Source organism: Alosa pseudoharengus, unplaced genomic scaffold (genome assembly GCF_046254945.1).
Source record: "Alosa pseudoharengus isolate Yale_2024_CS ecotype anadromous, Long Island Sound unplaced genomic scaffold, YU_APseudo_1.1 YU_APseudo_1.1_scf_24, whole genome shotgun sequence".
Taxonomy (NCBI): Eukaryota; Metazoa; Chordata; class Actinopteri; order Clupeiformes; family Clupeidae; genus Alosa; species Alosa pseudoharengus.
Window position 1 is genome coordinate 13,107,923 of NW_027468689.1, and position 72,089 is coordinate 13,180,011.

At 42.5% G+C, this 72,089-nt stretch overlaps 4 protein-coding genes across 5 annotated transcripts in view; 2 read left to right on the forward strand and 2 right to left on the reverse strand.

The window, feature by feature from the left end:
• The window catches only part of LOC143142358 (TBC1 domain family member 15-like), a 42,844-nt gene extending 21,118 nt beyond the window's left edge, over positions 1–21,726 (reverse strand). The window contains exons 1-7 of the mRNA XM_076303199.1: positions 21,679–21,726; positions 20,822–20,920; positions 19,289–19,363; positions 18,681–18,816; positions 15,861–16,077; positions 6,048–6,150; positions 2,858–3,055 (exon numbers count right to left, since the gene is read on the reverse strand). Of these exons, the coding sequence (XP_076159314.1) occupies positions 2,858–3,055; positions 6,048–6,150; positions 15,861–16,077; positions 18,681–18,816; positions 19,289–19,363; positions 20,822–20,920; positions 21,679–21,714 (864 nt within the window). The 5' untranslated portion in view covers positions 21,715–21,726. The remainder of the gene's footprint in view (positions 1–2,857; positions 3,056–6,047; positions 6,151–15,860; positions 16,078–18,680; positions 18,817–19,288; positions 19,364–20,821; positions 20,921–21,678) is intronic.
• A 9,075-nt stretch (positions 21,727–30,801) lies between these two features.
• Positions 30,802–40,518, forward strand: eed (embryonic ectoderm development). The gene is made up of 12 exons (XM_076303200.1): positions 30,802–30,924; positions 31,868–32,020; positions 32,289–32,381; positions 32,471–32,536; positions 33,098–33,223; positions 34,523–34,604; positions 35,610–35,701; positions 36,133–36,266; positions 37,751–37,856; positions 38,408–38,566; positions 39,371–39,444; positions 40,261–40,518. The coding sequence occupies exons 1-12, from the start codon at positions 30,823–30,825 to the stop codon at positions 40,385–40,387; spliced, it is 1,314 nt and encodes a 437-aa protein (XP_076159315.1). The 5' UTR covers positions 30,802–30,822; the 3' UTR covers positions 40,388–40,518.
• Positions 40,519–44,984: 4,466 nt separating this feature from the next.
• hikeshi (heat shock protein nuclear import factor hikeshi) lies at positions 44,985–49,378 on the reverse strand. The gene is made up of 5 exons (XM_076303201.1): positions 49,040–49,378; positions 46,602–46,839; positions 46,332–46,480; positions 45,758–45,876; positions 44,985–45,184 (listed from the first exon to the last, which is right to left on the reverse strand). The coding sequence occupies exons 1-5, from the start codon at positions 49,067–49,069 to the stop codon at positions 45,130–45,132; spliced, it is 591 nt and encodes a 196-aa protein (XP_076159316.1). The 5' UTR covers positions 49,070–49,378; the 3' UTR covers positions 44,985–45,129.
• Positions 49,379–62,473: 13,095 nt separating this feature from the next.
• The window catches only part of cpm (carboxypeptidase M), a 36,098-nt gene continuing 26,482 nt past the window's right edge, over positions 62,474–72,089 (forward strand). Inside the window, exons 1-3 of one of the 2 annotated variants that reach the window (XM_076303207.1) lie at positions 62,474–62,883; positions 63,397–63,591; positions 69,915–70,012. In XM_076303207.1, the coding sequence (XP_076159322.1) occupies positions 63,405–63,591; positions 69,915–70,012 (285 nt within the window). In that variant the 5' untranslated portion in view covers positions 62,474–62,883; positions 63,397–63,404. Of the gene's footprint in view, positions 62,884–63,396; positions 63,592–69,914; positions 70,013–72,089 lie in introns of those variants that run through there. The other variant, XM_076303208.1, reaches the window with a different exon arrangement.

Here is a 72,089-nt window from a genome sequence, read left to right on the forward strand (position 1 = left end):
TGTGTGTGGTGTGTGTGTGTGTGGTGTGTGTGTGTGTGGTGTGTGTGTGTGGTGTGTGTGTGTGGTGTGTGTGGTGTGTGGTGTGTGTGTGTGTGGTGTGTGTGGTGTGTGGTGTGTGTGGTGTGTGTGTGTGTGGTGTGTGTGGTGTGTGTGTGTGTGGTGTGTGTGGTGTGTGTGTGGTGTGTGTGGTGTGTGTGTGTGTGGTGTGTGTGGTGTGTGTGGTGTGTGTGTGTGGTGTGTGTGTGTGTGTGTGTGTGTGTGTGTGTGTGTGTGTGTGGTGTGTGTGTGTGTGGTGTGTGTGGTGTGTGTGTGTGTGTGTGTGTGTGTGTGTGTGTGTGTGTGTGTGTTATTGATTACTTCTTCTTTTCCTTGTCTTTGTCTCGGACTCAGCCTTGATTTCAACCCGGACGTGAGGCGTGTGTGTGTTAATGGGTGTGTGTGTGTGTGCGTGTGTGTGAGGCCTGCAGGCAGGGAGGTTAATGTGTGTGTGTGTGTGTGTGTGTGCGTGCGTGCAGGGAGGTTAATGACAGCCAAATGAAAATTTTAAAACACCACTGCAGTGACTACACAGCCCTTGTACATCAGACTACTGTAGAGGAGGAAGAGACAAAGTGTGTGTGTGTGTGTATGTGTGTGTGTGTGTGTGCATTTATGCTCTATTGTTAGCATGTGTGTGACCGGTGTGTGAAAGAGATGACAAGCAGGGAAGTGAGAGTCATGAGAAAGAGAGAAAGAGAATGTCAAGTGACACAGAGCAGATGTTGTGGAGGCTCATCACCAGACCAGTAATAACCAGTAAGAGTCTGTGTGTGTGTGTGTGTGTGTGTTCTGTGGCTTACTGATGTGTGAGACCACACCCCTTGCTGCTCTGTCAACTCCAATGATCTGGACAGTCTGAGAGATCACAGACCGATTCTGGAGTGTGTGTGTGTGTGTGTGTGTGTGTGTGTGTGTGTGTGTGTGTGTGTGTATCACTGTGTGTGTGCATTTCAAAACAAGAGTGTCAAAATAAGCCATAAATGCACTAGCACACTTGAGCTCTATGTGCGTGTGTGCATCTCTATCTGTGTTCTTCAGCAGGTGTGTGTGTGTGGATTTTTTGAATCCACTAGTGTGTGATGTGCCAGATGTTTGCAGTCTTGGCATACACACATACGCTCCACATGCAGCATCAGGAAACAATGCTCTGCACCCACTGACATTCAGCACTAACTATCCATGTGTGTGCATGTGTGTGTGTGTGTGTGTGTGTGTGAATAGATTACGCCTTACACACATTTCACAGTATGGAAACACAAGGAGCCCTCAGGCATTCAGCACCATCTAGTCAATGTAGGTATACGCACATACACGTGTGTACGTGTGTGTGTGTGTGCCCAAGCGCAATCACATTGAAAGTAAAGTCACACCTCATGGTGCCTTCAAACAGGTTTCAATTCACTTCCCCCTCATGCAAACTACATGGCAAAAATATTCCACTCTGGCCCCTACTACACTATAGTCAGGAGATACTGAGAGAAGAGTGTGTGTGTGTGTGTGTGTGTGTGTGTGTGTGTGTGTGTGTGTGTGTGTGTGTACCACACTATGGTCAGGAGATAGGGAGATAAGAGCGGAAGAGAAAAACATCTGACAAGAATCTGTCTCCATGCACACTGGCAGAGAGAATAGTGCACTCTGAGAAAGAGAGTCAAAGAGAGAGTTTGAGTGTGTGTGTGTGTGTGTGTGTGTGTGTGTGTGTGTGTGTGTGTGTGTGTGCGTCATCCTGCAGTGCATTCTGATAAATCCACCACCTTTGGTCCGTTCCCTGGGTGCGTTCCCTGTTCCTACCAATAGCTAGAATAGAGTTTGCAGGCATGAGTCATGTCATGAGTCATCATCTTGAAGTTCCCCTTGGGGATCGATCGATCAAGTAAGTAGGTAAGTCAGTCAGTCGGTCGGTCGGTCAGTATGTATGTATGTATGTATGTATATGTATCTATCTATCGATCTAAAATCTGCCTTGTGCTCCTAATGTATGTGTACGCATCAAATTAACACTGTACAGAGAGAGAGAGGGGGTGAAAGAGAAAGAAAGGAAAAAAGAAAAGGACAAAGAGAGAACAACTGAATGGTAGAGAAAAGAAAGAGAATGCCCGGCCGCTGGGTCAATTTGTTACCAGAGCAACGCACAGAAGAGTGGGTCCGGTCTAATTAAACTTGGTGCATAATTACGGAATCCTAGGAGACTAAGTACTAGGTGCCAAGCTTTCCTAGACTTGTGAATTTCAGTACAGAGACAGATAGAATCAGATGGCTATGCTTGTGTGTGTGTGTGTGTGTGTGTGTGTGCATGCCTGAAATCTTGATAAGAATGTGAATCATGATGGTGAAAAAAAAAAAGTGATATGCATTAGCTATACCACCCATAACGTTACTTACACCCTTCTGATTCCATCCTGACATGTGGTCATAGGCACTGCATTCCTCTCACTATTGACACCACAGTCCAATATGTATCTAAAGTGCAATATCACCTTCACAGAGACCATGATCTACACACAGCATAATCAATATTTTAATCACATTCCTCCAGTTCTTTCTTCTTTATGTGAGAGATTTAACTCAAGATTTAATCAACACACACACACACAAATCTTTTTATCTGCTCTTTGAGGTGGGTCGTGTTTGAAATCACATTTGATTTCACTCAAACTTGCTTTCGTCATCTATATTGTGTGTGTGTGTGTGTGTGTGTATATGTGTGTGTGTGTGTGTGTGTGTGTGTGTGTGTGTCTGTCTGTGTGTCTGTGTGTGTGTGTGTGTGTGTGTGTGTGTGTGTGTGTGTGTGTGAAAAGCGACTCCTGTCTCTCAACCTCACCCTGGTGATGACTTCAAAGCCCGGCTCGTCTTGCTGGTTGATGTCCAGGCCGGGGATGACCTCGCTCAGCAGGTCAACCATCTCCTCCGGGGGGCGCTGCTGAGGCTCAGAATCCCCACCGCGGAACGCGTCAAACAGGTAGTTGGTCACCTTGGAGAAGCCCCCCAGCGTGGTGGTGTATGGGTCTTTTTTAAACTTCTGCCGGGGAAGACAGGCATAATGACAAGTCTGTGGGTCCGTGTCCACCAAAACATTCCTTTTCAGATCACTTCTGTCAGTCATTTATTGTTTCGTTTCGGTTTCTTATATTTACTGTATGGCTCTTCAGAATGCTGCAGAGAGTGGCATTACCATAAATGGACCTTCCCAAAGTTCTGAGGTCTGATATTTCTGATACAGGGCTCCTTGCTAGAGTTTATGTAAGGGATAATGGACGACACGGTGGTCTGTTCACAGAAGTTAATGCACGGTCGAGGTTGTAAAACGGCCCCGACGCGAAGCGGAGGGCCGTTTAAACCTCGTAGTGCATTAACTTCTGTGAACAGACCACCGTGGAGTCCATTATCCCGCTTATTCCACTGTTGCCACTTGGCTTTCATGATGCAAAACAGACGAAAGACTAATCTTGTCCAATGGGTTCAGGTTGGGCAACTTTGGTCTTTTTTCACTGGCGAAGTGCTCTGTTCAGTCATGCTCTTGCAACAAGTAATTATGGACAGCGTAATTACAGCGGTGCGTCAATGACAAACTGTGGCAAACTAGCAAGGATGCTGCCCTGACCCCTGACCCCTCTAAACAAGCTCTCAGAACGCATCCGTGACCCCTCTAAACAAGCTCTCAGAACGCATTTCCTCCACGCCTCAAAACTCTCCGAATTCACTTCAATAGACCCACAAAATCAAAAGAGCAAATCTGCGGGAGAATTGATTTCTTTTCATTGCAGCTAGATTCCTTCCTGTTCCTCCTCTCATTTCTCCTCTGCACCCGCCCCCTTTTTCTTTCGGGGGATAACAGGAGCAAGCGACGTGGTCATTCATCTTTGCGATTGGATTTTTTTCCGAGGCACATTAGAAAACAATATTCCTGCGCCACTGACCCCGTCCTGAAGAAGGCCACCCAATGTTATTAGCGAGTCAAGGATCATTACCCTCATCCCCCAGCGTTACTAAATGATTCCTGTAATACGACAGGGCCCCCGTGGCAGAGGCCCACCGCTTTGGCGATAATGAGGGACTAGGCGCGCGCGCGCAGACGTGGCTAATACCTCCGCTATCGGTGTCATTCGATTCTCCCTTCACCCCCTCCGCTCTGCTCCCCTCCCCTCTCCCTCCATATTCCAACCCCACCTCAGTGCACTGCACTCGTCTGTTTTAGTCATTATCCCTCCAAACTAAAAGGATGGCATCGCTGCCATTAAAAAGGTGTCATTTCCCTTTGTGAGGGAAATTATGAAGGTTAGGGTGGAGAAGAAAGTTCTGAAAAGAAAATTATGAGCCAGTATTTTTTAATGTTTCTGTGTGTGTGTGTGTGTGTGTGTGTGTGTGTGTGTGTGTGTGTGTGTGTGTGTGTGTGTAAAAAAACGGGACAACAAAGCGTGGCCTTTTCCTAGGTGTTGACGGAGACAAGAACGGCAGTGGTGTTAATAACACCTCCTGTGATATAATTTCTTAACGGCCTGGGGTTAAACTTAGCTGGGGACAGTCATTTTTCAGTCTGGGCACCCAAGCTCCTGAATGTCCCTGTAAAGAACGGATTTCTCAGTTTCAAAATAATAACACTGAAGGATGATGAGATGAAATCGAATGAAGGGGAGTGAGATCTTTACTGTAGATGTTACATGCATTAAAGAAGAGGACTATTCAATATCTATGTCTGGTCTACCATTAGCCATAAAAGAAGATGCTGCGCACTTCAGCGTTCCTTTAAATGTCTGAAGACAATCTCACTTCATGGATGCCTTTTATCCACACGCTCAAGCCCAAGCAGCAGTCTTAAAGGTGTAGAGAGGTGAAACTCTCTGGCTTGATATCAAACCACTGGCACCCGGTATCTCCCATGGCTGTAGGCTGCAAACTGGCTGTCGAACATGACTGCGTGGGTAGCTCACATCTTCTGATCTCAACCATAATACCCTGCCAGTGAGAGTCAGCTTTATTCAGCTCCAAACACCACTTCATCACCTTGTTCTTATCTTTTATAGCACTTATTCCAATTCAAGGCTGTTGGGCGGTACTGTGAAGAAGAGCTCTACTTTAAGCAATAAACCCCAAGAGGCTATAGTTTATAGTTTTGAGAACAGCTAAGGGTTGTTGTTAGGCACAATGCAAAGCTATTGTGAAGTGCAATAGCTACGACGCCACATAGCCTTGTAGTTCATGATCACACTAAACTGTCCTTTTATCTAATTCCTTATGTTTATTAGCCTATCAAGTTTCATTATCTGATTTGGGTTCATATGCTCTTGCAATGTGCTCATCCAGCATTTGGGTCCAATCCCAATACCACCCCTTCACCCTACTCCCCCGTTTAGCATTTGGGTCCAATCCCAATACCACCCCTTCACCCTACTCCCCCGTTTAGCATTTGGGTCCAATCCCAATACCACCCCTTCACCCTACTCCCCCGTTTAGCATTTGGGCCCAATCTCAGTACCACCCCTTCACCCTACTCCCCCGTTTAGCATTTGGGTCCAATCCCAATACCACCCCTTCACCTTACTCCCCCGTTTAGCATTTGGGCCCAATCTCAGTACCACCCCTTCACCCTACTCCCCCGTTTAGCATGGTTATCGCCATAAATATAATTAATGTAACGTTGTAGGCCTAATGCTGCATGTGTATGTGTGTGTGTGTGTGTGTGTGTGCGCCACACACATAGCGTTCTGATCTGATATGGCGGCAGCCTACACTTGTTTAATCGTGATTGTTTGGTTTTCTCGGTTCTTGTTCATATGGAGTAAATAAAAAGAATTACTTTGCTTTCTAGATTTTGCTTGATTTAGTTGTTAACGTTTGAGGGGGGTATTTGAGTAAGGACTCAACCGAATGGGTTTGGGGAAAGTGGGGTCGCCAGACCTCGCCATACTTTTTTGTGGGGTCGCCAGACAAAAAGTTTAAGAACCACTGCTGTAAATGACAGTTAATATCTCTAATACTGGTCTGACATCACAGACGACCTGGAGTCTCCTCACCTGTATGAGTCCGAAGGTGGTGTCGTCCAGCAGGTTCTCAAAGGACTGCGAGAGTGCCTTGCTGTAGTGGCCCACGTTCAGAACAGACGAATCAAAGGGTGACCTGGGGAAGGACACAGGTAGCGGAGATATGAGTTCAAACCATCCCCATCATCAAGGGCACTGCTGTTCACTATTCTCCACCCATGAAATTATTCATTCAACAGATTCAGCTGTACGACGTCACATGATTGACAAGCGGGACAGATATTTTTTTGGTGGTGTGGTACCTGAGAATCACCTTGTTACCACCTTGAAGAAATACTCCGAGGTAAGTGACATAACTGGAAATAACAACTTTAGCAACTTTTTCAAATCTAAACTTTATATCTTTACCAAAAAATACCATGCCGCATTAAAACATCAATACATGTCTGTTGACTAGGTCTATACTTGCTATGACCTAACAGCAGGAAAAACCTTATTGTGAACTACATTTATACTTCAAATACACAACTTCACTCCACCACATGATACATAATGCAAGTGACCACCTGATAAGTATTAAGTATATATACTCTTTCGATCCCGTGAGGGAAATTTGGTCTCTGCATTTATCCCAATCCGTGAATTAGTGAAACACACTCAGCACACAGTGAACATACCGTGAGGTGAAGCACACACTAATCCCGGCGCAGTGAGCTTCCTGCAACAAGATCGGCGCTCAGGGAGCAGTGAGGGGTTAAGTGCCTTGCTCAAGGGCACTTCAGCCGTGCCTACTGGTCAGGGTTCGAACCGGCAACCATCCGGTTACAAGTCCGAAAGCGCTAACCAGTAGGCCACGGCTGCCCTGGTGCCTGATGCCTGATGATGATCGCTCCTTATTAACGGTTTCTGTGTACTCACGCCACTGTGGCGAAAGTTAACACATTTACGTCTATAGACACCTTTACCTACACTAGGAACATCCCAGGAAGCAAAACCGCACACACCCACACACGTTACGGATGCATTTCCCGGGTATTGAGCAGGGCAGATCTGCCATCCATCACATGTCTTGAATGGCAGACAGGCAGTACAGTGAGTGAGGGTTGTTTGGCTTGATTTCATCAGAGCTGAAGGAGTAAGTGATGAGCCTGCCAAATAAACGTGTCTCAGCAGAAGACCATATCTTAAGAATAAGAAGCATTGTCTGAGGAAACGAAAATATGATCTAGTAGACTCACTTCCTAACTTGATAAATGTCAGTGTGACAGATTGCGTTCTTAAAAAACCTCCACCTTGGCAAAACAGGCTTTGTTTGACGTTTAATTTCTTTCTTTATTTCTCTCCCAACAGGGCGTCTGCGGACATCTGCAGCATCGTTGTGGGATGTCCTCTTTTTTCATTGGCAGAGCAAGCAGACACCCTCCAGCTTTGAGTGGTGACAGCTGCATAACACACACACACACACACACACACCATCTGACTGGATGAGAATGGACAGCTCCCGCTCTCTTTCTCACACACATACACACACACACACACGCACACTTAAGGTTGTTAATAAGGCAATGACTTCGGCCGTCTGCATCACAGAGGGGGGTGAGTGACCACACTCGGGCAGTAATACACACAGCTTGTTAATGGCATGTGCACTGATTGCCTTCTAGAACAATCCTTCCTATTCTTTTTATTTAAACCCCAAAATTGTAACAACTGCACAAACATAGGTAGCATTTGGGCTGATAGTACTCTCTAAAACTATGTATTTCAGATCTAGTTCACTGATGAAGAAAATCTCATATTGTTGTAGGATTCAAATTAAATTAGCTATATGATTTAAATAACTATCACAGACTCTTCAAATCTTACATTGAATTTTACATGAACATGACATTCTCGTGTCTATATTGTTGAGGCAACAATTTGGGTAGTAAATTGTAAATTATTATAGTATAATAGCCAAATTACAAACGTGTGTTTAGTTGTGATCATAAAAATCATGTTCCAGGAGCTAGGAGCCCTCACTGTTCCCCTAAAGAGGACGGTCACAGTCCTCCGCAACGTGGAAATTGCAGGGTTTATTCCCATGACATTCTTCACATTTCTTTTCACCACACAGACTCACACGAGCTCCTCACTCAGCCAGACTATAAAGACAAGAGGAGACAGTCACAGCCAAAAAAAAAACAAATCAAAACAAAACCAAAAAAACTGTCCCTTAATTTATCCTCCACTTTTGTGGTGCCGCAGTCGCCGGTGCCAAGGCAAGGTTAATTGACAGAATGAGGCGTCTATGATGAGGGGGCAAACTGCAAATGAGTTTAGTGGGTTAGCGGGCTTCGCCGTTAGCGCTAGCTCATTATAGCCAGCGAGATAGGGGAAATGAGAGCTTAACTGTAGAACCCCCACCCCACCACTCACTAGCACAAACACACACAGGCACACACAACACACACATGCGCATACAAACACACGCACACACACATTTCAAAATGCTTCACTTGAAGACTCAGGGGCCCAGGGAAAGGCTTGCAAACAAAGGGCACCACTAATCTGTTTTCTCTCTCTCTCTGTATCTCAAATTGAGGTTGGTGTGTCTACAGTAGTCCTAAAACACCCCTTTGCTAACTGTGCTCTTCAGCTAGCTGTCATTAGGGTCAAGGGGCATATGAGTATGTGCAACATAGTGTTTGTTAGGATATGTATGTTGTCTGTGTGTGTGTATGTGTGTGTGTATGTGTGTGTGTATGTGTGTGTGTGTGTGTGTGTGTGTGTGTGTGTGTGGAACAGAGGCAGACCGCAGGGGCACAGTCCTCTTCAGTGGGAAGAGAGTGGAAGAGATTGAGAGAGAGAAAAGAGAAAGAGAGAGAGAAAAGAGAAAGAGAGAGAGAAAGACAGACATCTCACACAGAGGGGTCCTGGTATTAGCATACAAATAGCACTCAATCAAAGCGGAAGTGGTCTGGCAGAGAATTCATTAACGGCAGTGTGATAGCCGGTGTGCGGTGGTGTGTGGGGCGTGGTGCATGGGGCGGGATGTATGGCGGTGATAAAAATGACAGAGAAACAGGCCCCCCACCGAATGCCAACGGAGCCTCCGGCCTGGCTGCTGACACCCCCTGTTGCTGATTGTGTGGCTGCTTCGGCCATTACCAGAGAGCAGACACAGCTGTGGCAACTAAATATCGCTCTAGCTAATATGAATGACAACGTCCACACAAACTATAACGATAACGACATGAACAATATCATCGGGGATCACTTTCAGAGCTATAACGACATGAAGAACGAGATCATTTTTTGAAGTGATTTTCATAACGATAAAAAGCTGACAGCCACTCAGAATTCATCATATTCTAGATATTATCACCTTCAACAACATGAGAGCCTTTCCTTATCGTTGGTTAGTGTGGACGCTCATATCCTTATAGTTAGTTATCTTTATAGTTATCGTTCCTGACGTAAATGGCCCTTTACTTAAGTATTTTCACACATGCATGCACATAAACACACAATGACAATACACACACACACACACACACAGGTTTGTATGCACAGGCACATCATACACACACACAGACACAAAGACACACGCACAGGCAACATGTATGCACATCCTCTATACACAGACCACACACACACACCAGCATGACAACCTCATGACAGCAAATTCATGACTGTTTTTCATACACAGGCAAGCACATGGTAGTGAAGCTCATGATCATAGCTGCCGTCAGGATCGTATTTGTGTGCGCAAACGCATTTTTGATACTGAAATACAGTCTTTCTCTCTCTCTCTCTCTCTCATTAAAAAGGAAAGGGATTAAACAAATAAATGGGAGCGTAATGAGGCTGCTAGCCTTGCGGGTTAACTCCGCACACGGTGGCAGCAGCATCATAAATCAGCACTGGGAATAAGAGATGAGGTGTTCCCTCTGAAGTGTGGTAAGGTAAGCAGAGGCATGTCTTCCTCTTTCTCAATCTCCCACACACCTACCCTCTCTCTCCAACAAACATGCTTTCCTGTTCTCGTTTCTCTCTCTCTCTCTCTCTCTCTCTCATTCTCTCTCTCTCTCATAATCTCACACTCTTTTCTTTCATAAGGTTGGAGGTTAGCATGAGCTCTGTTCTGGGAAGGTCTATTTTCACCTTAACTCATTGAATGCCAAGCTGTTTTTGGGAGCTTTGTCCTAGAGTGCCAGCAATCTAGACCATTGTTGATGATTTTTGTACAGCCACAGCATATTCTGTGTTATAGCTATGAACACATACAATAGCTCGATTAAAAGGTGAGACTTTAAGCTCTCGGTGGGTGCAAACCGTGTATTTCTACACGCCTCTGTTCCTGAGAAATCCCAAGCTAAACAGTGGCTAGTTTTCATCAAACTCGCTGTTTTTTTCTAGAAATGGAGATATAACGTCTTTCATGAAATATGAAGTGTTGCCTGTTACTTACTTGTGTAAACTTTCCGGGAAGTGATCAGCGAGACCTGGCGAGACTGCCACCAAGTGATAGACCCACGAAAATGGTCTGGTTTTGACCTGACGTGCATGCGTCACTGATTCGACCCAAAGCGGCAACCGAGTTATGATAAAATGTCCAGATAATGTCCAGATTGTGCGTTTTCATGAGTTTCACGATCGTCATATATTTCATTTCCATTCATCACAGAGTTCCCAAAATCACATATAAGGTGTGTTAGAGTGTCTAGTTTCGTAATTTAAAAAAAAAGCTAAAAACTTAATATTACGTTTTTGGCACTCAATGCATGGGAAGGAAAAACGTAATATTACGTTTTTGGCACTCAATGAGTTAAAATGACACCCCCCAAACCCACTGCCAAATAAGAGCGATGTAGCACGCCACAGCATAGCCAAGCACAGGAACCAATGGAACGCGAGACTTGCGCCCGCTCTTGGCTGGCAACTTGCAGGATTAGTGGCACATGGTGAAATATTTATGAATATTCATACGGTTGGGCGATGCTGACTGACAGTTTGGAAACGATGGCTACGGGGCACAGAACACAACAACAACATAAGCGCGAGGCATGAATAAAGCCCAAGCGCCCGCCGACGGCTCGTTTGGAGTTCGCCACGGTTCCGGCCACTTGCCAGGAGAAACAACAAGCATTTTCTGACCCTCGTGCTGACGAAATGCATTTGGGTTCTTACAGCTGGACTGGTAGTGTAACGTGCTGAAACAGCAGGGGTATGAAACATACTGATGAAATCGTCTGCAGGGCACAGTAACACACACTATAGATATCACCATCTTCTAAATGATTACATGTAGTGCCAGTCAAAAGTTTGGGCAAGGCTACTCATTCGTGTTTTTTTTTGGTCATGTTGACTGATTTATGCATTGTAGAAAACCAAATGTAATAGTTATTAATTATAGTATACTATATAATAAGCAATGAAAACGTGTATGCTCTTCTCATTTATGACTAGATAACAGCATCTACATCTCCTACAATTTTAAATGTACTATGCATGCACCTGTGGCCTGCAATAGCGATGAGTTTTTCCACTACCAATTTCATAAGAAGGAGAGGTCAGTGGCATTGCAATATTGGCTGGATCAGTCATCCTCACCATTTGTATTCCTGTCCAGAGTCGAGGCATAATGACCTGTATGCTAACCAGCTCCAGATGCACTGACAGGTGACCTGCCCCAGGGTCAGGAGGCCTTCCGTGAGGCTCCACTGCAGCGTTGTTAGCTTCTAAATAAGGCATCCGATACCATCACACACACACACACACACACACACACAAACACTTATTTAATTCCTGTTTACCCCTGTTGGTGGTCATCACGATGACCGAATATGGTACTCTGACTTCGGTTGCAATCTTGTCTTCCAATCAATGCCCATCTCAGCATGGATTACGGTCTCCAGCCCTGACACCGAGCCCCTCCTCTGTATTGAGTGACACCAGGTCGCTGTTCAAGGCTATTAGGGGTCTTATGCGTCACCGCAAGCATTTACTTACAACGTATTGTTTTTTGCTAAGCTTTCAAGAACAATGCATTTCCTATTGTAGTGCATAATTTTCAGATACAGATACAGATTCTCCAAGTAGAGAGAAATCAAGTGCAGTTCAAATGAAGTGCAATTTGGTTTTATGAGTCATGATTAGTAATGATAGACCAATTTGACCAATTTGTCCTAGTGTGAGATCATTCTGTAAGACACACACTGCAATATAAACCATGCGTACCACGCAAATTTCAGACAGCACTTACAATTGTGGTGAGTGAGGAGTTCTGCCATGGGGACAGGCATGGAATAGTTAAGCACTCCATTTCCCTTCTGGACCTCTCTACATGCGGCATTTAAAATAAATGCTGGTTATCTTCAACTTTTCAGTGTTAACGACAGGCATGAATGTGAATAAAAGAAAACTGTCACTGTCAAACTAACTGATGCCTTCAGGTTCCAGCTCTTGTGAAGACGCTGACTGTCCTCTACTGGCTGAAGAGAGGAACTGCGCCCCAGTGGCAGAATCTGTGGGCAGCATACGAATCAGACGGAATCCACATCAAATCAGACTGTGGTGACAGCGTTGCGTGGCGAAGGCAAACCAGCGGAGACAATGAGTCAAGCACAGGCATGGTAAAGGGATTACTCCCGCCTCACTCAAATCCCTTCCACCCCCTCCAACATCCATTTTGCAAGCGTCTCATTTGTTTGTGGATGTGCTGTTGGCTAAAGTCATTGTGTATTGACCTCACCACAAGCACTATTTATTCATAAGGCCATGCGGGTGGGTGTGTGTGTGTGTGTGTGTGTGTGTGTGTGTGTGTGTGTGTATGTATGCGTGTTTGCTTATGTGGGTGGGGTGGGTTGGGGTTTCATAGCTATAATTCAAAATGTATTTTTATTTGTAATTTGGAGTTTTTCCAATCCAAAAGCAGTCCTTAGCAGTAAGGCTGTAACTTTAGGGACATAGACTTGGACTCCTGCTAGCGGTCTGTCTATGCATGAGCAGAAACAACAGCGGTGCCAGGCGTTCACTTCCTGCTACTCTTGCATGTGTTGAGAAGCAGAGGGGAGAAAAAAAGTCAGAGACAATCAGAGAGGACTGATGGTGGGGTTGGGGGTGAGGAGGAGGGGGCTGAAACAGCAACCCTGGGCCCCCATTCTGCTTTTGGTGTGTTCCCCCCCCCATACCTGTCACGCCATGTAGGACCATCTGTAGAAGCTGCCAGAGATCTAACAACATGCCCTAGAGAGAGAAAGACAGAGAGCAAAAGAGGGCAGGATATATATATATATATATATATATATATGAGAGAGAGAGAGAGAGAGAGAGAGAGAAAGACAGGAAGGGAGAGAATGAAAGACACAAAGACTGCAAAAACAGGGGAGGAGAGATAGAGAGACACTGATAAGAGTCAGAGTTGGAGAGGGAGAGAGGGAGAGAGGGAGAGAGGGAGAGAGGAAGAGGGAGGGAGAGAGGGAGAGGGAGAGAGAGAGAGAGAGGGAGAGAGAGAGAGAGAGAGAGAGAGAGGGAGGGAGAGAGAGGGAGAGAGAGAGAGAGAGAGAGAGAGAGAGATAGCCTTCCTGTGATCCCACCGTCTCTGGCTGTGAAACTGCGAGAAGCTGGTTAACCTGTGTGTGCCCTCCACAGGGGGCCTGCCACGCTTTACTCACACACACACAAACCCCCATCAGAGCGCCTCATTGGCTAGGCCAGGGCTTAAAATTCATTTTTCAAAATGGGGGCGAATTCCCCCCTTAGGTTATTCATGTAGGGGGGATTTACACAATTTAGGGGGAGAGGGGTGGGGGGTCGATTCTGATCCTCAAGAAGTCAACAATTGCGATTTCGATACTTTTTTTAAAAAGTGCTTGATTTTGGGGCCCCCACCATCCTGACATCATCAGTAATATATACTGTAGTGGGATCATTCACAACAGTGGACATCCTAGATTCTGCTTGACTCTCTCCACACACACACAAACACACACTGAAAATGATGGCTTATGTGATATGTTTCTATTTCATATATTTTTAAATTCATATAGAGTGTATTTATTTAATAATGCATTTTTTAAAGTATAGCATTTTACTAGTAATTACTAGTAGCTAAACATATTTAGTAATTTGAATGCCTCATATTGACGTTTACCTATTACACTTAGGCATATCTTTAATGTGGTGTGTAGTGTAATTGAGTGCACATTGGTGATGAGTAGGTGTAATTGAGTGCCTGTCACTTTAAGAAAATACATGAGAGTAATTAGCCTCCCTTCAGCCTGACGGTTTTAGGCTAGTCGCTAGTGAATAAAAGTTGTGCATAGTGCGGTATGTGGATGCAAATCATTATGTTTTCTATGTCATTAGATACAATAAATGTTCAAAAAACTAACATGTCGAAGACAATCTTTCTGGGATCAAGTGTTGACGTGACCTGAGCTAGCAGGATAGTTACCAAGGAGTTCTTTCCAGATGTAAAAGTTTGCCATGGTTGCGTAGCCTATTTGCGTAAGCGCAAAGTGGTTCTCTCTCTCTCTCTCTCTCTCTCCGTGTGTGTGTGCGTCTGCGTCTGCATGAGGCTACGTTCAATTCAACTCGGTAGTTGATCCGTCCGGTCAATAGCACCGCATTCACGCCACTTCATGATTATATTAACGTCATCAGACTGGCTGTAAAAGTGTATGCGGGAATTTCTCTCATTATGATGGCTAGAGTTGCGGGACTTGAACAAATTATGCGCAATACCCGCAATCCCGCAGTGAAATTTAAGCCCTGGGCTAGGCCACGCTTTCCACACACACACACACACACACACACACACACACACACACACACACACATCAGAGCGCCTCATTGGCTAGGCCACGCTTTCCACACACACACACAAACACCCATAAGAGCGCCTCATTGGCTAGGCAACGCTTCGTACACACACACACACCCATCAGAGCGCCTCATTGGCTAGGCAACGTTTTCCACACACACACACTAGGGCTGTCACTTTACATTCGAAAATCGATTGCACAATCGATTGGACCAACCAACACAAGTTTCGAAAACTAAAATAGGGAACAGAGCGACTCCCTAGAGGATGCCTAGTGAGAGAATAGTGGAGAAAGACAGGAAGCGAGTGGAAGAGAGAGTCGGGGTGGGATCCGGAAAGGACCACGGGGCGGGAATCGAACCCAGGTCGCCGGTGTACGGTGCAGGTGCCCCAGTCAGTCACGCCACGACCGGTGCCTTGGACAGTGCATTTTGCGTCTCTGTGACTGTATAAATGCACTGTCCATATCCATCTTTACCTTTGAGCTGAGCATGAATGAGCCCTTGCGCTCTGCATTTTTCTGAGTGTCCTATTATCCATTCCGACCAGATTTGCAGGCTATTACAAAGCCAACAAAGATCAATGGCAAGGAATTGGTGCAAGATATGAATTAAATGGAGAGGAACAACCCTAGAGGACAAAAGATATCATAAAACTGGACCGCATGTAATAAACCTGACTTTGTAGGTTATGCACGGATCAAGATATTTAATAAAACACCTCCATCCACCCTTAAATTTACTTGCTTCCCAATTGAGTCGTCCAGGCAGTGGAACACATAAAACTTTAGTGGCGATGAACTGTCTCATCCTATAAGGTTCTGCATGGGAGTATATACAATGCTGCCGATACACGAGGCCCGGTGATTTCTGAGCTCATTCACAAGGTGGCCAGCAACTCAATTAAACACACTCTAGGGTGTGTAATTCCTCAAAGTGTGTTTGTTTTTCTTTAGCTGAGTGAGCTGAGTGAGTTGAGTGAGGTGAGTGAGGTGAGTGTGTGTGTGTGTGTGTGTGTATGGCGGTATTTCAACTCACTCAGTCAGGACTATGTATCGGCGTAGGCAGTCCAGCAGTGTTTCGGCGCCACCCTGGTGGAAGTGGAGCACAGGTATTGGTGTGTCTTCCTTCATGCTGAACTCCAGGTAGGTCCATCCCGCCTGGCGCACCTTGATGGAGATCAGGTCGCCCGCGCTGAAGGTCAGGCATCCGCGGCTCCTTTCGGCCACGGGGGGGGGGGACGCATCTGCAGGGGCTATAAAGGTGAAGATCCAACATCAGCTCACTGACCTTCACACACTGAAATAGCTCAGTGTTAAAGACCACCTCCGGTGAAAATCACATTTTAAACCTTGTTTAAACCATAGCCTGAAGCTCTTGCCTTATGAAAGGCTAGCCTCCATTTCACAAGGCCTGCTAACACCAATGGACAGTTGGTTTTGTTTTTTTAGGCTATTTATTGAAAACTGGAGCTCCACACAACCTTCAAAATGATCAGGAGGAACATTCATTTATGCACTGATTCAGTCTTGAATATGCCTAAAATATGCCTATGGTGAATTGGGTTGCAATAAATTGTCATTCTTAAAAAAGTGGGTCAGCTGAAAAAAAAAAATGTTTTTTAATATTTTTTTAAGATGTGGAACTGAGTTGAAGTTGAGTTTAAGAATGGTATGTTTGAGAGAGTTGAGAACAGATAAATTGAAAAGAGGAAGTACAGTAAAAAAAAAGGCAAGTTAGGTACAGAGAGGAGCTATTAAATGTCTGAACCACTCACAATCGGAAATAACACATAAGCCTGAGGAGTCATGACGTCAAATGACACGCACAAGAATAACTATTTTTCAGAATTATTTCTGAGCAGCACCACCTGGCTTTGTCCAAGGTTCAAGACTGACCTTGTCTAAAGGCATCAGCCCCCTATCTTTTCAATAAGAATTCAGACTGACTTTGCCCCCTATCTTATCGATGAGGATTTCAATAAGAATTCAGACTGACTTTGCCCCCTATCTTATCGATGAGGATTTCAATAAGAATTCAGACTGCTGGTTAAAGAGCTGCTGAGGTCTTCTTCAATCAATTTTCCACTACACAATTCACAAATTGATTGATTCACAGGCCCATCAATTGTGTTCTGAAGAGCAACTCCAACTGAAGACATTTCTTCAAGCCTTACTGACAGCTGATCTGTGGCATTTGACTGGCAAACCTGTTCTCAAAGATCATGATCAATCAAAGATAAATGAACATCATCATGAAGCGTATTAACTTAGTTATATGCAGCAGTTTTTTTTGTTTTTGTTTTTTTAAAGGAAGGAAGAAATGTTTCCGTGTGCCGTATGTGTGGATGAACACTTACTTTAAGTAATTCAAGTGTGTGTTGTGATCAAATAGGCTCATCCTACGACAGGAAATGTCAAACCCCAACCACCATTAACTGACATTCACCGACATCACCTAAAATTAAAAGTTAATGATAGCATAAAAGAATTTGCTGGTCTAAAATATTTTTGTTTTGAGGAGATGGGAAATAGCCTTTTGGTTACATTATAACCTTGGGTTCCATGAATTGTCTCTGAACTGCTCGCAGTGCCATCATACTGCTGTGTGTTAAGACAAACAGTGGATAAGGTGCACATTCAGCCGGACTGGTGTGACCGCAAGCGGTGTGGTCGCCCCCTCCCCACCCTCCCAGTCATGTAATAAGTCACCCTCGATGTTTCAGCTCGGCCAGTAATTCCACTTAATACGATTTGCCTGGCATTTAAATGCCTGGAGGATACGTGGTGGTGAGGTGCTGATTAATTCTCAGAGGGATCCGCTGAGATTGATTGCAGGCTGATTTGGGTTTGGGGTGAGAATTGGGGAGGGGTGGAAATTGAAGCAATTAGTCTTTCCGGAATTCATTTCATGCCACCACATCTCTCTTCCCCCCCCCCCCCCCCCCCCACACACACACACACACACACACCCTCTCTGTCTCCGTCTCTCTCTTGAATAACTCCTGCAGAGGACACAGGTGCCTTAATATATGCCTGAGAGACCTTGGTTCCTTCGCTCCATCCAGCCTGGAATTCCAAAACTTTTTTGTCCCTTTCTTTTTTGTGGAAGTGAGGCAGAGAGATTTAATTATGGCTATGTCGGTGTGGCTCTGAATGGCAATTAGGAGAGAATGTGTGAGACAAGGACAGTAGCAGTGCATTGTCAGAATCAGCAACCACTTGCCTAATTAAAGGGCAAATCAGCACAACACGTGTACACTTAATGCTCTCTAAGGACCCCTGGCCACATCCTTTCATGCTGTGGCTACACATAATGGAGTCATCACTTAATGCTCTGCAGTGAAGAATTATTCCCAGTATCCGACTTGTTTCTACTTGTAAAATTAGATGTATGTGAGAAAGTATATCTACTCCAACTACTGCCCTAAGTTACAAAAATAAATGCAAGAACAAAAAACTAAATATAAACCACAAAGGTATTGTATATTAATGAGATCCAAAAGTATTGGTCTGATACAATTATTTGTGAAAAGATACTTCATTCAATGCCGTCCTCTATTTTGTTATTTACCGTGAACACCACTTTCATAGTCTTAATAGAATAGAATAGAATAGAATAGAATATACTTTATTGTCATGCCTGCATGAAAATTGTCTTTGGTCTCACTGATAGGAATAGTATAAAACACATAGGAAACATAGAGTAGACACATTCATTCCATTACACACAGACATATAGCCACAGGATGAACACAGCACATCACATGTATCCCCTCCCTCTAGCCCACACACACATGCACTTAACCACATTTCAGAACTGCAAACAGACAGGGCAGAAAGAGTAGAGATGGCCAACCTTCGCCATTGCTGGAGGCCTTTCTGCGGAAGTGGACGGCGTTGATCATGTCCCACTCAGTCTCACAGCTGAGCTGGGGCTCCAGTGGCCTGGGAGGCCTAGTGCTCTGATTCCACTCCACCACCGAGCTGGAGTCCTGTGCATACACAATAACCTCAGAGTTCGTATGTGTGTGTGTGTGTGTGTGTGTGTGTGTGTGTGTGTGTGTGTGTGTTCTGTCACTCAGATTCCACTTGGCAATTGATCTAGTATAGATCCAGAATAGTCTGGGGTAAGAGAAAAAAAAATTGGATGGCATCAACCAGCATTCTGTACTGCGGTGCAAGGGGCAGGGAACAGGGAACAATTCCTAGATTCCTTGGCTGTGGATGACTTGGACATTCAATTAGAAATTGTACAGTACATTCTTTGTGTCTTTAGAGACCATGTCTAATGTATCTGTAGAACTGCATACATCAATATAGAATACTATTCTTCTAATCACTAATAAACAAGGTGAAGTATTCCACAGCCACTTGCCCACTGTAATCTGGTATCAGTTTCTTTCTTTACATTAATTTCAGGCAAACTAAAATACTGAGGTTTGATGAAGTAAATGATGTACTGACCTTGTTAGGACAGAGCATGTTGGAGGGGTCAGCAGCATCCTCAAACTGTTTAAACTCAAGCACGGCATTCCCATCCTGACAACATAATAGAATACTAAAATTGTCAGTCACATAATCCTGGGGTGGGGCATACTTAATCCTCCTACAAAGTCAAGATCTATAGATAGGTATTAACACAGGGGTCTCAAACTCCCAGCCCGCGTCCAGCCCAATTCCGGCCCGCGGTCTATTTCAAAATAATAATGTAATTCGGCCCTTGAGGGTATTTTCAATTGCGACAAACAACGACACTGATTAAAATAGACGATAGATCCAAGTACGGTGACAAATCTCATTTGTACTCTCCTCCACTAGTTGCATTGCTGCACTGTACATCCAGAGCTTGATTCAAGCCCAAAATCGCTGCACACAGTTTTCAGGAAATACAGTGTATTAGCCTACACGCGAGAAACATGAAGACGTGCATTTGTTTGTAATGAGGCGGAAGCGATGCAGGCCATAGTTTTGCACAAATTGAAGCAGAAATAGGCCTACACCAAATGTTGAAAAAACATTCACGTGTGATGAAGTCTTGGGTAGGCTATGCTATTCACCTATTCTGAAGGAGAATATCTGCCTTTTGGAGATTATGATCGATTGTCTATTGACAGTGATAGTCACGGAGCGTCTGTGAATGGAGGTGCGTCTTTGCGTATGACGGTGTCCACTAAGCATACCATGCTTATTTCGACCCTTTGCCCAAAATAGCTCGAGGTGGCAGTGGTAATCGTGATGATAATGTCCGTAATGGACGTGGTACAGACAGCTCTGAAGAACTACAAAGTCACCCGCGATAGGAACTGATTTGACCAGGCTACTTTATTGTAGGCCTATAATAACGGTTTGTGGAACAGGCTAGAAATAGTTTACTATTGTTACATCTTAGGCCTACTGTTTTCCTGTTATTTTGTTATTTTGGTAATATGACAAAAAGAAAGTAAACCTGCTCAAATATGTTCAACATCCAGTATTTACTGAAAGGTGCATAATTTGAGGTGCTTACCATCCAGTGGCAAAGATAGGTAAATTTACCACCTTCATAAACTTTTGTTTAAACTCAAAGATTTTTACATTTACAGTAGGACTTTAACTCTGACCACTTTCAAGCCATGGCCTTTTGAAATTTTGATATGCCAGGTTTAAATAAGTTATGAGAGGAAAATATTTTTATTTGGTGTGAAACACACACATACCTGTTTTTATGCTTTTTTGTTTCGTTTCATAATTTGTTTTAATATTTATTTTATCATTATTTTATAGCAAAGGTGTCTAAAAATAGATTAAAAAAAGACTTGCACTTTCTGTTTGCAGTTTTGTATTTGAAAATACAGTATTGGGGAAAAAAACATTGCATTTTAGGAAATAGCCATTCTTTTTTGTATTATTCTTTAACACCAACGCGGCCCACCAATCAGATGACGTTGGCAGAAGTGGCCCCCAGCACATTTGAGTTTGAGACCCCTGTATTAACACTCCTCCAGTCCAACATCTCACCTTCTCAATCACACGCAGACATCCTGAAATGAGTGAATCTTGATCGTCTTGTCTGTCCGGATTTGTGTGAATATACACCCCATCATGCTCAAACACAACCTAGGAACAAACACATGTTGTTCCGTTAAATAAGGTCACGATAGGTAATTCTCGACGGTAACACTACAGTAGACCGATCTAAGATTATATACGATTAACAAATACTGAAATCACAGAGCTGATCTACTTCCTAACTAATTCTATGATGAATCACATGACGAAACAGCGTAGCCACTGCTTGAGTGGAGCAAGAATGCAAGAGTTCAGCAAGTGAAAGGTCGTAAAATGTGCCCTCTCCCCTCTCCTAAATTCACAGAACTGTCTACCATTCCACACTCCTGTTACAGTATAACTGTTGCTACACCGTGTAGATCTAGTTAACTTTATGACTACCACCATCAACTCCAGACTAGTGGAACTGAAATGAAGTTAGTGAAAATTCAGTTAGCAAATAGCCTAAGTATTACGTATTTATATAGCTATGTTGTGCGACGTAAGATAACACTACCTGTCCGAGTTACCTGTGTTTATATCATTCTTTCACTTACCCAAAAGAACTTTAAGAAATATAACAAGCACACTAATTAATCAGAATACTATTTGTAACCCAGCATCTAGCCTGCTAGCTTGTTATTAGCTAACGAAAGGAACGAGCCAACTTGGACAAGCTTGTTCACCACCACAGACTGCATGCCCGATTTAAACGTCTTGGTTTTTCCCCAAGAGGAAAGCACAATTCTGGACATTGTGGTACTTTACACAATATACAAAAAACGATCGGTTTCGAAAAAACGATTTGTTTTGCATCCTTTCTTTACCGTAGAACCCACAGGAGCCGCTGCCGCCGCCGCCATGTCGCTCGCTTGTTGTTCCTTGCTCTGTTATGATGACGTATGATTCACGTGCCTAACAATAACTTCGGAGACACCCTGAGAATGTCTAATAGGAGACGGGCTCTGGAGACACACATAACTCTAATGACTTGTAGCATTGTCTTCTCTAGGCCTACTTTGCACAGCGAGGAAGGGTTGAAGTCAAATTAGTGTTTTTAAAAGTGGATCACGGTTGTTTATTTGTTGTGGAATAGATGAGGGGGGTCTGGCTGTTTATAATAAACGAGTGTAGGGGAGAACTGGCAGGGCCGTTTCAAGGAATTTGGGGGCCCCAAGCAATATGGACATGGAGCCCCCCCCCCCACCGCACGCAAAGCCTACAGGAACCACCGCATAGCCATACAGTTTAAGTTCACCCACAGTTTATATAAAAACAAAAATTTGACAGTGCAAATACTGCAGTTGCATATATATACTGTGCATTAGTTTTGAACATTTTGAACATTTGAACATTTGCAAAAACACCACCGTACCATAAAATCCAATATAAATGTAAAAAAGTGCACAATAACTAAATCCAACATACTTAAACACACACACACACACACACTCACATTAACATTTTTCATTTCTCACAAAGTGAGAAAATAAAACACTGCCATCTTATGCAGAAAAAGGATGCATTGTTCAAACTATAAAGAGTGCAGGTTGTATAGCAATTTAAAAATCCAACATAAATACAAGTACACACACACGCACACACATATTAACCTTTCAGGCCATCTTCATCAGTGGAGGTATCCTTAGGAAGAGCCTGAGGGCTGAGAAATTTAAGCAAAGCACCTTGAGGGAGAAAGAAAAGATATGTTAGCATTTCCATATTTTGATATTTAGAAGGGATGCAGCTGCTTTCACAACTACCAATTCTTACTGTAAAAACATCCCAAGCTAATGTTATACATTGACCTAGGCCTACTTGTAGCTTAGCATTTAAGCATTCTGCTGTTTGAGAATTAGACAGACGCACCTGGTGCTTTAAAGACAGTAAACAGCTGGCTTGCATGAATACTAGACATGAAAGTTCCAGTCTGCTTTGATGCACGGAATTTATCGTGTGGTTTTCCTAACCACCATTTGGTAAATAGATTATCAGGTGGAATAGTTAGTAGGCCTATAGCAGAGAAGTTATGCCACTTTCATCAAAACCTATTACAAAGCTATAGCAATGTTATGTCATTAAATACGATAAACAGTGATTCTGGAACAGATCTGCGTCTTCCTTATCCCGTTAATAAACTTATTACAGTAACCATATTCCATCCGTTCGGGGGAAAAAGTTGCGCTAACTGTTCTAGTTTGTTACAAGCAGCATGGGCAGTCAGGCAGGTAGTTAACATAAAAAATGTTTGCTAGGCTAGCCTTCCTGCTGCTACATTACACCATTTGTACAAGACAAGTAGAGCTATTTTATCCAGTGTAATTTATCACTTACCACTATCTTGTTTTTTCTTGTCATCAGAGAATGTCTAATAATGGTTGTCATCCTCTTAATTTCTCTGCTGGCTTCCAGACGCATAACTCCGCTTCATTATGACTGCTGAGGTTTTATATTTTCGCGGTAGCAACAGAGACCACAAACCTGGCTGGCTGGCTGCTATCAGCGACTACTGAGAGGGGGCCCCTTGAGGGGGATCCCGGTATTGCCGGTAACAGTGTCGTTGCACTTTACTGCATTGACTATCAAAGGGGCGCTCACAGTTTGTCGGTGCATTTTATTCCTAACCAGTCGTTGTCTTGGGGCCCCTGGCCAGCTCGGGGCCCCAAGCAATTGCTTGGTTTGCTTGCCTTCTAGCGACGGGCCTGCAGACACATATCATGTAATTATGTATCTTACAGCCATTCAAATATGAATGGTCTACTATAAATACGACCAGAGATATTAAGCAAAAAGGTGCAACATTTAAGCATCGCGATTTTGTATTTATTTTTTAACCGCAACTGTTTGTTTAAGTTTGCTTCGTGAACACAGCAACTTGAAATATCACTGTTGGACCTAATGCTTCAGACATGTAAGAAATAAGCAGTTTATCAACTATGTTTACTGGTTTTATCAAGTGGATATGGTCAAAATAAGCATATTTAAAGGTTATTGTGAGCTAGCACCGTGACATATTGTCTGCAATGGCTAATCAATAATGCAATAAATTAGCTGTAACAGTCATACATTTAGACCTTTTTTTGTTGATTTGATATGAAAACAGATGCTCTTTGTTTAACCCAACAGTGTTTTGTGTTAAAATATGTTATAGGATTCACGATTTTAGCACTGTTAGATTCATTACGCTATACTGTTACAACTGTACCGCACTTTTTTATGGCTGCGTCAAGGTTGTAACAAAGGTTCATTGCTGTTAAGTTAAATTATTGACAAACTATAACATATTTTTTTCATTCTGTTTCAACTTTCATGGAGTAGACATGTACTACTCTGTTGTGGTCAAATTTCACATCTCTCAAGTCTATCGTCTTTGTGTAAATCGAGTTTTATTTTGGAAAAATAAAAAAGTGATACAATTGTGCCGCTGCTTATTCTAAGTAGGTGCAATGCCTGGTGACATTAGAGAATAAAATGGTAGCCGGTTGTTTGACAGTTGACTTAGCCTAATATTAGAAATAATGTAGACTAAAACTATAGAATCTGCTAAAACTGTAATCAAAGAATGTTATTTGACAATGTCATAGCCTAATCCTCTCGAGTCAACGGACTGTCCACCGACAGAGCGCTCTGTCGTGCTGCAAAAACGTCACAAATAAAATATCATTTTACGTCATAATCGTTTGCTCATCATTTAACGGACGCGAATAGTCTACTTAAATCACTTTTAAGCCTACAGAACAGCAATCAGTTATCTTGCTTATGTAGTAGGCCTAGGCTACTGGAGAACTTATGGGAGATAGCGGACCGCCTCAGAAGAGGGGTTCACTCCCTCCCAGAAAGGACCCACGCCCAGTGCAATATATGGAAGTCTTCAGCACGGAGGATTTTAGCCTTAAAAAGCACGTATGGAAATCACGCTTCCCACGGATATCCTCAGCTGACAAGAAAAATGCACGGAAAAATAACATAATTGAATTTAAAGGACGCCCAGCTGATGTTCTTCGACTGCATTTGAATTCTCCAAGCCCAGAGCCCATTGTCTTCCCCCCTATATATGGGCAAACCTGGGACACTTGGCTGGCACCTGAGCTGAAGAATGATGAGCAAGGCCAGGCTCCACTTGAGATGGAAAGTGATGACCCTCTTTTAAAACAATCACTGCCAGCTAACAGCGCAAGCATTGATCAGCCTGAGGAGATTGTAGCATCAGGAGCTGTGAGGAGAACCAGAGGCCTGCAGCCTCCTGTCCTCCCCAACCCTGACTTCTTCAAGCGGTCAGCAAAGACCAGGACCAGGTGGCCCCAGCCGCCACCAAAGGTGTCCAGTGTCTCCACACCTTCTCAACAGCCACCCCTGCTGGAGCGACGCGCAGAGATGCAGCGACGCGCAGAGATGCAGCGCCATGCAGATGTAGAGCGAGTCTGTGCACCGGCTCCCCCCTCTCAGCACCACTCCGGAGCAGAGATGCAGCGCGCAGAGATGCAGCGACGCGCAGAGATGCAGCGACGCGCAGAGATGCAGCGCCATGCAGACGTAGAGCGAGTCTGTGCACCCGCTCCCCCCTCTCAGCACCACTCCGGAGCAGAGATGCAGCGCGCAGAAATGCAGCGACGCGCAGAGATGCAGCGACATGCAGACGTAGAGCGAGTCTGTGCACCCGCTCCCCCCTCTCAGCACCACTCCGGAGCAGAGATGCAGCGCGCAGAGATGCAGCGACGCGCAGAGATGCAGCGCCATGCAGACGTAGAGATGCAGCGCCATGCAGCGCCATGTGCACCCGCTCCCCCCTCTCAGCACCACTCCGGAGCAGAGATGCAGCGCGCAGAAATGCAGCGATGCGCAGAGATGCAGCGACGCGCAGAGATGCAGCGCCATGCAGACGTAGAGCGAGTCTGTGCACCCGCTCCTCCCTCTCAACACCCCGGAACTGCCCGGAGGCGGAGGCGTCGGCGTGCCAGGCTAGTGGGTGCTGAAGATCTCCAGCCACAAGAGTTCCCCAAGATTCCCATCTGTACTCCGACTGCCCCCAGTACCCCCCGGCCTAACACCCCCTACACCCCCTACATGGAAACCGGACTCCCCGTTCGAGGTCGCCGCTTCATCAAGCGGTGATCTCCAGGGACTCCAGGGACTCCACACCCCCCCCCCCCCAGCCCCATCCCACCCCACCCCACCCCACACCCCCTACACCCTCCTTCAGTTGGTCCAGCGCACCCCTCTATTGGAGAGTGACCTCTCACCTTTATGTGTGAAGGATTCTCCCATCAGAGGGGATGCAGCAAGAGGTAGGGTGCTGAACAATTAGGCATTGCCCTCTTCAGGTTTCAGTATAATATTTGATTATATTGTGTGGCCTGTCCTAGGTATTACCTGTCATGCTGTCATTTTTCAGTCTGTGTGTGGTTGTGTTCCCCTCCAGCACAGACTCCCTGTCCCTATTGGACTCTGTGAAGCCGACTGAAGAGGTTAATGGAGAGAGGTGTGTGTCTGAGGGGGTCTGGAGAGGGACAGGTGAGTCTCGTCACGTTGGCCGAGTTATAGTGACTGTTAAGTTTGTTTGCTTGTGGAGTTTAATTTGGGACCTGTCTTTCTGCAGTCACCAACAGACCCCCATCTACTCATCATCAGAATGACACACACTCTCATGGGACCTACGGCACTCCCGGGAGCAGAACCACACATCACTGCAGGGAGCAGGCTCTGTGGCTGGTCTATTACCACCTACCACCTGTCTGGTCTATTACCACCTACCACCTGTCTGGTCTATTACCACCTACCACCTGTCTGGCTATTACCACCTACCACCTGTCTGGTCTAATACCACCTACCTTACCTATTTTCCCCACAATTTTAACTTTTATCAGCTAATCAATAAAGCGTTTCATCAAGCACTCAGCTTCTCTATATTATTTATAGCCATTGATTAAAAAAAACACAGAGCAATTGTAATCAAATTGTGCTGTAGTAAGTATGGAGTCTGTATGGGTGATAGTTTTAGATAGATAGATAGATAGATAGATAGATAGATAGATAGATAGATAGATAGATACTTTATTGATCCCCAAGGGGAAATTCAAGGTTCTTACTATGTTGTCTAATAGTGGAAAGCTCAGGTGGACAAAAAAATATTTGCTTGAGGACATTATGAGTGTAACTGGTTATATATAAATAATATTGTCAACAAAAAAGGTTGTTACAAGAAAAAAAGACAAGATGGGCATTTTACTGGCAGAAATTAATGGAATTCCAGGATAGCAATATAGCTACAGTTCTACATATCTACAGATTCCATGTGTCTCAAATGAAAGTAGAGAAATTGAAGGTTCCGCCTCTGCGCAGCAAACAGCAGAATGCATGACCTGCTAACTTATCATTAGATATTTCCGACCTCCACAAAAAGGAATGAGGAAACTCTCTTCAACAAGGAGACTCTCTTCACCAATTTAACAGTGTTTAATGAACATGAACAACAGTATCCCAGTTAAACAGCCTGAAGTAGTCCAATTTCCTCTTCATTTATCCTAAAATATTGTTATAATATACAGTTAAAATAACCCATGACTGTAGTAGACTAAAAATGGTTCTGTTCCTCACATAGAAAAGTGGAAAGAGAAGATAAGAGAAATACCTAAAGGCTAAATAGACAAATCAGGTTCATAGACACAGGGAGACAGATTTCTCCATGCCTAGTCTTTGTAAGGGTGGTCGGCTGAGACACCCCAGACAGCTCTGGAGTTCTCTTGAAAGTACAGCACTCTGAGGGATGTGCCCGACTCCTTAAAAGATATGCTTCACCTCTGGGGTGAAGAGCTCTGAAGCTGGATGGCTGGACAGATAGGTGGATGAGGGAGGAGGGAGATGAATCCTATACAGGTGTGTGTGTCAGAGGGGGTCCACGGGAAAACATGCAGGTGAGTCACTGATGGTCATTTTGATATCCCTGGGGCTGTTCTATCAGGTTTACAACTTCCTCTGGGTTATCTTAGTGTTGCCACAACTTGGAATTATAGACTGACCATGGAAGAGGATGTTTCTATATTACTGTTTTCTGTCTCTTTAGATAGAAAAAGCAATGAATGCAGTCCATTAACCATTTAATCCGGATTTCGTAATCATGAAAATATACTGTATATAGGCCTCGTCAAATGAATTACATAATCCTGGATAGTAAAACAAGGGGGTTTTCCAATCTAAATCATTCTGATCCAGATTAAACTTTCTGAACTGGGTTTTGGCTAGATAGATAGATAGATAGATACTTTATTGATCCTCAAGGGGAAATTCAAGGGTCTCAGTAGCATACAGACATAACACACAACATGCACTAGCAGAAATGGTAAACATAAGTATAAACATATAACTAAACTCCACTGTACAATAAAGACAGTAGAAGATAAGACAGATAAGAAAACTAACAAAACTAAATACTAAATACACTATATAAGTTAAATTAAGAAAGTCCAATGTGCTTGAGGGTGATCAAGCATAAGACGCTTGTAGTGACAGGGCCAGGACTGGTGAGGTGCTAAAGGGAGTGAGTGTCATGGTGAAGGTGCAAACAGTAGTCCAACCATAGTCCTTAGTTATGTGTGCCTGGCAAGGTGCTCAAGAGAGTGAGTGTCATGGTGAAGGTGCAAAAAGTAGTCCAACATTAGTCCAACAGTGCAACAGTGCAAGAGTAAGGTCTAGAGACCAGCATAAATAACATAGACAACTAGGAGAGTAATGTAGACAAGGTAAAATAAAAAACTATTTCAGTGCAAGAACAGGTTGAGGTAATAGGGTTATAGCCATTCATTCATTCAGTATTGTATCAGAAGCCTGACCGCAGCCATTGATCATTGATCATGTGTGCTAATATAGCATGAAAAACAGTGTAGCAGTAAAACAGTAGTGAAAACATTAGGCTGTGTACAATAGTAAAACAGTAGTAAAACAGTAGTAAGCAGTAGTGGGCAGTCAGTACTCAAAAAACATGGACATGGAGAGGGTGGAGAGGCAGACAGACTAAGCAGAGAAGTCTATCTCTCCTCTTCCCTTTAGTGAGGCATTGAACAGTTCAATGGCCCTAGGAACAAATGACTTCCTCAGCCTTTCAGTTGTGCATGGCAGTGAGCGAAGTCTCCAGCTGATCAAGCTCTTTTAGTTTTTGATAGTGCTGTAGAGCGGATGACATTCATTGTCCAAGATGTTGATCAGTTTGTTTAGGGTCCTTTTGTCAGATATTGAAGTGATGCACTCAAGTTCAGCTCCCACTACAGAGCCAGCCTTCCTTACCAGCCTGGCTATATTGAGTGAGACTGTTTGCCTGTTTGTGCCTGGCTATATTGAGTGAGACTGTTTGCCTGTTTGTGTAGCCTACCAGGTGACAGCTTGGTCCACCTCAGTGCCTTACTGCATGGGATTCACAGTTGTTGGGTATGAGGCCAACTTCACAACACACAGACAGGTATGGTTCACTCTTTTCACAGCATTGGCTATTGATGTAAAGTGGGTGGTAGGTTATGAGCAAAAGCATGGGGAGTGAAGGCAACCCAGTGGAGCTCCTGTGCTGGGGGTTGAGCCGTGTTAGGTTAGGTTATTAACTTTCACCCTCTGCGGTCTGTTCCATGGGAAGCTCTGAATCCAGGCTGTGTCCATGATTTACATCTTGTTCAAATAGGCCACTGGTTCTTAAACTGGGGGGTCGGGACCCCCAGGGTCTTGCCAAATGTTTAGAGGGTGGGAAAATGATTTGCGGTCTGAATGAAATACAATTTTTTAAAGGTGTTTAAACATGTTTGAAAACTGAGATATTCAGTAGCCCTAGTATGAAGGCTTCCAATTCACAGTGTTTCCATAATGTACCTGTTTACGCAAACTCAAACCTACTCCTCTTGCAATGATGAACTTGATGCTGTAACCTAACCAGTGACTGAACACCATGCAGCCTTTTGTTGCCGCAGGAGCGCCATTGCGTTCTGGCGCATAATGGCTGCCGTGCATCACCCAGGTGGGTGCTACACATTGGTGGTGGTTACTAGTGAGGTCCCCCCATCCATGTGTTGTAAAGCGACCTTGGGTACCATGAAAGCCGCTATATAAGTCGAAGGTATTATTATTATTATTATTAGCCTATGCATTGGAAGAGGGCTAGTTAGATAGTTAATAAATCAGATTGTCAAAGGGTTCTATTGACATTAATGCCTTGGTGTTGACATACCCTAAGAGAAGACAATTTCTGCCTCTACAACATTTTCCTAAGTAAAACACATTTCGCCAGTTGGAGACAGGGGAGGCACGAGATTTGGTCAGTGTTTTTTGGGGGTTGCCAGACAAAAGGGTTAAGAACCACTAAAATACCATCAAGAAAAACAATGCCAAATTGCATGATCTTATTTTGCATTAGGTTATTTTAATCAAATCTTAGAAAACTTACAAAATGTATGTAAAACAATAGGTGACTGGTTTGCACTTTTACATTACATTACATTACATTACATTTGGCTGACGCATTTTTAGCCAAAGCGACTAACAACATGGTAAACAGTTTAAGTTTTAGAGCAATTCTCAACAATTTTATGACAATTTAAAAAACATTAGAGTACAGTAAGAATAAGTGCATCAGTGAGTGCTATTTTTAACAGTTACGTGTCAGTTTAAGACAGCTGGTGAGTGCTAGGATTAGCAAGACTTGTTGTAAGTGTTGCTAAGAGAGGAGATGTTCTCTAAAGAGCTGGGTCTTCAGGAGCACTTCCTTTCAAAGTTGTGCAGGAGGCGTAAATTGTTTATTTAAAATCAATAGCTTCTTTGAAGGATGTTAAGTTTCTCATTTTTCTTGTTTTGTTTTTGTTTTTTATAAGCTATTGTATCTGCATCGACACTTCACAGCCATAGGGTGGCGGTAATGTACCGATATGGTATGTGAACCGCTAATGACCGAAGAAGACCTACTTCCGGAAAACTCTCACAGCCGGAGTGGTGGAAGAAACATGTCAGAAGTTTATTTGGAGGCGGGAAACGAGATGCCGACCAAAAAGCAAAAATTAAGCAGCGACGAGAACAGCAACCCTGATCTTTCAGGAGACGAAAATGTGAGTCCGCCACCATGCTTGACAGTCACGTGGAACAATGAGCGAATTGTCCCAGCTGAGGTTAACATAATATTGATGTGCTGTTAGTTTTGATCCTCCGAGCTGAAACATCACAGGAAGACCTGTCTCATCTAACGTTAAACATTAATGTCGTTAGTTAATGTTAGGTCGTCTTCAGTTGGTCTCGTGTAACGTTCTGCGAGTGTTAAATGTCTTAAGTTTATTTATTATCACGTACAAGCAGCTGATTATCGACGGTGTAGAAAATAAACGTTGGCTAATGCCGCTATTGTTTTACGTTAACGTTACTCACGCCCCCGTGTGTGAGAAACATCCTCTCTCCACTACTCCGCTTTTGGTATCCTACGGAAGAGAGCTAGCATCTGTCACCATAGCTCAAAGTGATTAACTTTCAGTGAGCAAAACGAATTTTGCCTTAGTAATGGAGGCTAACTTGCTGATTTGTGAATCAATTAGCTGTGACGGCTTCTTTGTTCCCAAACAACTCCGCCTTGTTACGCTGTTTTTTCCGCCTGCACTGCACTGGTCAGTTGACTGGACTTCACAACACACAGACAGTTGTAAAAAAGAGTTGCAAAAATACCTGTTGTTGGCACAAAACACACCTTTCAGTCGTGTGCATTGTGCATCCTCCAATGGACGTTTCATTTTAAAACCACACCACTTAACACATTGACATTTTACTGTGGGCAAAAAACTGAACCACATTAGGACATTCTGTAGTATGTTCAATTGTAATGTCCAAGAAAGCACAGAGTTATCATTGATGTATTATGGTTGAACTTATTTAGCAGATGAAATGCTTCAGATATGCATCAATCTATATAACATTTCTTATTTATTCCTTTTTATTTATAAAGATTGCACTTTATTGCATTTCATAACTGCCTTATCCGGTTTTAATGCTTGTCTGTGTTTCCAGGACGATGCAGTGAGTATTGAGAGTGGGCCAAACATTGAGCGGCCGGATACACCCACTAACACAGCCAATGCCCCAGGAAGGAAGAGCTGGGGAAAAGGCAAATGGAAGTCCAAGAAGTGCAAATACTCATTTAAGTGTGTCAACAGCTTGAGGGTATGTCTAGCCTCTCTTCAATTCAGTTTATTCCCATTTACGCTATAAATAAAATGTATTATTGTATAAATAAAATGTATGAAATGGTTGTTGATGTGACGATGTGTCATTGTTGTTATTCTGTTTAAATGACTTAGTGTATTAGTCTTTTTCATGTAGGTTTTATGACTTTGAACTGTTCATTTTTGATGATATTCATTTTTGTATTTCATTGGGGACAAATGCATCTGGAAGAACTATAACCATACTTATTGTTTCCTTTCGGCAGGAGGACCATGGTCAGCCCTTGTTTGGAGTGCAATTCAACTGGCACAGTAAAGAGGGTGACCCACTGGTGTTTGCCACTGTGGGTAGCAACAGAGTGAGTAGCAATGTCTGTTTTTGCCCTCCCATGATGCATCTCTCTGTCTTTCAAACTCAAACAGTGATTGTTGCATGCTTTACCTGCAGGTGACGCTCTATGAATGCCATTCCCAAGGAGAGATCCGCCTCCTGCAGTCCTATGTGGATGCAGATGTATCTTTTTGTCTGTGATGTAAACTCACCTGTTCATTAGCATGGTTGAGCAAACTGTCATTTGTGACAAAGTTGAATTTGGTGAATTGGTGTGTAGATGTAATATGGTTAAAAACTGTTTTACTACATATTACATTACATTACATTTGGCTGACACATTTTTAACCAGAGCGACTTACAACATGGTAAACAGTTTAAAGCTTTTTAAAAACAATTCTAGAGCAATTTTAAGCAATTTAAAAGGTAGAGAACAATAAGAGCAAGTTAATGCATCAGTGACTGCTGTTTTTATAGTCAGGTGTCAGTTCTATTGGAGTTCACTGGAATTGCTTCATACATGTGTAAATGTCAAGAATTAATTGACATGGTAAAGAATATGTGTATGCACTGTATATCCAGATTTAATTGGAATTCTAAAGCACACATCAGTCACTTTCTGAAATACAACTAATTTTGAAGCTATGTAAAGAAAGTAAAATGTACAGAAACACCTAACTTTAAGCAGACAGATGAAGCTCTGTATTGAGAATAGAATGCACAGAAATCCTTGACTTTGAGCAGGCAGATGAGAACTTCTACACCTGCGCCTGGACGTTTGACAATAGCACCAGTCATCCCTTGCTGGCCGTTGCAGGGTCACGCGGCATCATCCGGGTCATTAACCACATTACCATGCAGTGCATTAAGGTAGGTGGTCACCCTCACCCTCTGCAGTCCAATCTGAATCTTAACCCTACCGTCTCACTGGTGTGAAGGGAATGTTGGAAAATGAACATTCTAAAGAATATCTGGGTTCATTGAATTCAACCAGAACCATATAGATAGATCTATCTATAAGGCTCTGTGGCCGGTTGCACAAAGCACATTAAGTTAAGTTTTTCCCTTAAAATATGATTTAAGATTTCCTTAACATTTTCCCTTAAGTATTTAAGGGTTTGTCCTTATCTTGTAAGAAATCCCTTAAACTGTTGCTCAAACGACCTTAGTAGTCTAACTAAGGGGAAAAACCTAAGGGACATCCCTTACCTAAGGAGAAATTAAGCCTTAAGGGTCATACTTAAGGGAAAAAACTTAAGGTGCTTTGTGCAACCGGCCACTGAATTCAACATTCAATAGAGTCCCGAAGCCATGACGTAGCGTTGCCAAGGCAGCAATTTCACTGGATCTAAACAAATAAATCTAACCATTGAAATCACCATTAGCGATGGCTTTCTTAATCTATTTCAATAATTTTACAATGTTTCTAAGATGTTAGTATATTTTTTTACACTGTAGGAATCACATACTACAACATATATTCATACCAACACGATCAAATTCGTGACTACAGAGTTTTATTTTAGCATGGGTTTCCTCTGTAAAAGAGATCTGCATGTAACTTCACAGCATGCGGTTAAAACCCTTAAATTCACGGACGTATTTTGGCTTTATTTTTTAAGCAAAAAACATCACTCTTAACAGCCGCCAGTCTTTGAGAAGACGTGAAATATCCACTGGAATTTTGTTTCTTTATATTACACCTGCCAGGGAATCCGTGTTATGTGGGTAAGCTGCTGCCTAGCAGGTAAAGCATGTTTAAATGGCTATAGCCTACATTTAAAACAATTTATTAGCTAGAAATGATGCCACATGTCTACATTCAATGCTATTTAAGCCACTTCGAAAGTTTGTTTAGATCCAGTGATTCTGCCGTCATGGAAACGCTACGTCAGACTTCGGTACTCAATTGTTGTGGAACAGAATCTTATGGTAGAATGTTCAAAAACCCATACCTTTAAAATACAAATAGAAGGGAGTAAAAAGACTTCTGGGAATTTCTTCTGTATTGTTGATGTACTGTCTGATGTTGATCATTCATTTAAATGTAGAATTGTATGACGTCCTTGGCCTGTGCAGAGTTATGAATGCATCCATCTGACTGTTTGAACTTTTTAGATAAAAATAAAAAGATGTCAGTCTTCTGATGCTACTCTTTTTCAATCACAGCACTACGTTGGACATGGTAATGCTATCAATGAGCTCAAGTTTCATCCGAGGGACCCCAATCTTCTCCTCTCTGTTAGTAAAGGTAGGTAGATGCAAAAGGAAGACTTAGTCAACTTATGTGAACACAACTAATGTGAATACCATCACAGTAAGGCTTGTTTTATGCTTCTGCGTCGACTCGCTGTAGTGGCTACGCCGTTGCCTCTACGCCCTTGTGAACCTTTTTCAGCTCTGCGTCTCCGTAGCTCACCACTGAAACTGTAGTCAGAATGAGATACTCCATAGACTGCCGTGTTGAAATATTAATGTTATTTGTTTGGCCTTTTCTTGCTTAGATTTGGTGAAAGTTATCGAGAAATAGACACAGTATATTCCAATGGCCTAGTTATTGTAATCAGAAAATATGTCTGAGGTTATTTGCAAGGTGTGTGCCAGCCAGTTTATGTTATGTTAGAAAGCAAACTTCCCACAGCTGCCCACAAAGTACTGTTTGCTGGCGAAGTGCTGACTTCAAAATGTTACTGCCAAATGGACACTGTACAATCAGATAACCCCGTCATTGTAACCAAAAATATGTTTATTTGCAAAGCTTCTGTCAGCGAGCTAGCGTGTTCCTACTACCCATAGTAGACTGCTGGAGCACACCAATTATAAATACACAGAGCGAGTTGAGCAATCACAGCAATTACGATCTTCGTCCCCTCGAGGGGTAACCCCGTGCCGACGCAGGGGGCTTGGAGGGGCTATGCCGTGGATTCTAATGCTTGTTCTTTCTCCATTACCCTTACATGAACAGTATTATGAGTTCTAAATGAACTTGCACCGTTTATTTAAGCAATATGGCACGTAGGGCTGTAGGTTACAGAAGTAGCTACATTGCTATATCATACTACTGTTGAAATGTTGCTTACCTGTGCTTTAAACACAAGAACAGGCATGCTCAACTCCAAAAATAAATCGCTCTTTGAGAGCGAGTTGGGAAAATACAATGAAACTAAAGTAGAAAACGGCACTCTTAAGCGTCTGCGCTCTGAAAAATAAGTTATTATGTCAACAAACCTATGTCTTCCCTGTGCTGTCCCATCAGATCATGCTCTGCGACTATGGAACATCCAGACGGACACACTGGTTGCTATCTTCGGTGGAGTAGAGGGCCACAGAGATGAAGTGCTGAGTGCAGTAAGTCCCTTTGCTGAGTGCAGTAAGTTCTGTCCCCTGTGAGTATTACTTGCTTTACTTACACCTTTGAAGTTTACCTGCGAAAAGGACCAAAAGCTGCCATTTTTCCCATATAAGGAGATCTGGGTATCATCTTGATCAAGATGGCCGCTTTGGGTCCTTTTTGTTGACAAACTTCAGAGGGCATTTATGAATCTGGGGTAGGGGCTAAGCCAATGCATTTTCACTGAAGCAGCTAAGAAAGCCTCGAAATGGCTTGGGGACAAGTAAGTGCCACTTGAACACACGTCGATGCCTGATCAACTGCAACTGGGTTGCCTGGATTAGGGTCATGTGGAAAGACTCAAAACACCCTATGACCCCAGGATACACCACTGATGATGTGTTCAGGTGCATCAAGCAATGTGTCATTAAGAATCTGTTGTTTACAGGATTTTGATTTGCTGGGGGAGAAGATCATGTCATGCGGTATGGACCACTCTCTGAAGCTATGGAGAATCAACTCAGAGAGGATGCAGAAAGCCATCAGAGGGTCCTATGAATACAACCCCAGTAAGACCAACAGGTGCGATTGCCACCACCTCTAGGAAATAGGCTTAATTATCAAGGTTTGAATGGGACCATCCCAATAACATTGGGTTAGAAGGAGCATGATTTACAAGCAATATATGTAACCCCTTCTTAACAGCTGTGCATGTAACAGGCTCAAGTTACAATAAACATAGACTAAAACAGTGGCGCAACAGGATCCTCAGGTCTCAGTGGTTGAATGGCGAATTGGCTATAAAATTCCTGAATACCAGTAGGTTAACAATTAGGAGTATTAAAAGACAATAAATTCAATAGCGCGGTGCCTCCACTGTAAAAATACTACACTTACCTTAAAGCTAGTGTAGTGTTGTCACGTTACCAAAATTATGACTTCGATACGATGCCTGCCATAAATATCACGATGCTCGATACTAAAACGATACTACGGCGAAATCCTAAGATATCTGGAGAAGAAAGGACTCATACCTCCTCCAAGTGTATGGAGTCATTTGTGTTGAATTCGGTGCACTTTTGTAGTGTGCAGGTCAATTCTGGGTTCTAAACTTCTAAACTTCCTACATAATTATTATTTTTTTATAGTCAGTAAAATAGTAGGCCTACTTTGTGTGTTTAAGTCCTTTATTGTTTGTTATAGTTCATTTACATTGTGTTGTGTTTTGGCAATAAAGTAGCTTTAAATAGCCAAACTAGGCTAGATCAAGGTCAGTGTTAAAATTACTGCATGCAAATCACTGAATGCTATGCAGAGAGGCCTAATCTTTAGGCCATCTGATGTACAGTATAGGCTACCCTAGGCCTTCCCGTGTTCATGGGATTTCTTTGACAGTTGCAAAGGGGAAAATGTGAGGATAGTCTTCTTTGCGCCCAGTGTACAAGTACGACGTTCCAACCACTCAGGTCTTCGTCAGATAGGCCTACACCATTACCTGTTGCAATATATCTGTGTGTATTCCTACATTACGTCTATTTCTTTGATAACATGATTTGCTACCACGTACTGTAACAATAAGCCGCTACGCTGTGGGCTTTAATTAGCAGTCTACATGCCATGACAAATATTACCAGTAGTACTGACCGAACATGAAATACATCGTTTACAAGTTATGGTAATGTTATTCTGGCGTGAACATTGCGCTTTCATCACGTTAGCACCCTATGATTACAGCTCGTTATGTCTTGTCAAAATGATTACAGCTCGTTATGTCTCGTCAAAATTCATTGATGTGGGAAGGTTTGCTTTATTCCAGAGAACCATACTCGTTTCACAAGAGAAGAACTTCGCACTAACCATGTAGTCGTGTTTTCTATAGCATATTCGTTAACCTGTCGTTCTTTGAACTCTTTTGGGATATGTCTGCGAGGTGTTTAGCCAAGTTCCATGCGTAGCCTACTGCTTTTAAATGACTTTGAAACATATTTTACAAACTTAACTTTGCTGGAACTGTCATTCAACTCTATGTGAGCAGTACTTATTGCTGTTTGTTATTCTTTTTCTAGACCATTTGTTTCACAGAAGATTCACTTCCCAGACTTCTCTACGCGAGACATCCATAGGAACTATGTAGATTGTGTTCGTTGGTTGGGAGACTTGATCCTTTCGAAGGTAGAATGTTTTATTTACTGTCTAAAACATTTGAATAAATGCAATTTCAGTCGAACTTACACACACACACACACACACACACACAAATCTCAATTAAGAATCAGTCTGGTGTTGCCCTGGCTAGGCATTTGTTAAACCAAGCTTTTAAATTTGAAGCTTTAAGATGGTAATTTGTAATATGGAAAGATCTGTGATTCTGGCGTTAAATAAGGCTCAATGGCTCAAATATTAGCTATTTGACTTATAAATATGGAAAGATCTGTGTTTCTGGCGTTAAATAAGGCACAATGGCTCAAATATTAGCTATTTGACTTATAATCAAATATGTGTCATGTACAGGTGCTTCCCTTAAAAAAGTTGAATATCGTGGAAAAGTTCTTGGCTTGAAAAATTTCACTTTATGTGTAATGAATCTAGAATATATTAAAGTTTCACTATTTAAAATAAATGATGGGGGAAAAAATTACTTTTCCATGATATTCTATTTTTCAATGAACCTTTATGTGTCCCAATTAAAATCTAAAAACCCAACTCTTGTTCTTGCTCTTCAGTCTTGTGAGAATGCCATTGTGTGCTGGAAACCGGGTAAGATGGAGGACGACATCGACCACATCAAACCCAATGAGTCAAATGTGACCGTTCTCGGCCGTTTTGAGTACGGTCAGTGTGACATCTGGTACATGCGCTTCTCAATGGACTTTTGGCAGAAGGTATGTATGCTCTAGTGAAAAAACAAAGTGCTTTGTTTGTTTGCGAAGAGCTTTGTAAGCATTATATATCTGTGTGCATGCTCAAGACTTGCTTGGACTCTCCACTGCAATCAACAGATATTGGCCTTTAAAAAGCACAATAGCAGTATTAACGGTGTTAAATGTAAACAAGGTTAGGATTCCTTTGTTTTGTTTTCCTCATATTTTCACCATCTGAACACCAATCAGTTTATCAGGAAAGCTTGTCCATTCTGTCCATTGTTCTTGCAGCAAAAACAGAATGAGTTTATATGTTATGGTAGCTGTTTTTACCATTATTTTTCCCTGTATGCCTGTTATCGTACAATATAGCTCAATCACAGACTTTTACATACAATTGGATTTTAGACTGAACCATATTACTGATGTTGAGACTTGGAAGACCTTTAACGCTCACTGTCTTCATTCCCATGTCTGATTCAGTTACTGTTGGTGACTCTCTACTACTGCTGAACAAGCACACGTTGCATTTTCCATGTGGAAATGAAGTCTATTTTTATTTGATCCATTCCATTGATCATCCTGAATTTCCCCTTGGGGATCAATAAAGTATCTATCTATCTATACTTTTACCCATGTAAAATTTTAAACATGAATATTGCCGTTTGCTGCATTGTTAAATTAGGCTGCATTGTTAAATTAGGCTAAATTACATCTCCATCTCTGGTCAATGATCCAGAAGGCTCAGGAAATGTAAGTTATGGCTTACTGAGTGTGTAGCAAGATTGTTTGTGGTATTTATTTATGAACGCTATGTGTGTACAGATGCTTGCTCTGGGGAACCAAGTTGGAAAGCTTTACGTCTGGGATCTAGAGGTGGAGGATCCGCACAAAGCCAAGTAAGACGGCAATGTCTTTTCCGACCATATTCCTGCGCTGTATGCTGATGACGCTGTAATATGTTGCTCTGCATCCTCTCAACAACAGGCTCTATGTCAGTTGCAACTTGTTTTAATGCTGTGAAGCGTAACCTGTGTGAGTTTTAAATGCTGATTTTTATTCAAAATTTCATGTTTTCTTTTTGTGTTTTTGTTTTTATTTTGTTTTTTTCAAATGCAAAACCAAACCCACTGAGTTTGCAACCACCTTTCAGGGCTCTGAGATTCATGATTACGAATTACGAATTTCTTGGAATTGTACTAGATGATTTGTCTTTTAAACCTCACATATATCAAACAGTGAGAATTTCAATGGAAATGACATTTTTATTTTAGAAACAAATCATGCTTTCCTTTTCAGGTTAAGAGGAGACTAGTTGCAAAAGAAAACTAGCTTGTATGGCTAAATTTGGAACATCTACACGAGTTATTTAAATGAGCATGTCCATGTACACTTCCCCTTTTATATAAAACATAACAAGTAAACATAAACAATGTAGGCATAAAAATTTCTGCAGGAGGGCTCACTCTATAAAAGGTACTTTGAGAACTGTGTTTTCAAAGCAGAATTCTGCTTACGCAAGTCAGGTGGTTTTTGACCATATCAATTGTGGATGGCATAAAAAAACATAGAACATAGATTATCAAAAATACTTTGGCAGTTGTCAATATACCTGGGTGGTATATATGTCTGAGATTAAACAACGTAATTAAGTAATCTGTAATCAAAGTACTTCAAACTTCACTCATAAGATTTTGTTTCTGCCTCGTTTTCAGGTGTACCACTCTAACGCTGCCCAAGTGCACATCTGCTATTCGACAGACCAGTTTCAGTCGTGACAGCAGCATCCTGATTGCTGTTTGTGATGATGCTTCCATCTGGCGATGGGACAGGCAGCGATGAACAGTCTGATGAATTATCCCATCTCTTACTCCCATCACCACCACCCACCCTCACCAAACACTGATACACAACTTGCTGGTTTTTCCATGAGTTCATTTTATGAGCGACAATAAACATGTTTATTTAGTAAATCTTTGTGCACTTTGTGAATTTGGTATGGTTCTATGAAAATGTACACTGCCATTCAAGAGTTTGGGGTCACTTAGAAAATTTCCATTCCATTCCATTATAGACAGAATAGCAGCAGAGATCAGTTGCATTGTTTTTTTTAATCAAGGCAGCAGTTTTTAGATTACATTATGTGCTTACATAATTGCAAAAAGGTTCTGTTTTCTCAGTTAGCCTTTTAAAATAATACCAGATTAGTAAACAGAGCGTGCCTTTGGAAATCAGCCATTTCTTTCTACAACAGTCATTTACAAAATTAATGATTAAAACAAGGATATTTCTAAGTTACTCCAAACATTTAAACAGTAGTGTATTAAGAATATTTTTGTATTGGGTGATGGCTGAAACAATTCTGCCAAAGCAGATTTAATATTTCACGTTAAATTAAATAATTTGTCTTGGTTTGCACTAAGTTGAAGAACCTTGATGATTGGGGTCTTCCCTTGTCCACTGGAGGTTTTGTAAGAATGATAACTGATTGATTATTAGGGGTCAGAAGGACTTTCTCATATACTGCAATGTATTGAAAATCCCTCCACATAAACAGAATGTCATGAATTTATATTGGTCGATATGACAAAAAAACTGGTTGTCAATCACTTAAACATTACATTATCATTCAAATTAAAAAAATCAAAATAGCATAAACATTTTTAAAGAGTCTAGTAGAGCACAAGTAGACCACAAACCAATAACTTGGGTCTATGCAAGTCAAACTCAAGATCAGTGTGTAACTGGCTTTTAGGTGGCCTGGGTTTCCCCATGCTGCCTTACCGGTGCGATTTTATTCAATGAGATGAGGTCTGGCGTTAGCTAGGCCAGCTTTTAGGTGCCGTCCAAAAATAATTGTAAGATGCACATCACCTCAAAAGGCATATTAGGGACTGTTTTTGGGTGAGACTGCCTGTGAAGAAATGCATTTCCTGCTTTGAACACTAGAGGGCAAGCTTGAATGCCATATGGCAGCAGTAGTGAAAGTGAAACTAAATCACAACAATTGACTTGGAAGTCTGATCTGCTCGGTGAAGTGTAAAGAGGTAAAGGAGCTCACACAGCCAAAACCTGCCACATTAAGTCATGACTTCAAAGTCTACCAATAACAGGATGCAGGAGACTGTTTGGACATGACCATGGTGTCAAATATTTTTATGTTCAATTGATATGGAATAGCTTTTACAATTAACCATGTCAGACTAGGCCATTGTGGAGAATAGTCATGTCAGGTGGGGCGTAATGGACAGGAGTATTTTTATTTTTTTTTGGTGCTTATTTTTTAATAATACCTTTCTTTTTTGACAAGGAAGATCATAGATTCAAAACAAAATAGCCACACACAAACATAGAAGTCATAAACAGACCGACATATGTACTAAAATAACATCTGATCCAGCATAGACTGTTCTATACAGTCTATGGATCCAGCAGACCGAGACGGGAAATTCAACGTGGAACCAAAATAAGGAAATAAATTGTAACATTACCATTTTGCCGGGTTGATGAGGTCAGGTGGAGCTTGAAAATTCCTCCACCTCCAAAATGGGGAAAGTTTGAGAGCTACTGGACTAGGCGATCATAGAAACAGCATCTTGGTCGGGAGATTGGCCACATTCCAAGATCTTGTAGCCTATTGTAGCCTACTCGTGGAGTTTCGTCATACTGTCAGTGTCAATACGGGAGTCGTAGGAGATTCCTCAAAAATGTTAACATACTAGACCAGTGGTTCTTAACTGGTCTGGCTTTGGGACCCACAATTTCCCATGTTCATGAAGTCACGACCCATATATATTTTATAGCCTTCAAGACAACAGATTTGGTGAGCTACATGCTAAGAAAGGCGAAGTGCCTGTAGGCCTATTTGTTTGGAACATGCTGTTTGGCATTACATTTGTGAAGTCTCCAACTCCTGATGTCACCTTAAAGTACTTGACAGGTCTGTCTTTGACAGGTGTACTTTATTATGAGGCATTTTCACTCATGTTCCAGCAATTGTGAACATTGCACACTGTGGATTCTGCACCATTTCGTCTCAATTTAAAGGAACACGCCACCCAATGTCAGTAGTAATATGTTCTTACCTTAACTTTCACGAGTTGAGTCATACCTCTCCCGTGTCCGTACGTGCACTCAAACGCTCTGGTGCGCGGCTGGACTGTGTTAGCATGTTGCTATGCTAGCGGGCTTTGACGGCAACTAAGCGTAGAAGTAATCAAAAACATCCACGTTTTACCGACTTAAATACAGTTGCACGAGTAGTTGATAGAAATGCTACGGCCACGCAACATGAAACGTGGCGATTTTCCAAGCGAATAAACCGGAGAACTACAATGTGTGGCGCAATAGCACTTGGGAGTACTTCGACCTAGCGTAGTAGTATTGTTAACACCTAATTGTAGATCCTATCCACCACAGAGTTTAGAATCCATGCTGTATCGACCCTCAACCTCTCCCTCCCCTCTGAGCGAGAGAGAGGCACACACACTAGAGATGCGCTGATGGGCTATTATTTCAACCATAACTGCATAGCAAAACTTATCATCCATCAGCCATCCATCAACACCAAAGTTTTTTGACCAATTTTCGAAACGGCACCCGCCCACCATCCGCTGGTTGTTGGCTAGGCTATATGGGTGATGCAGCGCTGCTGACGTGAGGCTAGAAAGCCCTTGCCTGTTCTAGGAAGACTGATCCAATGCAGCAAATATATTAAAAGGCTAAAGTCGTACATTGGCTATGTTGTAGCCTATCCCCAGAATATCAGCAGCAAACTCAGTCTCTCAGAATTTTTAGCTACATATTCATGTACCACATCAGCATTTTTGTTCAGTGAATCTTTTGTAAATTGCTTTACAATTACCGTCGGGCCTATAGGCCTATTACCTGGCTTGCCTCAGCTTCGGTCACGTCCTTTTACAATTTTATCATTGTAATAAAAAACGCAATTTGCCACATAATTTCAACATGCTCCTGGCCTACTAATTAATGCCTATTGTACTTTATTTTTTGCAAAAAGAAAGAAATCCTTGATAAAATAACAAGTCATTCACATTATAGGCTACTTTACACACTGTTATGTCAGGGTGACTGAAAGCCTGTTCTGAAGACTCCCATTCATTTTGACTGCACGAGCGCGTCTTTTTCAGACAGACAGCGCAATTCATTTCAAAGCAATTTACAAAAGATTCACTGAACAAAAATGCTGATGTGGTACATGAAAATGTAGCTAAAAATGTGGAGAATGCAATGCAATCAAGCATTTTGGACGATATATTGTCACAAGCTGGCAGTATAGGCAACAGGCCGATGTGCGTTTTATTTGGAGACTGTTTTGCGAGACAGAGACTGAGTTTGCTGCTGATATTCTGGGGATAGGCTACAACATAGCCAATGTACGACTTTAGCCTTTTAATATATTTGCTGCATTGGATCAGTCTTCCTAGAACAGGCAAGGGCTTTCTAGCCTCACGTCAGCAGCGCTGCATCACCCATATAGCCTACATTAAAACAACCAGCGGATGGTGGGCGGGTGCCGTTTCAAAGATTGGTCAAAAAACTTTGGTGTTGATGGATGGCTGATGGATGATAAGTTTTGCTATGCAGTTATGGTTGAAATAATAGCCCATCAGCGCATCTCTAGTGTGTGTGCCTCTCTCTCGCTCAGAGGGGAGGGAGAGGCTGAGGGTCGATCCAGCATGGATTCTAAACTCTGTGGTAGATAGGATCTACAATTAGGTGTTAACAATACTACTATGCTAGGTCGAAGTACTCCCAAGTGCTATTGCGCCACACATTGTAGTTCTCCGGTTTATTCGCTTGGAAAATCGCCACGTTTCATGTTGCGTGGCCGTAGCATTTCTATCAACTACTCGTGCAACTGTACTTTAAGTCGGTAAAACGTGGATGTTTTTGATTACTTCTACGCTTAGTTGCCGTCAAAGCCCGCTAGCATAGCAACATGCTAACACAGTCCAGTCGCGCACCAGAGCGTTTGAGTGCACGTACGGACACGGGAGAGCTATGACTCAACTCGTGAAAGTTAAGGTAAGAACATATATTACTACTGACATTGGGTGGCGTGTTCCTTTAAGTCTATTTGAAATGGGCGATTTCTTCTTTTTTTTTTAACCACAAGCTCCACGACCCACCCAGAATGGTTCCGCGACCCACTTTTGGGTCCCGACCCACCAGTTAAGAACCACTGTACTAGACTTAAGGACATGGAGTCGTGGAATGTCGCAGACAATAAATCGCAGGTCGTTCAAAATGGCACATTACAAGATGCCTCCTTCAGCACCGTTTCCGACTTTTCTTGAAATCATGTAATCTGCACAGGAAATATATTTCTTGGTAAAATATGGTCCTAGTATTCCAGTAGTTTCACTACTTGGACCCCTAAAAAGACCCTCTGCTATTCAATAAACATTCAACCAAGACAAGAAGAGTGCTTCTGTTTAATGAAACCATCAATAGAAAAGGATCAATTTGCAATCACACATTAGTACTCATGTAACATAAATGTGCTGCCTCTCGGCACATGGAAAATCATGATGCGGATTGTAGTGTTTTTTGCAAATATTTCATGTCTTCCAGAAGTAGGGGTTCTGCTGCAATCGTCTCTGAAAATTTTCATACCTGTGACAAGAGTAAAGACTGGTATGAATAAATATTCACAGACTCTCAAGTGTGACATGGAGCTACGTCAACAAAATTCAACTGTGGGGTGAAATATTTATTCAGGAGATATAGAAATGCCTTGATAGTATATTTTTTATATTTGTGGCAATGCTGTGCCACCATGTAGACATCTGGCAAGTGTAAGATTTCTCTCTTACCATCCCAAGACAGCATGAGGGGCAAACTCATGTTTTTCCCTATTTGTTGCAAATGTTTGCCTTTTTTTGTTAGAAATGTTTATTTATAATACATTGGTTTTTTTCCCCAGAGTAAATTTGCTTCCCTTCAAGGTTGGGTGTTTCCATTACAGGGTCTCGGCGTGAGTTTTCATTACTGGAACAGCCCCGTAAAGAATTTTCGAGAACTTCTACAGGACTGAAACAAGAACCTATCTCTTCACTGTCCTATCTGAATAAAGGTAAAAAGCCCAAAAAGTTATGTATCTACCTCATCACAGTTGCAGTGCATGTAGGCTATTTAGATACGAGATGTAATGGGTCTAAATTGGCATGTGTATGTCACTGAATTTACCATTTCAGAATAGAACTTGCAGGAATAAACATCTCTGATGGGTTTGGTGTCATCTGAGCTTGAGTCATGGCAAAGGATGAAGTAAAATTGTATAAGCTTTCCAGCATCTTCTGGGTGAACTATAAAAAAAGAGAAACAAAATGATTCATTCGGAATTTTAAAAGAACTACATTTTACCAGAGACTTTCTAATGTGAAGACACAGCACTCAAAAAATACTCCATAGAAATGAATGGGGCTAGTTTGTCACGCCAATATGGCCGTTGTCTACACATATCCCACCCCTTCCTCGGCAAAACGTCGACATGTGAATACATTGAGCCAATCATGTGGTGTGATGTGAATACATTGAGCCAATCATATAGTGTGTTGTGAAGACATCGTGCCAATCATGTGTTGTGATCTCGCCGCTGGAGCAAGATTGGTGTAGTGAAGCCTTGCGCACGCGCAGTTCGACCCAAAGACTGTGCCCGATGAGTGGCCATAAAACGTTGGTATATGGCCGCCGAGTGGAGGGACTTGCCTAAAAGGACTTTGATTTTACTCATGCTGATGAATGTGCATCCGATACGGACCTGGGTGAATGTGTCCAGGGTTGACACTGCTGAAGCGGCTGCTGGAGTTTGTTGGGCGAGCTGATCCAATGTCTCTACTGACACCCCAACCTGCGCTACTGAAGGAGCCTGCGCTGGCATCACCCCGAAAGGATGGACTCCACCTTCGCCTAGAGGGCAAAGTTAAGCTTGACCACAATGAATATCACCATTTTTTTTTTTTTTACAAATCACCTAATATTTAAAATGTTCCAATTTTGACAGACACCAAATCTCCATGGCTGGACTCACCCGCTTTAAGACCTGATATTTTGAATATGGCACTGGGCTTCTCGTTTGTTATAAAACCTAGCAGCTGCCACACCTGCCCGCAGTTTGGGTCAGGGAAAGAGAAGTACACGGCACCACCCATGCCGGTGGGAAAAGGCACTGTACCCAGCATGAAGACTACGACATGGTTGACGTTTTCATAATCAGGTAAGTTGAAAATAAACTTGTCATTGGCCACTTGTTGGGCATCTGTTTGGACCTAAGGGATGAAACGGTTAAACAGTCAGAAAGATTACAAGCAAGCCAGAGCGGCAACATTAATTCACAAACAATGAATTTGTGTGATCACGCGAGTAAAAACGAAAACAACGTCTCTTCCACTTCAGACGCCTGAAAATGTTTGGTGTGAGGTCCAAGATCCTTTGGACACTCTACAGGCCACCACAATGGTGTTTTTCCACTGTCAGTATGCGTGGTACGCAGGATATGAAAGATGGCATCCTCAGTAGACATATTAGGACAGTTGATAAGCAAACTGTAGTGGAGTATTGGGGATGGATGAGCGGATGATTTTTTAATCTTGTGTAACCTGCGCGATTCAGCCCTGCACACACCCGGACTTGAACCCGCGAACAGTACCTCGGATCGGGAGTCGAGCGTGCTGACAATTGAGCTAAAAGCCCAGGTTGCTAGCTTTCATGCCAGCGCTAGGGGTGTGAGGTTTAGGGTAGAGTGGGGGAAAACGCCCCTTGGGGTAAAACGCCCCCCCTCCTATATTTCACAAACTAATCACTAAATGAAGTAAAATGTTGTTGTTATAATTTCTATGCACTATGTTGACAATGGTGATGTACAAGTACCCACCATAAAATGGATACATGCTCTGTACTTCAAGAAAACAAAAGAAAAATGGATTTTTAGGCAAGTGTTCTAATTTTCAGCAGTCACTAAAACAAAATTGGCTATTGTCAATATATTGATGAAATATAGTAGCTTGCAATCAATTTATTGATTATATTTTATTGCTCCACAATAGATTTTGTTTACTTTAGTTGTTTACTTTTGTTTTTTCTATTAATGCATGAGGGGCATTGCTTTGACAGGGTGGCCTTGGTGCCTTGGGGGGCGTTTTACCCCACAAAACGCCCCTTTTGCACAATTTTTTTTTTTGTTGTTAAAATACTAATTAACTGTTAACTCTGGACAATTTTCATATTTGGTTTATAATTCATGACATTGTCACTCAAAACTAGGATAGCAAATCTACACATATTTAGCTTTTTGTTACACAGTAATATCACATATTCCTTAAGGGGGGCGTTTTCCCCCACCCTACCCTACTAACGTTCCACACGCACAGCTATGCTATCTGCCATCTGTTACACTAACCCCCCTAAACCTCACTCTCGATCCGGGTCATGGCGCCAATGTAACTTGTGTTGTGTTGAACCTGCGCAATTCAGCTGAAGCTAAAGCAGCCAGCCACTACATTGGGGACATGTCCGTGACCAGCATGTTCATGCAATGTCTCCCATAAATCCACAACAGGCTACTTAACTGTAAATATTTTCTCATCCCTTTGAAGTGACCGAATTCTTATAGCTGTAACGTAATAATATCGTATTGTAAGGAAACGTGTTTTGGGGCACCCTTGGACTGTCCAAGGGTGCCCCAAAACACATTTCCTTACAATATTTATTAGTCAGTAGGCTAATCTATCTAATACACATGCATGCAGATGAGAAACAACTTTGTGTTTTGAATTTTTCACTTTATTTCGTTTTACATAGCCTAATCCAGAATATGTAAGGCTATCCATGACCAGTTGGAAATGCAGTAACTAAGTGATTGGGAGGATGGATTGTACTGAAAAAATATAATCTCAGAGTTGCTTTATTTTCATTAATTTACATTCCTCTCCATTATACATTAGACAGAATACCATGAGATCAGTTGCATTGTTTTCTTTAATTAGGGCAGCAGTTTTCAGATTATATTATGTGCTTACATAATTGCAAAAGGGTTCTCGACTGTTGTAGAAAGAAATCATGTAATGCAAAATCTGCATTGCCCATTATCAGCAACCATTCATCCAATGTTCCAAAGGCACATTCTGTTTAATCTGATATCATTTTAAAAGGATGAGAAAACATTGGAGAACCCTTTTTATGTAAGCACATAATCTAATCTGAAAACTGCTGCCCTGATAAACAAAACAAAAAAAAAGAAAATGCAACTGATCTCAGCTGGTATTCTGTCTATAATGGTGTGGAAAGACAATTTCTAAGTGATCCCAAACTTTTGACCGGTATGACATGTACCTTTGAGCTAGCTCTGATGAAGTGTGAACTTGCCCAATGCTGTTTACGTTAGCCTAGGCATGCTAAACGTCGCGCTGTCATTGCCACCATAGACATATGATTGCCACAACAGACCAACATATGTCTTTGAGCACTTACCAGCCTGCCTGCGACGAGACATCCAAACATTCTATCTGCAAGGGGGGTAAGTTAACTCAGTGCCAAGATGTGCTGTTGTAAGCCAAGTTAAATAAACGACGATAGGTCGCGTCAACAACAATTTATACTGTATACGGCCAGCGATCCATCATCTCGCCATAGTAACTAAAGTGTTATCAAAATGCTCCATGTTTTCTTTAAATTGTCCATAGGACTGTGATTTGTGAGCCCCTCACATGCAAAGACTATGGCCCTTAAAACAGAGAACCCTTGAATAAAATCGCTGGTTACGTTCAGTTTTCGTTGCCTACGCTCGGAAAGTTCTAGCAGGAATCTTCTTCTTCTGTTTTTATCCTGGCAGTTTGCAAACGACGTGCATTACCGCCATCTTCTGGACTGAGGTGAGCAAGATTCTTATTCTGTGATTTTCTTTATTCGCAGTTTGCTTGAATGGAATATACCCCTGCAACGATTTAATCAAAAGGCGCTTTGGGATTGAAACTGATAATTGTGTATTTTGTAATGGGCTGGAAACCGCTGAGCATCTGTTTGTCGAATGTGTTTATGTTAAAACCTTGTGGCTTGACCTTCATAACTGGCTCAGTCCTAAATGTTTTATGTTAGATAACTTTGACTTGAAGGACATTATATATGGACTCTTTACTGTGAATGATAACGATGATCTCTTAGTCAATGTGATTGTTATTCTCTGTAAATTTTTTATACATAAATGTAAATACTCAAAGGTTAAGCCCACTTTTAGTGGGTTTTACAATGATTTCCTTTATTATACAAAAGTCCTTAAAGCTATGAAGTCTAAGAAAGCAGTACAACTTTTGAACAGTGTTACAGAATATGATTTAATGACTAAGCCCTAGTTATATGTTTTTTTTTTCTGTTTTGTTTATTATTACTTTTTTTTTTCTCTTGCTTCCTCCTTTTAATTACGCCTGATCCTACATAGATGGATTCCTTATGGATTGTTTTGACCCATGCTTATTGTACTTGAATTACCAATAAAAAAAATAAATAAAAAATATTCGCAGTTTGCTGTGGTTTCATTGAGATCTTTAATAGGCTATAATAACAAAACAAAACAACCTTTAGTCTTTGAGCAAGAGGGGTTGGTCTGTACCATCTGAGAGGAATACGTCTTATACTGATTTTTGGTAAGGTATAGAGTTAGAAAATAAGTGATAGCGTAGCAGGTGTGTGCTATTTATTATACGCTTATGCAGTATGTATATGTAACTAATAGATATCTCCCACAAAACTTCCACAGCTGATTATTTACATTATGTCAATAATTGCTCGTATTAGAAGTTTTCTGAAATATTATGTATAAATAGGCCTATGTAAATAATCCATGATCTAACGAAACATGCACTAATTTGCATTTCAAGTGCAATCTTAACATTGAAAACAAATTGAATTCAAAATTATTATTTTTGTTTTTCATTTTGGTGACATATTAAAGTAAAATGTTATTCCTGAAATGCTGTGTTTTTGACAGGCACAAGATCCTGGACCCTATGCATATGCAGTCCTGATGGGCCCCCATGTCCGCACCTCATGCATATATTCCCTCCCCTTGGGACCCTAGTAATCAGTACTGGTTTTACTCCCAGTTCGACACCCCTGAGCTTTGAGAATTAGTGCAGTGCCTGTTCAGACATGATATTCCTGTAGAAAACCTGTAGCCCAATCACAAATAGGATAATAGGGAAAAACATCATTCTAGCTCAGCATTCAATAATGAATACAGAATATTATATTATAATATAACAAATGTGCAGTGAGCAGATTTTTTACTGTGTAGGTGTAATTGAATTCCTGTCACAAGAATGTTAGAGTAATTAGTATAAGAAGGCTATACTCTTTTGATCCCGTGAGGGAAATTTGGTCTATGCATTTATCCCAATCCGTGAATTAGTAAAACACACTCAGCACACAGTGAGGTGAAGCACACACTAATCCCGGCGCAGTGAGCTGCCTGCAACAACAGCGGCGCTCGGGGAGCAGTGCCTTGCTCAAGGGCACTTCAGCCGCGTCTACTGGTCGGGGTTTGAACCAGCAACCCCCCGGTTACAAGTCCGAAGCGCTAACCAGTAGGCCACGGCGGTCCCTCTTGTGAATCCTAATCTTTAGTTAACTTCCAAAACTGTTCAATTGGATTTAAGTCAGGGCCTTGATTTCCTTTCTCTGAAACCGATTGAGTTTCCTTTGCTGAATGCTTTGGATCATTGTCCTGCTAGAAGGTCTAGCCATGTCTCATCCTCATCATCCTGGTGGATGGCAAGATTCTCCCGGAACAAAATTACTCCATTCATCATTCCTTCAACTGTATGAGGTCTGCAGTACCATGAGATGAAAAACAGCCCCACACCATGATGCCTCCACCTCCAAACCTCACTGTTGGTATGATATTTTTAGGGTGATGCACAGTGCAATTTTTCCTCCAAATATGGTGTGGTGGATGAAATCCTAGTAACAATTGTACCTGCTGCCTCCAAGTCTTTCTGGAGCTTTCTCCGAGTGATCCTTGGCTCTTGGGCTACTCTTCTGACTATCCTCCTGACTTCCTGGTCGGAAATCTTGCGAGGAGATCCTGTGCATATCAACATGCAGATAATGGCTCCAATACTGCTTACTAAGCTAAAAATATGCACTTTTTAGACTGTTTCAAACCCGTTGTAAAATGCATTGAATTCCAAAAATTCAATTTCCTCTTAATTTACACAGATATGGTGATGTATCTTAATGAATATTTTTCAATGCATTGAGTATTCCAGAATCTCAGAATTGTGATATTATCTTTGTTGTGGGTAAAGTATCGTGACAGCATCACACTGTGAGTTAATATCTGTGATTAGCACCCCTTGTCATTGAAAAGGCTGATACCAGAGAGGGTTAAAGCAGAGCTAGTAATCAAGGATCTTTGCTGATACTGTGGCACCAACAGGATAACTCTGGATTATATTTGAATACATGAACATTTGGATGTTCATGATTTTTGATTACCTTTTTCCACATAGGTTTGTCTTTAAAGAGAAGTATGTAAAAGATGACAGGTTATGTGGTTAAATTGGACGGAGCATATACTAACACAACTTCACAGAATAGACTTCACTAAATAGGCCTATAAAACAACACATATAGAAGCCACAAATAACAGTAAAAAAGACACAATCTATCATAAGTGCAGAGAAGTGAATCATAAGTGAGAGACACATTATGTCAGTGTATTAAAAAAATAACCAATCAAGTTGATCTGTTCTAAAGGATCCAAAAGAAACAAAGTGCAACATAGCACAGGTAGCTAAATGTCTGATAGAGTGACGGAAGATTTTCCTCTCTCCATTACTAAGAAGCTTTCAGTACCACAGAGGTGATGATGAGGTGTTTTGAGAGTAAACTCCAAGGGCCAGGCCATAGAGTGAAATGAGTCTGACTCAGCGAGAGTGACACAGGGAGGGTCAGTTGAGGGAGGTGGCATCGATGAACCTCTGACTAGATGGGGTTTCACTACAAGCCACAGACCCGGAAAACCAGGCTGAGTGACGCTCCATCGCCAGAGACAAAAAGGGAAGCATGATGACGTCTGCAGCAGGACACCACTGAATGATATCACCGGTAGACCATGGCCCACTTCGGAAAGAAAGTGACAATTGATCCATGGTTACTTTTTGCTTACTTTTTACCGGTACTAGTTATCAGGGGTGTAGTGGTAGGCTAAAATAAGAGGTGGGTAAACTATGAATTCTGTGATCACAGTAAGGTGTCGGATTTTTTTTAAAAAGCATTCAGAACATGTTTGATGATGGTACAGGTTACTGTACAATGTTTATAATCATACCAGAGGTATTAAATGGTTCCTAGAGAGTTGATGAGTGTACATATTGTGAATGTGTATAATACAGTGTGATTTTTGAGTGCTAATAGTTGCAATTGGTGAATAAACTATTTTGAGAGGCGGATAAACTGTAATAAGAGGTGGATAAACTCTATTTCTGAAATTTCAGAGGTGGATAAACTGTTTTTACTTGCATTTAGCCTTCACTACATCCCTGTTATGGTCTATGATTCCTAAAAAGTCTGTATCTGTACTATTTCCTCAAAACACCCTCTGCCACTGTTTTCAGTTAGACTGACGTGCTCTGCCACTCTGTCTCTTCAGCTGGAGTGCCCAGTCAGCTCAGATGCTCTGAGAATGGGATGCTTCCAACAATATGGGCGTTACAATTCCAACAATACTCTGAACGGTTTCAAAGCGCTAGAGTGTGTTAGAGAACGCACCCATACAAACGTTTTTAATTTAGAAGTGTGTTGGAGGTAGACATTTTATATCAGGTTAGATATCAGGTTTGCAATGAGTCTGTCCCACTAATCATGCAGTGTGCACTATGCATGCACCGTGAAGTGGTGTGTCATTTTGTTTCATTTCTTCAAATGTGTTCACTGTCAGCTGTTAGTTCAGCTGAAAACATGCAATGATAAAAGAGAAACTGACAAAACAAGCAAAAAAATCCCAACTAGACAAAAAAGAAATGTGTAGCAATTTCAAATATCATAAAGAAAAGTCTTGCCTGGGACTTTCTTTGCATGATCAGGCAATACTGCAGAAAAAAGTAGTTGCCCAGCTTTACTAGAAAGCTGAACGATGATAACCACCATTTCCTCTTGCAGCACTGGCTGCAAGCCAACATCAGGCACCTTAGTGACTAGGCCTCAAACTGCTGTTGTCGCTGGAAGACTGACACAACAGGTGTGTGTGTGAGTGGGTGGGAGTGTGTGTGTGTGTGTGTGTCTGTATGTGTCAGTGGAAGGTGTCTGCTAAATGAATAAATAATAAAATGTATGAATTAATTCATATTCATAAATAAATAAACTAGGGCTGTCAAAATAACTGATTAATTTCGATTAATTAATTTGAGAAAAAATAACTGATTAAAAAAATGAGTGCAGATTAATCGATTCCGTATGACCTTTGCCCCCGAGCCGTTCTAGTCAGTAAAAATTAGACTGTAAAATGAAGGAGAGAGAAGAAAACGTGCTGCCTGGATCATTGATTTTTTTACTTTTAAAAAATGGCTTGATGGTGTTGATAAAAAATAAAGTGTTGAAAATAAAGTCCTCTGCAATGTCTGCAGCAAGGAATTTGCATATCACCAGAGTACATCAACTCTATAGTCGCACATTAATGCAAAGAAATAAGTGTTGACATTGAGGGGAGTGTTAATTTATTTTCATTGTGTCCCCTAGGTTATATCTTTGGCCTGAAATGCCATGTATGTGAAAAAAAAACTTCTTCCTGAAGCACTTTATTTTGAATTTATTTGAATTTGAAGCACTTTGAATTCATTTCCTCAGCATATTAGGTCATATCATAGATTATTATGGCAATTATTTGAACAGTGAAAATAATAATAAGAGTTTTTGAACTTTAATATCACTAATGCTGATTATTCAATGATTCATTTGAATTTAAATATTTAAAATACTTTCACAGCAAAAATTATATATGCGATTAATTTAGATTAATTAATCACAGAGTATGTAATTAATTAGATAATTTTTTTTAATCGATTGACAGCCCTAAAATAAACGCTTGATAGCGTCTGCTAAATGAATAAATGTAAATAATAACTTAAAAAACAATAATGATAAAAGTGAAAGTGTTGTAACTTAATCCAAGTGTGCCCGAATCGTTACAGTGTGTAAATGTAGGTGGTACATCTGTCAGTGTGTCCATCCATCAGAATCTCCCCTCCTGACCACAGACTTCACTTGAAGTCTGTGGTCAGGCTTCCCCAGGTATTTCTGGAGGTGGTGGAAGGGGAGTGATTCAACTGAGTGCATCAATGGCACCTCTGAACGTCAGCATGGCACATTGTGATTTAAAGGAAACTCAGACGGGGAACCCACAGACTTCACACCTATTACACCTCGCCCCTTCTCTCTCTCTCTCTCTCTCTCTATTTCCTCTACATATACATACAACCTGTTGATCACAACATCAGTCAGTGACAGTGAGTCTCTTAAGAACACAGGTTGGGTCGGTCGAGCTGAGCCGTTGATTAAGCATTAACGCACAGAGACTTTAGGGAGTTTAACAAGACCAGTGAGACAGCGGCATACAATGACGACCGTAGCGCATCACCTAAAGCAGGCATTGATCTGGGCAGTGATCTGTCTGATGGCAGGAGAGGTTGTTATGGGCAACCCATACTTCTCCAGAGTGATGACAGCAAAACAGAACAACCTGAATAAATTCTTTGTAAGTATCATCGGTCACTGTGCCCACAGAGGTACATGAGAGACAGGGCTCAAGATGTCATGGCTTCGTGCATGAATCAGAGAGCTCGATTTCAGAAGTTTGAGTGTGTCCATTTACCGGTTAGGGGAGGGACCCCTAGGGGGTCTGTGGGACTGCACTGACTACCACTGAGGTGCCTTCTAGTTTGATGCAAGTGTACCCCATTGGGGTTAGGAATAGGAAATGATCGTAGTGTTTGGTTTTTTTCTACACTTTGAGCCATCAGACTTTAACCGCTAAACTCTTTTCCAATACAGGCCAACAAAGGTCACCTTCCTGCTGGTGCTCTGTTCAGACAGCTGGATAATTCTCTACAGGTAAGCCATTCATCTGAGCTTTTCATTCATTCATCCATTCATTCATTCACTCACTCATCATGTTATAATACTGAGGATATAAACACACACACTCTCTTTTATAGGAACCGATGCAGATTCTTCTGGCAGGTGAAACACTAAAAGTCTACATCAACATTCTCACCAATCTGCGGGACAAGATGCAGGCCATGGAGGCAAGGGATGACGTGGACTACCTGAGAAGCAAGGTGGAGGAACTGAAGACAATGTACTTTAAGGAATCACAGGAACAGTTGGAAGCCCTCACCAATAACCTCAAGGAGCTGCAAGCCATCAATGTAAGAGACAAAACATATCAGTTTTCAATCTACCACACTCCCGCCATAGGCGTAGTCCCACTTACATCAACATTGGTACCAAGGGGCAGATCTAAGTATGCTGGAGAGCACGATGCAAGCAGTGACTTGACCAGTCTGCAGACATGGCATGCATTGTCTTTACATTTGACTTTGAACATGCTGGACCTGTGGCTGATAGTGTAATGATAGGATTGAATCTGTCATTGTCCTACAACTGCCGTATATGATATAATATACCTATGCCATATCTATACCAACTGGGGTAAAATGATCATAGAAGCATTCACGAAAAGAAAAAGAAAAAAGGTTTATTGAGTAGAAATGTTATATTAAGTACATACAAATATGACATAGCCATACATAAGAAAAAGCTGATTTAAACAGAAGTGTGCAAAACTGTTACTGCTAGAGTTTTCCTCTGTGCATGCGTCAAGTGAACTACTTTTAAGTGCATTTACTGTACACATACTCAGAGTCTGGCCACTCTTCTTGTGCTAAGAGGTTTAGTTCATGACATACTCATCTCATACTTAGTGGTCAAAACTAATACGACACAGCTACTACAATATTACAGCTCAGCTCATGAAAAAGAGGGATGTTTTGGGGGGGGAAATAGGTTTTGGGGACATGTACCAAAACTGCCACATAAGATTGACATTGGCATGTTTGTTTCTTATTCCTCTCCCCAGACAAATGATGAGGTAGTCCAACGCAAAGCCATTTATGAGCTGAAAAGTGTCTACAACCACGCTTCCTCTCTCAGGGACGCCTCCAACAACTAAACCACTTCCACTCTCCGCTGACAGCAGCTCAGACGACGGTCAATCAAACCAAGGGCATAGAGCGGATACAATGAGCGGATACTACTGAAACTAAGTTTACTGTATACATGGTGCCTCTATTTATATTTATTTATATTATTTCAAATATGGACAATACAAAATGTATTTTATGTGAGAGAAAGTATTTATTTTTCTATTTATTTTAAATAAACTGACATTGTTGACTTGACTGACTTGCTTGTGGTACTTGAGAGTGAATTGAAAGGTGGAAATGTATTCAGTTAAAGTTCAGCACACACACATACACACACACACACACACACTCTCTCTCTCTCTCTCTCTCCCTCTCTCTCTCTCTCAGCAGGTCAGACAGGTTGCCTCGGAAAATCAAAGAAAATAAAAATAAAGTAATCTAAGCTTCTACATGAAACAGTTAGATGTTACGTGAAGTTTGTGGGAACTGTCAATCGATGAAGGCAAGGGTTCACACTCTGTGCTGTTACAGGTGTTGTAAGACTGAGAAAGGGGAAGTCCCTCTCATTCTGACTGGCTGTAACCATAGAAACTAACCTCTTCGTCCACTTCATAAATTCCACAACAGATCTTAGTGTAAAAATAATTGACCCCAGGGTCTTTTTCTGCATTAAAACACATCAAATAAGCCGTGGAGGCAGTATTTTTCGTTGATCAGCCACTATAGAGCTTTTCCAGGTATACGCTATAGCCCCAAATCACAAACAGTGAATTAGCTAAGGGTGGTGAGCTAAACGCTTCCCAAATAGCATTTTAACCAGTAATATTGTTCAAAACAGCACCAAACCTCTTCAGTATCTTGCTCATGGTCCCTACACATAAAACGAAGCACCAACAATGTAGTTAGCGAACCCGGAGTTTATTACAGAAGACTGTTAAGAACACTCACCAACTGTCCCCTATACCAGCTCCTCCAACCCCAGCACGAATAATAGATTAACCAAACGTGACAGTACAACGAATCCTTGACCCCCAGCACGAATAATAGATTAACCAAACGTGACAGTATACGAATCCTTGTGATACTGGCTTGGAGGAGCTGATAGGGGGACAGTGCCAAGGCTGGAAGTGGAAGCCAACAGTAACACTAATGCCATAATTTAACGGTTAGTTGAAAAGAAGGCCATTTTATGCCACAGTTGGTACAAACATCAGCAAACTATCAACAAATTAGCCAGTGATACTGCTGATGATCTCTTTCTTGTTTTCTTCCTCTCTCTCCATATTTTTTGCTCTCTTTGTTTTTATCTATCAATTTATCTGATTGGATTGTAGCTGATTTATGATGTTGTCTCTCTGTGATGCTGTTTGGTGATACTCATATGATAAAATCCCATTTAAACTTATTTGACTTATATAACACATAAACACAGTCACACACTCATTTTCCACCTCCCCTTGAGTTAAACAATTGTTTTTTTTACCTTTCTCCAGTTCATCCAGCTGTTCTCTGAGTCTGACGATACCACTTTTAGCTATAGATCATTGAACTGGATTAGACCATTAGCATCTCGCCTGCTAGCATCACGTTTAAAAGTGACTTTTCCAGTAATTGTCCTATTTAAAACTTGCCTCCTTACGAGTTAGAAAGTGTAATAATACCAGGAAAATGAAACGTGGCGATTTTCTAGGCTGATTTGATATGGAACTACAGTATACTCTCATTCCAGCATAATAATCAAGGAACACCATGGCGCAGCAGCACAATGATATCATGCAGCACCTAAAAATAGTCCCCTTAGGCTAACTTCCAGCAACAAGGTTAAGCTGCAGCAGACAAATTGGTTAGTGACTGCATTATTACGCCTGAATTTATTCGGTACTTGAAACCGGGAAATAAGAAAATAGACTATATTGATACCAAGAGAAATTAAGTGTCACAACACAAGACAGGTAATACACGTGAAGGCACTTAATACATGTATTTACCTCTAGATGGCGACCTATATCCTCTCAGAACGGATTGCACCAACTACCTTGTCTTTCACTGATCAAATGTTGTAGAACAAATAAAGCTTGATTAATAGATATACATAGAAAAGATATTGTAAAACATATCAATAAAAAATAATATAATTCCTTAATCGAAAATATTCTTCTGTAGCCTCCTTGTTAATAAAATGTGCAGCACGTGTGAAAATGCGTGAGTAAAAATGTGTTATCAGAAGCAATGATCTGCTAATATATTGTGCTTATCGCCTAGTATTGTCATGGCTGTTTTCACTTCATCATTGTTTTTCTCCAATCAACACGTGAGTCACTTTTGATCAAAAGTGTCTGATAAATACCTCAGCTGGAACTTTAGAGATATGTGTGGTCCGATGCCAGTGTCCTCTCAGCCCATAGCCTTGGCAGGTCTGGAGCCGAGGCATCTGTAGCCTATCTGGAGATTATCAAGAGCAGAAAGGACCAAAGGAGGAGAAAGTCACTGATTGGTCAAGACATCAGCCACCTTACTTCACAGCTGACACCACAGGGGCTGCCATAGTCATGGGACAACTTGCGTGTTTATGGGAAACCTCTATTAAAAGTTCTCTAGAAAAATATGGCCGTTCTGGGCAAAGTTTTTGCATAAATTATGAGGGTATGTTATTATACATGAATACCAATAATATAGAAACATGGTAAGATTATTTAATATCATTAAGGAAATAGTGCATTTTGAGTGTAAATACATGCGACTGGACACAGGTGATTCCAACCCCATGGCACTGCTTGAAATAAGATTGGGTCATTGTTTAAAGGGCAAGAATATTTGGTTGCTCAATACGATCATTTGAGATCAGGGGTAGGAAATCACTGACAACACCCTGAGGTGATAGGTCAACACCTTGAGGTGCCTGCCTCCCTTGCCCAGCAGTGCATGGAGCCAGAGGCAAACTGAAACAGTTGTCTGATCACACATTGAGAGAAAATGGAATTGAACATTATGTCCAATACTTTAATATGTTGGTTTAATGTGCAGCATTGGGCCCAATATTCAGTATGTGGTTTAATGTTCTGCATTTCTCACTAGTGGGTCACGTTGACACTAAAAGTATGATTCTACGTCTGCATCATGACTCTGTGTGATATCATACTGTTCTTTTAAACATGATAATGTAAGGCACCAGAGTGGATATCACTTGTTGTCTATTCTGCGTCAAGAGTCATTTTCGTCATTGATTAAGGTAGACTGAATGTCTCCTGGCTTTGCCACAGTCACTGTATAATTATCTATTCTTTACTGTTGGGTACTTAAACCCTTGATAATTCTGTGTCAAGTCAGAGACGCATATTCTGGAGTACGCTGTGCTACGGGTGTGCCTCTCTCCTGTATACAGCCTTGCATCTTGATTTGTACTTCTTCGCGACTGGATCACTATACTTTGGTATATAATATTTTTACCAACAACATGCAGCATGGGATTGTGCAACGCTCTGAAGAAACACAGCCAAAATGTGTCAGCCATGTTGGCTAAATTTTAGTCAGAGCATGCATAGTAGAGAGAACATTGGCCAAATCCGTTGAGAATTTACCATATTTGGTTACATTTTTTGCCATTTCTGAGTTCCTTTCAGTGTCTTCACATTTGACTGAGCATACGCCGTCCATTACTTTTTTTTTTACAGTCAATGGGATCACATCTGGGACGGTGAGCCTATAGAACCAGCTGACTGGATCACATCTGGGCCAGAGCTGGTCTGTATCTGGCCTGGTGCTGACCGATCCACCCCAGATCTGACCTGTATCTGGCCTGGTGCTGACCGATTCACCCCAGATCGGGTCCAGGTCTGTTGGAAAGCTGGCTGCTGTCTAGTTATCCAGGTGTTCACCCTGGAGAGCCAGGGGCCATGAGAACTGACTCTGGAGGAAACTACAAGACAGGAAGAAAAGGCCATGAGGTCAGGAGAGCATGAGCCATCCAGCAGACTAAGATCTCTTTTTTAACTTGGCTGAGAACGCAGGGTCTATGGCGAAGGCATTGCATAGACAGATAAACACTCTGTCTTTTTGATTTGAGTGGGATGCAACATTTTTCATCCTGGGTGTGATCATGTAGGAGTAAATGAGAGGTACTCTACGTGTGTGTGTGTGTGTGTTTGTGTGTGTGTGTGTGTGTGTGTGTGTGTGAGACCATATATCAGCCAAAGGGGACACTCCCTGCTCACTTCCCCCGTGAAAGTCTGATACCTCACACAAGCCCATCAGTTCAGAACTGACACACACACACACACACATGTTTCCGCAAGCCCTAAAGAATGATTAGACATGATTGTTAGGGAAATATAAAACATAGAATCACTTATTGTTTTACGGATTAGGACATGATTCACACCATCTTTGACACCACACACACACACACACACACACACACACACACAAACATACATGTTTACGCAAGGCTTTAAAAAATTATTAGACATGGTCCTTACCAAAATATAAAACATATAATCACTTATTGTTTTACGGTTAGGACATGGTTCTTTGACACACGCACACACACACACACACCACAATATTCCTGTTATTTTATTGCTGTAAAAACTAACTGTGGAGAGCCTGTCCCAGCAGACTGGATCAGCTCACACACTCTGTCAAGGACAGTCCTACGTTGCCTTACAGCAGGGTCTTAAAGGTCTTGTGTGGGTGCAGGTTGAGAGATCACCTCCTTTACTTCCTCCAGCCCAAAATGATGGCAAGATGCAACAGAGTGACTAAACAACCACAGCGTAAGCAAGCGTAAATCAGCCACAAATGGGGAAACAACATGTACTGTGTAATACCTATAACCACATTTTAACACTATTTTCTGTTTCCTGAATGTTGCCGTGAGAGGTGATGACAATGAATAGTACCACAGCAACACAACACCCGTCTCCTACAGGGTCTTTGTGTTGTGTGACCTATGTCATGTAGGCTGGTGTTCTGGGGGCGAGCATCACTCATCTCCCTCAAGCAGCTCGCCCCTGTGTCCCAGAGTTGGATAGGAGGAGGGGTTGACTGACTCATATGGTTTTGTGGTTTACAGAAAACCTCTCTGAGAAAGGGAGGAGAGAAGTCCTTGGAGTGTGGCCAAGCTGAGGGGCACTCTGACACACTTGCAGTGTTTTCATGGAGAAAGAGGCTCACATGATTCTTTAATGAGTTCTACTTATAGTGCTAGGTCTTACGGGAAAGAGCAGCGATACCTCTTGCTTCATACAAAGAGCCCTCTCTATCAGCAACCTATCCACACTGTGAGAGACTAGGGATTGTACACCCCTTCATTAGACAACATTCACAAGATATCCCCACTCCAACCTGGAGAAGACCCCTTTGTGAATTAAATTGTGAATTTAATGTAACCGCTGTTTGAGAGACCGAGAAAGAGAGAGAGAGAGAAATGCTCCACAGCATGAAAGGGCCACACCACAATATTTATTTTAAATCGGATATGCCTGTCCTTTAAAAAAAAATCCTTTTGATATGCCCTAGGTATGCGAATAGCATCTTTAAAATTTCAGAATTTGATTCTGATGATGACAACCTAAGTTGCAAACACTAAGCATGTTAACTTGAACAAGACATAACCTGTCTTAAGTGCACCTACGACACTGCTGAGCTCATTCAGGACTGCGCATTTGACGAGCGGATCAGTTGACAGTTGCTTTCTACGGAACAGGAGGTAGCCTAACTTGTGCGGTTCCTATCGCAAGTGGACTCCTCCAGATTGTATCCAGACTGTATTATCTAGTAAATTTGTGGTGGAAAAAAAAAATTACGTCGAAGCCCCGCCTCGACAGCGCCGATGGCCCGCGAGTGAGCTGGAACATTTAACGCGATAACAAACTGAAGGAGATAGGCAGGACGCAACAACAGCATGAGAGGAACAGAAGTTTATATACAACCCATGGAACCAATCATTTGCAGACACTCGACAGTCTTGTTTCCAGCTGCTTGGCAAGCTCCGGGCGAGCTCGCTTGTCATTCACTGTCGCAGATTTGACCGTTTCAGTTGTGTCTTTCCAGCAATAACAGTGGTCAACGTCCGAGGATACCTCCACGGGGACACGCAGCTGACACTTTCCAAACAAGGTAGGCAAACTTACAACCTGTACGGCACACAAAGTAGTACATTATAGTACAGCTAATTTGAGTTCAATTGGCCCAAGCCTACTTTCTGGTAATATAACATTCAGAACATACAGTGTGTATAGGCTATTAGTAGACCAATATAATTAGCCTATATTAGTACAGTAAATAAATAATTTTATCAGATATTTTATGGATATTAATTTCAGGTTAATTAGAATCACCAGTGTGAGATGTGGTTATAAAAGTAGGGCTATATTTTAAAAACCTAATTGATAGCCTATAATTATGTCCAGAGCCCAGATATCAAAACAAGTTTAATTAAGCCCCTCTAATACTGTAGTCATTTGTAGCCTAATTCATCACTCAGACTGATGGGCTAAATATGGGCTTGTTACAGTCATTTCAAGTAGCCTTAACGCTTTCGGTGATAATGCAGATGTAGGCTAATACAATGTACCCTATATCAAATCATTCAATTAATGGCGCTATTTTATTTTGTCCTCGGTCGGCCAGCCACCAAGATGATGTTATCTATGCGTACGACGTTCCCCATCTTATGCAGTTGGTGCCTTTGGACCGTATTGTCCCTTTGTTACGGGCTGGAGTTCCGCTATCATAATTCAGTCGAGGTGGAGAAATACCTGAGGGAAGTGAGTAGAAGCTACCCCGCTTTCACATACCGCTACAGCATCGGTAAATCTGTGGAAGGTAAGGGCCTTGTTTCAATTAATCAGTTGCCTAAGTGTGACAATGGTGGAATGTCAAACTTGGATGACTTCAGAGTAATCATCCACCTTTTAAACTACACACACTTCTTTGACACAGCGTGTGTGCACAACTTTATTTCTGAGCAAAAGAAAAGCTTTTCCCCCAGGTCAACAGTAAAAGTAGTTTTTAATGAGCTCACTCATTTTTTATGAATGGAATGATACGTTCTTATTGTATCTTAAGTCTATATCTACATATGCACAGAAAAGTACCCACAAGCACGGATATTGTCATCCATAACAGTTTCTGACAGCCTGGTTTAGACTCTAGACCCTTTTTTCTTTTGTAAGAGGAGTCTGTGCCTACAGTCTGTAGTTGGCTTAAGGTCAATAAGGTCACAACCTTATCGTGACTTATTTCCAGAGACCAGACCCTAACAAAAATATCTGTGTTTTGGACAGGACAAAATGTATTGAAACTACACTGTACTGCACTTTACTGCAGAAATGCCGTATTTTGGACACACAACTGCATTGTTCTGCATTGTCCCATAACTACAGTTATTTTTGTAAGGGGAGGGTCCAACCAACTGTACCATTTTGGGTTTCAGAGAAGGGGAGGGCGGGCACTGTCCAGAGGTCACGGTCATAACGGGCCCTGATGGGAGTCCCACTCACTGGGATATGCCACCAGATCGCCCACCCAGACAAATACTTTCATGATTTAAAGAAAGGCAATGCCGGAATTCCCCTTGTCAATTTCCAATGGACTGAGTACTGATTTAGTGCTAAGGGGTAACCAATATGTCTAAACCAATGCAAGGGTCTCCCGCCAATAACACCATGTATTGCAATACCAGGCTTTCCGTTGCCTTTACATCTTTTAAAAAACAGGTTTTATAGTGCAATTATATATGATTGACATGGTATTCATCAGTGTTTCCTTATATATATAATGTTAACTTAGTTGATCTGTTGCTTTATAGTACAGTTTTTCTCTGAATTGAAATTCTCAAAACTACAGTACAAGTTCAGCCTCATCTGATCACTGCACGTAATTAAAGCATTTTCTCATTACTTTGAACAAACAGCAAATGCTTTCACACATCCATGCAGTGGCCTGTGTACAATTGCCTGCTGTTTTTTACATCATCATTTCCTAGTGTCATGTCGGTCAAAATGCATTATACAGGTGCTCTGTTGAATAGTCCTTCCCCCAAAACATTTAGGCATTTGGTCATTGCTTGAGTCAGGCTATTATATGCAAAAGTGTTGAACTATTTTTTTATATGTAAAATGTAAACATGTTGGTCTTTTTTCCTGTATAACAATACATTACATGGTCTGGCAACAAGCTGCAGTATAAACAGAACTGTAAACAGTAAATATGAATCATGCCTGTAAACAGTAAATATGAACCATGCCTGATGTGCTACAGTCTACTTTATTGTTACTTTTTTACTGTTGAAATTGATATTGAACTGTTGATACAGTTTATGCCAAACTGAAAAACTGCAGCCTTATGCATATGAAGATGAAAATGCTTAGAAAGTAAACCAATCTTGTTCATAACAGTGACATAGGAACTTTTCATTCTGATGGCACATATGCATTTTGCTTTAGAGACATAAAGTAAGCATTTTGAGACATAAAGTAGCATTTTGAGCAAGCGACATGATTTAGCACACAATCCACTGTGTGGTGCAGTTTGCACAAATTGTTTCGAGAAATGTTGAGAAATGACTGCTGTGGAAATGTTATTGATGAATCAAGAAATGCACCAACGTGATTGAGATAGTGTAATGTGTAATGTGGCTGTAACCATATCAGATTCCTGCTGCAGTAGCCACTTCAGTCGCGTTGATGCATATGGTTAGTTAGAAAGATGGAAGCAGCTTCACGGTTGAATAAAACAATTTTGCAGTTTCCAGATGTCTCACAACTAGAGTCTTTGATGTGTGGTCACGGCTGATGGTGTGATGAATTAACATAAAGCAATGGTACACACACACACACACCCACACACACGCACACCCACATATACACATATGCATACACAGACACACACATACACGCATGAAACTCCAAGGAAATGCTTTTATTGTATAGAGCGGAGCACCATTTGAATCCATGAGCAGTTGTTGCAGTTAATCATCATTAGATGGACAAGAGATTAGCCACACATTTGGATTTGACACTGTGGGCTGAGAGCACAGTACAAGTTTTCAGCAGCTATATAAGCCCTGTGCCACGAAACCTCCCGACCAGCAGCCCCAAGAAAATTCCTTTCGCACAGTGTACTCTGTGTGTGTGTGTGTGTGTGTGTGTGTGTGTGTGTGTGTGTGTGGTTTTCCTAATCAAACACAGACTGGGTTTGTTTTGGACACACTTGGATGTATACAGTAGTACATGGCCTGACGTTTCCCCCACAGATTCCCCAAAGTGCAATGCAAGACGGGGTTGGAAATCTTTTCCCTAAGATGCATACAGTGCAGCGTCACCTCCACCCATGCACCAAGTCCTACTCTAGAAAACACACACACACACACACACACACACACACACACACTGGAGCCTTGCATGCCCCAGAGCAATCTGAAACACAGCCAGGATGAGTCGGGTGGCCGCCTTTGTAAAGTCCCCCAGTCTGTGGCTGCTTGACCGGCGATGCAAGCACCATTAGTGTCACTGCTGGGACGTGAGGTGGGTGGAGGGGGAGGAGGTGGTCAGGGCGTGGGACGTGAGGTGCGTTTGCTTTTGATGGATGAGGTGGATGAGAGGGAAAGAAAACACCACCCTCCCCAGATTTTGTTACATTTGCAGAGCGCGCCTCCATTTAGACACAACAGTCGATAGGGATCTTGGTGCAGCACTGCATCCCTGCAAAATGATGTTTCAAGCCCTTATCGATGCAGAGGCATGAAATCTAGGATATCAGCTGGCAGGGGCAAGATGGGGGGGTTTGGGTGGTGGGGGGGGGGTAGTGGGGATAGGGGGTCTAGGGGTTGTCGCAGCTTTTTAGTGCAATGAGAGATGGCCATCACCATAACAACCCGCTCCAACGGGAATAAAAGCCTGGCAGCTCTTCAGCAACTCAGGCCCGACCTGAGCGTCTAAGTGCCTGTAACTGACAGGTCGTTCTCAGGACAAGAGCATCCAGAGCCGCCACCCCCCTCCCCTCGCCCCCATCCCCCCCCCCCCGCCCTTCCCCCTCACTTGTGTCTCGCTCGGCATAAATGTCCCCCTGTCTCCTTCGTGGACAATGACAGGCTTGCTTAGCCAGCATGCGTTGCCCTCGAGAGGTCAGACCGTCTGAGGGGACAGTGCGCCGGTCATTTAAAAGGGAAATTAGCCCGCGCTGAATGCAGAGTGGCACTCTATTCAGCGTCGTCCGGCACAGAGAGAGCAAGAAAAGGAGCCCCAGTGGAGACCTGGGAAATGCCCTACTACGCCATGTTGGCACAACGCTCGCATTCAGAGCGGACGGGTGATTGATATGACAGACACATTGTGAACAGTGTTTGATTTTGAACTGCACGGGTGGATGCGAGCCAGCAAAAGCCACAGTGGCATTCACCGCAACGTATACATACACACAGAGACACACAAACAGACACTCACACACAGGCATGAACAGAGCATACAGAGCATACACAGCAGCGCACACATTTAAATTCTTTTTTTGGATTAGAAGATAAGCATATATCATGGCATAATCCAAATTTGACAGAAAGGTGTACAACAGCAGCCAGTATCCCAGTCCATTATGCACATTAGGGGTAAAGTGGCACCTACGCCTCCATATGTAGAGGCTACCAATTACTGCTGATACAGAGCAATATCTTGTCAGTTTTTTGGCCTTGTTCTTATGCAGTCCACAGATCTGCAGGCCTCGTACACACATCTTATGCACATGGCCTAAACTACCAAAAATGAGGGCAATGATTTTACAACGATTTTACAGCGCACACACACACACACACACAGCAGTGCATACACACACAAACACACACTCGTACAGCAGTGCATACAAATACATGCTCACACACACACACACACACACCCCTGAGCCATTCGGCTGATGCCACGTGGTCGAGCGGAGCGAAACGTCGTAGGAGCGGTGTGCGGGCGCGACTGCCAGCGAGTGACATTCCCACTGCAACTCCCAGCAGATCGGGTTCCCCCTCCTGCCTCTACTCAGCCGTGGCACAAAGCTGGCATTGACGCCGCCCCCCCCCCCCCCCCCCCCCTAACGACCCCCCCACGGCTCTGCCAGGTCTCTCCCTCCGCGCCCCCCAACCTTCCCCGATTCCACTTCTCTGATTCAGCTCCTTTTCTCTTTCTCTATCTCTCTTTTTCTCTCTCTCCTGCTCTCTCTTTCTCTCGCTCTTTGTCTGTTGTCTTTCTATCTCTCTCTCTCTCTCCTGCTCTCTCTTTCTCTCTCTCTCTCCTGCTCTCTCTTTCTCTCTCTCTCTCTCTCCTGCTCTCTCTTTCTCTCTCTCCTGCTCTCTCTTTCTCTCTCTCCTGCTCTCTCTCTCTCTCTCTCTCTCTCCTGCTCTCTCTTTCTCTCGCTCCTTGTCTATCTCTTTGTCTGTTGTTTCTTTCTCTGCTCCATTGTTAGCTGGGCCCGGATGTTTGAAGGTAGCCTGGTCTGGCACACACACACACACCTCTGAAACGGTACCCTTTTGGGCCGTGCCCAGTAAGTGTGTGTGTGTGTGTGTGTGTGTGTGTGTGTGTGTGTGTGTGTGTGTGTGTGTGTGTGTGTGTTGCTAACCTCGATGCTGCTGTTCCCGAGAGAAGGCCAGACCTCCTGAGGGAAAACTGAGGGGGGTCTCCGGTCTCCGCTCTGTGCCCACTTAGCTGATTAAAAAAAACCTGGGCTGAACTCTTCTCCTAGACAATAAAGATAGATTTTTTTTCTGTCGTCTTATTTTGACCACTAAATCAGGTGAAGTGGAATCCGTATAAATCCCATTGGCTTGGCCTGCCTTGACTCTGAGCTGCTGAAGCAAATGTCATATGCTCTTACTTGGCCATTCACAAATGGTTTTAATTAGTCAGCCGAAACACTGAAACACAGTGAGAGGTGGTGAGGTAAGAAGAGTGTGTGTGTGTGTGTGTGTGTGTGTGCTCTATACCACTGGGTCTGTGAGGAGTGTGTGTGTGTTCTAAGTTTCATTCTCTCATCCCTCAGGACGCCAACCCTGTTAAGCCCCTCGTTAATCAGCTTGAGTGTCCGTCAGTCGTCCTGCGCAAGGTTAGCTACTCATGAGCGCGGCCGCTAAGGAAGGCTAATCCAGGACACCAACTGCCACGCCACCGAGCACTAATTAGCCTCCACTCCTGATAGTCACTCCATCAAAGCACTTTGTAACTGTTTAGAAAAGCGCTCTATAAATAAAGATTATTATTATTAATATTATTATTATCTCAGATCTCTTATCAAACACTGGAGTTCACCTTCTAAATGAAGATATTCCCATGTTTTCTGGGATAAGATGTTCTATAACGTTATATTAAATTACAAGTGTTTTCGCAGAATGACAAAGACTTTTGTTGATGCAGTTTGGGGGTGGGGTTGGGGTGGGGGAGCAAAGTCAGGCGACCACATGGCTTAGTGTTTAGGTTACATTGATGAATATGTGATTAGTGTGTGAATATCCGTTGTTTGCCCCTAAGTAATGGACTTGCCACAAATGTTATTAGACTATCAGATTTGGAGAATTAAAGTAATTTAGTGAGACAGAAAGAGAAAGGAGGAAAAACCCCAAACCATTTCATGACAGCAGCTCAATTATCTGTGTCTGGTGATTTGGTTTCAAATGGATGTTCTGTTCCATTCCAACTTATTTGTGTGTGTGTGTGACTCGGCACACAACAGCAGGGTCCCTCTTCTGACCAGAGAGCAGTGTGTTGGGGATTTCGCACAGCTGAGACAGTCAGCAAGCTCAGGCTTGCAGAGGGAGAGACTCTCTCACACACACACAGACACACACACAGACACACACACACACACACACACAGTCACTTCACTTGTCTGTCACAACGGGAGCCTCACTCTGACGTGAGATTGGGTTGCCAGGTGCCGCACGAAGTTGTTCAAAACATTATTTGAGCGTCTTATTGAGGCGCTGCGCAATATAAAGGAGACAGAGCTATGACAAAAGATGTGGTGTTAGCGAGGTTTGTCAACTTTCAATTCATTTGCAAATAACAGAGTGACTCATTTGTGGAAACTGTGGTTCTTTGTATTTTGTATTTAGTTTTGTGTGTGTGTGTGGTGTGTGTGTGTGTGCGTGTGTGTGTGTGTGTGTTTTACAGGAAGACATCTCTGGGTCCTTGTCCTAGGGAAGTTTCCGAGAGAACACAGGGTTGGGATTCCAGAGTTCAAATATGTTGGCAACATGCATGGAAATGAGGTACGATTGTCAGCCCAGACCACACACTGCACGTAGCTCACACCAAACCAAAATCAAACAAACAAAAATGGAACAACAGACAACATTTTCAAAAGTAAGGAAACAAACAGGTCGTCCACAAATGCAGCTCTTACTCATCATTTTCTGGAAACCCATAAAACCCCACCTGACCAGGGTTGTCTTTGCCGAGTCGAGTCGTGTTTTGATGGGCCGGGGGCATGACGGACAAGGCTTCAGGCGAGTGACCGGCGGGCGTGACGGACAGGGCTTCAGATGAGTGACGAGAGGAAGTTCCGCACACTGCCCAGCGGTGGCCGAACAATGGCGGCTCAGCCTGGCATGTCCAGCGATTTCCCCTTTTGGTGGCGGCTAGATTTGGAAGAAGATATGGTGGAGGGAAAAAAAGGATGGTCCGGCCACTTAAATAGATATGTCTGGACATGGTGACACGGAGAGGCGCAGCTGGGAAAGCCTTTGGGAACAAAGTGGCTGCCGAGCACAAAGACATAACAGTGTCCGGCCGAAGGGCCACTCTGGAGAGGCATCAGAGTGTGACCTGAGTGTGTGTGAGTGTGTGTGTGTGTGTGTGTGTGTGTGTGTGTGTGTGTGTGTGTGTGTGTGTGTGTGTGTGTGTGTGTGTGTTTGGAAGGGGCAGGGGAGACCCTCCTTTCATTGGGTGTGTAGTGTGTGTGTGTGTGTGTGTGTGTGTGTGTGTGTATGGGTTTGTAAGTGTGTGTGTGTGTGTGAATACTGAATACCTTGTCCACCATCACCACCGTCTATTCAGACCTCTTTGTGAGTGCCCCCCCCCCCCCCCCCGCCCCGCCCCAAGCCTCTTCCTGCGTCCATCCGTGTAAACTTTGCTCTTGACCAGCGTCCATCTCTCCATCCAGCTGTCTGTGTGTGTGTGTGTGCGTGTGTCCTCCGGTGACACGGTGAGCCCCGTCTCAGAGGGTGTGTGCAGGACAGGCACAGAGGGTGGCAGCAGCCCTGAAAGGATGGCCTGAGAGACACAGGGCACAGAAAGAGTGGGAGTGTAGGAGTGTGTGGGTGTGAGAGAGTTGCTGTGTGTGTGTGTGTGTGTGTGTGTGTGTATATGTGTGGTAGGGAGTGAGTGTTTTTGTATGTGTTTGGAAGTGTGTGTTTGTGTATTTGAGTGTATGTGTGTGTGAGTTTGAGTGTGTGTGTGTGTGTGTGTGTGTGTGTGTATGTGTGTGTGGTAGGGAGTGAGTGTTTTTGTGTGTGTTTAGAAGTGTGTATTTGAGTGTATGTGTGTGAAAAGTTTGATTGTGTGTGTGTGTGAGTTTGAGGGTGTGTGTGTGTGTGTGCGGGGGGGGGGGGGGATGTTAGGGAGGGAGTGAAAAGGGCCTGGGAGCAAGGGGAGTTTGTTGACACAAGGGCACCAACGTTGCAGTGGCCGACTCTCACTAATTCGACAGGAAAAGCCGTCCATCCTTGACAGGGCCTCTGTGTGGCTGCCGGAGCTCACCGAGCGACTGATGAATCACAACCATCTGACTGCCAGGGACTGGAAAGCTCATTTTGTGTGTCCAAGGCACCTGCAAAATCACTCCCTTCACCACATCAAGCACACCGTTTTTGAAAAACAGCTATTCAACAAATGAGTGTTTAGGTTTCGCCAAGGCCATCCTTCTCTTTTGGAGTCGCCATGAAAGAACAGGAGCATCGCTTTGATCACTGAAGGGAGCTGGAAGAGAATATGAGTGTGTGTGTGTGTGTGTGTGTGTGTGTGTGTGTGTGTGTGTGTGTGTGTGTGTGTGTGTGTGTTTGTGTGTGTGTGTGTGTGTGTGTGTTCGTGGCTGTGAAGTGACACACTGGGACACTAACGGGACTCTTTTGTCTCTGAGTGTTGGCAGAAATGTCGTAATTATGAGTTACCCTCGTGCACTAACTAGTTATTTTTCAAGTCATGTTCTGTTGAAAACACTGACCACACCAGTGGTTTCGCATCCCACAGTCCTGAAGGACAATGTTGTTTTCACATGTGCAAAATTCCATGTTTTTCAACACTTTAAATAATAGACTATCTATAATAGATTATCTGTAGAGGGAGGGG

Excerpts from the sequence above, each read along its gene's own strand:
- eed (XM_076303200.1), top strand. The coding sequence starts at position 30,823 with ATGTCAGAAGTTTATTTGGAGGCGGGAAACGAGATGCCGACCAAAAAG. Across the intron at positions 32,021-32,288 it reads AGTGTGTCAACAGCTTGAGG|GAGGACCATGGTCAGCCCTT; the intron begins GTATGTCTAGCC and ends TCCTTTCGGCAG. Across the intron at positions 35,702-36,132 it reads GAGATGAAGTGCTGAGTGCA|GATTTTGATTTGCTGGGGGA; the intron begins GTAAGTCCCTTT and ends TGTTGTTTACAG.
- hikeshi (XM_076303201.1), bottom strand. The coding sequence starts at position 49,069 with ATGTTTGGATGTCTCGTCGCAGGCAGGCTG. Across the intron at positions 46,840-49,039 it reads GTCTCGTCGCAGGCAGGCTG|GTCCAAACAGATGCCCAACA; the intron begins GTAAGTGCTCAA and ends TTCATCCCTTAG. Across the intron at positions 45,877-46,331 it reads CCCTGGACACATTCACCCAG|TTCACCCAGAAGATGCTGGA; the intron begins GTCCGTATCGGA and ends CTTTTTTTATAG.